The 72,089-nt window shown below is 31.7% G+C and overlaps 1 protein-coding gene across 1 annotated transcript; it reads left to right on the top strand.

The window, feature by feature from the left end:
* The first annotated feature begins 14,792 nt into the window (after nucleotides 1-14,792).
* LOC118201488 (sarcoplasmic calcium-binding proteins II, V, VI, and VII-like) lies at nucleotides 14,793-47,175 on the top strand. Its single transcript, XM_035373606.2, has 7 exons — nucleotides 14,793-15,114; nucleotides 28,006-28,115; nucleotides 31,183-31,235; nucleotides 33,614-33,751; nucleotides 36,678-36,786; nucleotides 42,825-42,922; nucleotides 46,856-47,175. Exons 2-7 carry the CDS (start codon nucleotides 28,022-28,024, stop codon nucleotides 46,967-46,969), a joined length of 606 nt encoding a protein of 201 aa, XP_035229497.1. The 5' UTR covers nucleotides 14,793-15,114; nucleotides 28,006-28,021; the 3' UTR covers nucleotides 46,970-47,175.
* Nucleotides 47,176-72,089: the final 24,914 nt, after the last annotated feature.

Here is a 72,089-nt window from a genome sequence, read left to right as displayed (position 1 = left end):
GGAATACGCGCCCAGAGTGCAGACCACTACACTACGAAGTGGTCTGCACTCTGGGCGTGCTAAGAAGGTGGACAAATACCTTACAACCCATTGCCACGAATTTGGTTTAATATATACGAAAATCTAACTGAAATAATCTGCCAGTGGCAAAATTAAGTGACTGAAAAGGAAAACTTCGAATATTCTTCTTGAAAAAAGACCAGAGCTAAAGAAAAAAGGAAGTCAAAGCATGACGAAACGTCGCTAGATACCAAATCTTAGATTTAGCATAATCAACTGAAGTAGTGTATGTTGTCAAATATAAAAAGTTAAAGGAGCTGAATAAATTCTTTCCTCAGCGCCTTCTTCAGTATTTGTCTTCGTTCTTAAGTACTGCAGTTTTCTTTTAAGTTTCATTAAGGAGTGAAAAAGATTGCTTTTAAATTGGCGGAAGAACTATATCAAGAGAAAGAACTAACATAATAAATGGACCGAATAATTTGATCACAGTTCATTCACTTTAAAAATAGTGATTTTTAATTAGAATAAGATGAAGAGAAGGAACGCTTTAATTATATGATAGATTTGGTCGGTTTGTTATCGTAAAGAAAGTGCTAAGATTTTAATTAAAGTTTCATTAATTAAAAGAAACTGAATTAGTTTTTGATAAAGATTAATAAGAAGACATTTTTTATATTTAAATACAATTATTATGTTATTTATATTTAAATACAATGGAGGCTGCCCCATTGATTATTTTCTGTATATAAGCGTATAAGCTCAAAACACTAAAGCAGAAGTTTCATTTACAGTGGAAAGGTGCTTTTCCTTTTTATAAAATTGATTAATTTTTCACACACAAAAGCAATATTTCATAGCAAGCATTGAAAAATGTCAAGTATATATCTGAAAAAAAAAGACCAATTTGACCAGAAGAAAAGTTTTCAAAAATATGTTGCAGCATATTGCAAATGGTTTAACTTCTTAAGTTTAATAACAGTAAAAAATATAGATTTTTCTTAGGTGGTCCTTAAGAACTTTCTTTTATTTTTCTTGTCCTAAGCTATTTACCACAAAATCGCTCCATCAAATTGATGGATGGTATTAAGTACTGTAAAAATAACCCATTAAGTGATTTTTCATTAAAATTAATATTTTTCAAGTTTCAATCACGAAGTTCTTAGAAAATATATTATTTCTAAAACAGTTCTTTTTATTAATTTACTCTGATCCAATTTTCGCTGCAGGATTTTCCCTCCTCCCTTCAACTTTTTTCTAATTCGTTTTCAAGTATCAGAGGAGATTAATTTTTTTGGACGAAACATGACAAAGATCAAAGTACTCTTGAAAAGTAAGCAAAAAAGCTGAAAATTTTAAACGAATCATGTTTTTTTATTAATGTTAGCCAATTTTTAAATTTACCATATTATTAATGAAAGCTTTATAAATTTTATAATGGCGAACCTAAATAATTCATTTATGCACTTTATGAAAAATCCACTCAAGTTTCCCATTTAATACTACCTAGGTATATATCCAGCTTCTCATAATAACTATACACACATTTAATTTATTTTGAAAACTTTTTTAACACATTTTCTTTAAAAGAATTACGTTGATGGAGGATAAATATTAGTTTTGATAAAAATTAAAATTGCGTTTAGAGCGAAATTTGCTCATTTTTTTGTAGTTTTTAAATCAAGATGCTTTACAATCTTAAAGTTTACTTCAAGACTTTATGAAATCTAAACATTTGCCGTTAAATCGTAATTTCTTAAGAAATGTACGTGTGTTAGGAACTTAAAATTTTAAACAATTTCACAATTTGCAACTTTTAGCTCTTAACTTTGAAGACAATATTAAATTTTAAACATGCTACTTCATTCGCTCGTGAAAATGATTGCACAGAATGTTTCTGTTAAAAGAGATGCAATGCCACATAGCATAATAAGCATCTCACACTGTTCGCGTTAAAAAAGGGCTGAAAAATTACTCGCGTGAAAAAAAGAGCCGTTCCGCTTAAAGGGCACTTGTATAGTAATCACGAAAAGTGTCTGCTTGAAGGACTTGGTCTCGCATTACGAATCGCTTGCGAAATTCTTCACAGGATAAAATAGAGCTGTAATTGATTGAAAACGAAACGACACAAAAGAGATTAGTATGGCCTGTAACCAAGGATGATTAATCACAGAGGTAAATTCAGTTTACTTTCTATTTTAGCAATGAGTAAATACATAAACTGCGTCTGTGCATAAATGCAAGCATTAAAGAAGTGGGCAAGTAAACATATTTCTTAACTACATTATGAATTAAGAAGTACACATCCTCCGTGAGCTTGCAAAAAATTAATTAATTAATTAATTAAAAAAATCTGAAAAGTTTCAGATTTTAAATTACGTCCAAAGGGGTGCTTTTTTAACGTTTTGTGTGTTACCTTTATTTATTAAATATCATGTTCTACGTACTCAAACTATAAATTTAGTTCAACAGCAATATCGCAAATTAATTTTAAAATGAGCACATCGTTATAATTTCCGATAGAGAGTCTCGCGCGCTGGAGATAAAAATGTGTTTTTTTTTTCGTACAGTGTTGCCATTACTCGCTTCGAAATCGTTTAGTTTTTTAATCAAAAATTCGTTGAAGTGTTACAAAATCTGAAATCGATAATAAAACAGATTTCAAATTCAAATTAGGGCTTCCACATGCTCATATTCTATGGAAGATTTCGTATTCAAATTTTGAGGGTTCTATGTACCGTTGTTTTATCACAATGCGAGAAACATACATACATTTTCATACATAATACATACATTTCTTCATTATTTATTTTCTTTAACTATAAGACAGGGCGATAATATATGGTGGCAACATTTGAAAAACGATACAGCCTTTTAAAATTTTTGACGCAAAATGCCAAAACGAAATTAATAGTCCTTCAGGCAAATTGCCCCTTTGGACTAAAAATAACCCAGAGGTCTTCTTTATGTTCTGGTGAGAAGGTTAGATTAACTTAACTTCAATATGGCAAAACAGATATGGGCTGTCTGCCTGGCTGTTCAGTAGTAAGCCTCAAGTACAGCTGTGTGCTGTCCGCTTCGCAAGAATGGGCTATCTGCTTAAGAGTAGCAATATCTTTTTTAAGACTGTTTAATAGAAAGTGAGACGATTTTATGTTACAGTTGTGAAGAAAATATACGAAGCCAGCATTCAACCAGCACGTTCTCTTGAGTTTTAACTTGGGTCCAACTACCAGTATTCAGTGGTCTTATGAAAAGAAGAAATCAATCTAGATGACAGCCAAACAGTGGCATCTCAATCAAATTTGTATCGTAAAAGTAATTGTCCTCTCCTGTGAGAATGCCATGAATTACTTAAGCACCATCCTAGAGATAAAGGAAAAACCAACCGCTTGAGGCAATTTCCTAAAATCTGAACCTTAAAAAAAAAAAAAAAATTATAGACATGCAAAAAAAGTGAAAGACAGCTGAATTTTTCTGCCTCCAGTGGAAGACTATGAAAATAGACTAAATTGGGCCGGCTGTAAATTTCTAGCATTTCCAAAGTTGATGGCAATAGGTGAAATTGAAAAATTATTTACTGACCTAGGAATAAATGGGCTTGATTGAGCTGAAGGGGTGCTTTACATTTGATTAATTGTAAATGCCTAGTTTGCATTCAATATTTCAATATGCAAAGCGCTGACATTTTTGTTGTTTTTGACATAATTTACACTTTTGAGTACTCGTACATGATTTTACCTGTTGGTTAGGAGATAAACAATTAAAACCAATGTTACTTCGCTTTACAAAATTGATCCTTTTTTGCACCGTCATATTGATAAATTTAGAGCATTTAATGAAGGTATGATCCATGGTTTAACACAATGAGCATTGATGATTTGTCTCTGTCAGTAATAAAAACCTTTTAGGTTCTTTAAATTAAAAAAATTTCAAAAATTATATTATTCTTTAAATTTAAATGGCTTTTAGATTTTTAAAATTTAAATTTTTGCAAAATATGCGCTTGAGTTTGTAAGAATGATAAAAATTGGTTTAAAGTGTCTAGCTAATCATTCAGTTTTCTTTCCCACCAGTTTCTAGTAGATCTGGCTAATTTTTCAACAAGAATGTACGCAAAAATGGCTTCACTCAGACCTTCAAATTTATAATCTAACTTTGCTAAAGGTGACTCATATTCATTTGTTACCTTGAGTAAATTTAAAGATCTCTTCGGAGATTCATCTATATTTGGCTGTTTTAATATTTTCTAATTAGTGCACTCACTAATTCTACTTTTCTGGGATATCTGTCTTCAAGTATCTGCCAAGCAACTTTAAAATTTGCATCAGACATAGCTATTGAATGTATAATTTTCAACGCATCAGTTTTGCAACTAGCCTTTAAATTCTAACTGCATAGCATTAAAAATAGTTTACTTTACAGTTTAAGTTTACTTTACAGCACTCTAGAAGTAAGTAAATCTTTAAATGTTAATTCTTCAATATGTGAGCAAGTTGGTACAGAAAGCACAGGTAATCTTATCACGGATGTATTAAAATTTAATTGTTCACGGTTTTTCGTTAATTTGGAGAACGACCAATTTAATTTTAACAAATTTCTGCAATAGTATCTTGTATAATTTCACTCTCAGCGACAAATTCAATTAATTCATCTTCATTCTTTTCTGAAAAGAAAACTGCTTAAAATGCTTCATATAGTTCTTTATTTTTAAAAATTTCTAGCTCTTCTAATACGATACTTTTTATTCATTACTTTCTCTTTGCGCCCTGTAAAGGCTCCTTTATGCACGCTTTATATGTACACCCAATTTCTACGTAACAAAGAAAAGTAAATAAACGGGGCGGACTTCACCAACTGGAAACTTCGTACTCGAGGTACCTGCGCCGAAATTTCACTTGCACATTACGTAGAGCACATAACATCCAAGAGCAAACAATTATTCATCTTTCTAACACCATTGGTCGGCTCTTCCGGACCATAATATTATGTATGTGTCACATCATACAAGGTATCCATAGGTCGACGGATATTTAATATTCTAATTTAAATGTTGTTTCACTAATGTAAGGCCATTCATTTTCTTTACAGTAATTTAAAGCTACTGACTTCTCAGTAAGAAACGATGGACTCACGAAAAAAATTGAACTGAATTTTACGAATTTAGATTTACTTTTACAAATTGCGAACTAATGCACTTGTAGTCTCAAGGTCACTTTTAATTCGTACTGCATAAAAGGTGGAGAGAAATTTCTAATAGTTTTATTTCTTTCAAGTTAATTAATATGTTAAGACACTACTATTGTAATTGAAAGATAAATTAAAGAACCTTACGCCACATTAACTAACGATACTGTGAGAACTTGTTTTTTGACAACCTTCATGGTTTTTGAATGAAGGAACTTTAACTTTTAAAATGCTATAAAAATTCATTACTATATACTGGAAGGCCAACATTTTCAATACTGCATGAATCATAGATATGCTTTTAGCATATAGCAAAGTAATAGCCCAAAATATTGGAAAGATCTGCTACATTCTTATGTTAGTTACCTAATTAAATATAAAATGAGTAGAAAGAAATTTCTGTAGCCGAAGCCTGTAGCATTCAGAATTAATAGCATTTTCATGTCTAAAAAAATTGAAATTATGATGCCAGAAGTACTTCTGAATTCTAATCGTTCCATTCTAATATTAAATTAATAACAACCGTGTTTCTCTCTCTCTCAAGCCAAATGTTCTTATAAACGCAAACCAGTTATTATGAAATACTAGTATTCCCAGTGGTTTTAATCCAGCTTAGTAAAGATAAGTTTTAACATCTTCTCCTTTGAAGATTCTTTCTTTATACTCGTATGGTTTTCGTTATATTATTCACGCTTTGATAAAACTTGAAACCAAATAAGACTACCAAGGAAAGAAATACATTTATTATTTATTACAGAAAATATTATAGAATTCTTATTCTTGCGAAACCCTAGGTTTTTTTTTATTTAAAAGATTTCTTTTCCATCTTATCTACATATAGAAAACTTTTGTTGCAATAGTCAGCTTTATTATTCGCTTTTGTTTAAAAAAACTGCCTATTGTTGTTTTAAACAATAACTACTGAAGATTTAGTTTCAAGGAATTACTCAAGAAGAGACTAAAAATTTTGTCGATCCTTTGTTGAAAAATTTTATCAAATATTGTTTGGTTCATTTCATTATAAGGATTATTAAATTCTACGAGCTGTTTAATAATAGTAGACTGGCAATGAATTTTGTGATAAGCATGAGAGCGAATATTTCGAAACTCCTTGGAGATGTTATAAGTATGGTACAGGCTTGTAGTTCTAGATTTAACTCTTCACTCAGGCTTTACATAGAATGCATAACATTTCATAATCGATGAAATCAAACATAAATTTTTACCTGTATTCGAGGAGAGGGTATCTTTCTGAGTCACATCATTTCTACAAGCTAAAGCTGTGCTAAAGAGTTTTCATTATAACACATAAATAGCTACCAAACTCATTTTCGGACAGGTTAAGAAGAATTTTAGTAAACAATGCGTTTATTTTACTTACCAATGTATTTATCTGCATTTTATGGAAAAAAAAACATTAATTTTTGTTAGATTACCTACAAAGCCAATTCATGATAGTTCTGTTTCAAGTTCCACGTCGAATTTTCCTGATTAAGTGTTTCAAGGCTTGATGTTACTACATTCATTGAGTACATGGAACAGAAATTTTTGACAACATATCTGAAAAATCCAATTATCTAGATCACTTGTTCTTTCTTGGCGAAATAAAATTAAATTCATTACTAATATATTGTTAAGAATTTGGTATTTAAAAAGCTAATGTTAGTTCAATTATAAATTAAATGAAAGAAATTTATTTTATTTCTCGCGCAGTGCAGCGCGTGACGAATATTAAAAGAAAGCTAAACCGGAAAATTGAAAATGCAAGAGCGCTTGTATTAAACAAATAAATATCTCTTTTTGATTTCGAGAAAGTACTAGAAAATTCTAGCGCGTGATTTTAAAATCTTATAAAAGGAGGAAAACATCTCAGTTCGTAGTAGTTGCTTAGTTTGTTGTTGTTTAGAAAACTGCTCTTGTTGATTGTGGCGAATTCGCGGCTTAGCTTTCTTTAGCTGTTTTGAATTACGTTCTATTGGACATTTGAATAGTTAAAAGATAACTACTGTGATATATTGTGATACTGCACGATTATTTGAGGACATTTAATCATATTTGTTGTTATAATAATAAATTTTTGGTTATTTTTCATCGGACTTGTGCATTCATTTCGTAACGAACCCGTACGCACGCAACAATATTTACATCTTTACAGTGTTTTCGTTGTTTAAAAATGCATATACATATACAAAAATAATGTCTTTAATGCGAAGTTTTTATTTTAAATTAATAAAAAATAACATCGCGATTTAAATTTAGTAGCCTTGACAAAAGTTATGCATTCTCTTATACGCAGAAAACTGATTTCTAAAATTGCTCATAACTCTAATCGATTAGACATTATTAAAGCATTATAAGTTCATGTCTAGGTCATAAAAACGGCTATAAGGGCATACGCATCCATTACGTTTATAACAAATGGCATAGTTTTAAGGCAGCACCTTATTGTCTGTCATACGCAGGAAAATGAAACTCCCTTCCCATCGGGAGGGGGCTTATATGCTTTGCTTTAAGTAAATAAACCTAAAATCCGCTGTTTAATTTAGTTGAATTAAAAATACGTTTTGAAAAAGAATCTGATGTGGACACCGCATGGCTTCCTTGTGCAGCCTATTAAATTACTCACAATTTTTGCTCAATATCATTTAAATTTATTTCCTCTAATTAATCAAACTTAATTAACATATCCCTGAAAGCAATTTGAAAGCGATATCAAAAACCAAACATTTTGAAATTAAATATCTCCGTAATTTTTTTTCAAATGGGAGTCAAACTTCTTATATTTTTATATTTTCATAACTAGTGTAAAACTTTCCCAAACATAAGTATAGAAACTGAGAGAACAAATTAAAAGTTATATTTCGTTATTTATCGAAAATTAATATTTTTAAGTTTGACATTGCCAAAAAATTAATATTTTCGTCAATTAAAACTCTTTTGTAGGTGGAAATATATGACTACGACCAACGATTGGGAAAATTATGGCGGAGTGAAGAATTGTAAGTCGGGTAAGGGGGTGCCCCCCATATATATATATATATATACATATGCCCATCCCTTACCCAGTTTAAAAGAGGTGGATATATATATATATATATATATATGCCGACCTCTTTTAATGTGTGTAGGCTTAAAATATATGTACTCTTGATACTGACTATTGCATATTGCAATATAAAAGGGAACCGCACAACTAAATAGTATTGCAGTAGCATATACAAAATTTCAGCTAATCGTTTTTGAGTTATGCGAGATACAGATGTCCCTTGAAAAAATCCCTTCTGAAATCCATTTTACAATTTGGTTTGGAAAAAAGAGTCCTTTATTCTGTGGATATGTACAGAGTTACACAAAAAAAAAATGGCAATCGTAAGGTAAACGAAAACATCAAATTCCTTTACCTGTGTTATTAAAAATAAGTATTTGGTCAACAGCAAAAAAAAGGGGGGGGGGAAAGGCCAGCCCATTTATTTGGAGGGCTCATATCTCAGTTACTGCGGATGTTTAAAGTTCGTTGAACTTAAAGCTGATATCTGATTTGGCTTAAAATCAGTAAATAAAGAACAATTTCGTTACTCATTGTGAACAATTTGCGACGGCGTTAGACGCATCCTGAAACCCTCTTAAGTTTGATCACTGAAACTAATTTCAAATTAAGCTAAAACTTTGATAGATGTTAACTCATATACTAGTCTTGATTTTTGTTTCATCTAAGCTGTTTTGCTGTTTATTTGAGCAGCAAAATGATCACTTTTTATGATTTCAGCTTTTAATCATTAGCAGCACCTTCTTGAGCAGTATGGCGTTTGCAAAGATGTTTGCTACATCGTTGTACTCGAGTTCGAATACTGAAGATAATATAGATATCTTAATCTACATAGTGTCTTCGTGTAAAAGAACACTTAAAAATTACCTTGGTATGAAGATTCATTAAACAGTTGGTGATAATGAAAGAAGAGTACGACAGTTTTAGTTTCTACAGTTTCTTTCAGTGGCTTTTGACAAAGTTTTTCTTTCACCACAGGTGTCCAAGACCTTCGACAGGCACGGTCAAGTTCTGTCCTCATTTGTAATAACAGATCTAATTCTTTCCCGGCGCTATCTTTCAAGATATGCAGTGGGCACAAAGAAATAACATTTGATTAAAAACCTATGCACACTGCGCAAAAAACGAAATTGGACACTTCTATATCTCCCGTTCTACTGAGCGGATTGACGAAATTCAACTTGCGATTTTCCTGTCTGGAAAGCGCGACTTAGGATATGTACTAGAGTTATATATAGCATCATTCTAACATAGGTATTTTGACACAAAATCGGACTTTTGCTGAAATGGCATGCCGTTTTTTTTTTTTTTTTTTTTTCATATTTCGATTTTATGACTCAAATTATGCCAGACTACCAAGTTTTGTAAAAATCGCACGAGTAGTTTTTAAACAATTAGCTCTCAAAATTTTAGCTCCTTAATGTTAATTGAATTTGATATATGTTTATTAATATCTCTTTTTTACTTCCTTGTACGAAGTAAAAAGGAAGTATTGTAATCGCTAAAAGCTTCAGGCAGCATATTTCAACGAAAATATCCACTTTGACCGATTTCCAATGCAATTTAACGATGTTTTTGCGTAATATCTATACGTAAGGACAGAATAAAAGACACTTTTCCTCCAAAAAAACTAAAAAACTGCTTTAAAATGAATTCTGAAGAGAATTTTTCGTGGCGTCTGTACGAACGTATGTACATACGTGCGTGCGTATGTACGTATCTCGCATAACTCAAAAACGAGTAGCCTCAGAACGTTGAAATTTTGTATATAAGACTACTATAACATGTAGATGTGCACCTCGTATTTTGGTTTCAATCCGCCGCGCCAAACGTATATAAATATATTTATAAATATATCCACTCTGTTACCCGGCTCAGTGATCTCAGTTTCTTTACTCTTATATGTTTGTAAATTGTACATTTTTTGCTTTAGAGACACTAAGATTCGCAACACAAAAATAACGCTTTCATTTATTATTGCGAATTAAATCATGCTTAATCCTTTCTGGAATTTTTTCGAGGAAATAACTATTTAAGATTTACTTTGCAATTTTTAATACAGATATTTTCAGTTTTTATGTATTTTTGCCTTGTCGCGAAGTGAAAACTGAATTAATTGAATGAGAAATACTCAATCGTCTGTGAAAAACTATTTCGTTTTTGTTTTGTTTGCTTAATTTCTTTTATACATCGTTCTAGCTTTATAATAGTATTTGAATAGAACATGTGGCAACGATTAGATAATTCTTTAAATGATATACATTTGTGCATTCTGAGTTATAATATGAACGAAATATAATATTGTTAAGTGAACCTAGCGTCAGAGTGTCGCTATGGTAAACAAAGTGAATTTTACAGAATGCATTTATTCTATTGTGGTTTATGCGCTGTCGGCGAAGTAGGTTTAATTCAATCTAATAAGTTCAATGAAATGCAAGAAAAACGCGTATAATTTAATATTCCGTACAAGGAAGTCATGTGGTGTACACATCAGATTTTTTTTATTAAACTTACTTGATTCCTTCTTACAGAATTTAAAATTTAGGTTCATTTCAAATGAAATTCGCCCATTTTTTATGATTTATTTTTAAAATTTATATTTTTAAATAATTTTTATAAATTTTGCGAAAAACATTTTGAAATAAAACCTATGAAATTTTTATCATCACCTTAAAGTAGATGTATTTCTAAGTAAACCTTCAAAAAGATTTTTTTATTCAAAATTCCCTAGGATATAGGTGAATTTACATATCGGCGCGTTTTGAAATTTGACGTATTTGTTATAAGCGGAAAGTAACGCGAAATATGGTTTATGCAATTTGTTAAAATTATTTGAAATAATGAACGAGGGCTTTTTTCAGCTCATCTACAATGAAAAAAGGAAAGGAAAATAGGTTGCTATAAATTAAGAAGTTCCCCAAGTAAATTATTCTTGGCGCAAACTGAAAAACAATGTGCCAAGATAAATTTTTAAATTTCTCAATAAATTTCGCACCAAATTTAATATTTAGTTATAATTTGAGTCGTAGAATCGAAATAGGGAAAAAGAATCGGCATGTCATTTCAGAAAAATCTAATTTTTTGTCAAAATTCCTATATTAGAGCAGTGCTATATATAAATTTAATATATATCCTAAGTCGGGCTTTCGAGACATGATAAACGCAATTTGAATTTCGTCAGTACTCGTACGGGAGATATGGAACTGTCCCATTTCTTTTCTTTTCTTTTTTTTTTTTTTTTTTCAGTGCACATATAATAGGTTTCCTTAATTCACAGATATCGTAATGATATATTTTTTTTAATTTAAAATGGGCCGAAACATGTAGAGATGCGACAGAGAGAAGAAAAAAAAATGAAGTGAAAAATTGGATGAAAGTAGCAGTAGTAAAAGAATGAAAATGAATCTTTTGATATCAAGGACTTTATATGTTCCGGTTTTAGCAGTCATTACTAAATGTTAACGAAGGCTCTTATTACCCGCGCAGTATGGTGCAACTTGCCCCCCCCCCCGTTGCAGGAAGTATTGAGTACAGGCAACTACTTCATATGGAAATCGGTAGCAGAAAGAAAGCGAAAAGGAATTAGCGTAATATCTTCAAGAAAATATTAATTAAACAAAAACAAAACAAGGATGCTGAAGTTATTAGAATTTTGAAAACGCTTATGAGTATATAATTGAAATCAATGTCGTTATACAGGATAAAATAATATTTTGTGGCTGTGAAAGTTTTCCAGGACCGACTGAAGAAGCTTTGTGAAGAAGTATAATTTTCGCAGAATCAAAGCGGTTAAGTGCCAAACTACGATTAGTTTCGAAAACTTGTTATTCGAATTATAGCCCTCTTTCTCCCGATAAGCAGACATCTATAAACCTTAACCTGAAATTATCTTTTCAAGTTAATGTGTTGACAATACAAAGTAAAGCAAATAAATCCCTTATTAGCTTTATACGAAAAAAATATATTACAAAAATATTTTTATAAAATAAACTTTAAACTTAAAACTCATAAAATAATGAATTAGAAAAGGAAATTAATTTGTTACAGATTATTATGGGATTACAGATTATTGTCGGATTTATTACAATTATTAGGGGATTAACAGATTAAATAATTGCCTTTAAAAAGTACATATGAAAATTTATATCATGAATAATAAAAGCATGGGGGCACCCTTAATAAATTTAAAAAGGTTATGGTTGATACTTTTGGCAATGAAATTCGGTTATTAGATTTTGTTATTTAGATTTTGTTACTTTTGCTATTTATTATTGTTTGTTATTAGATTTTGTTATTACTCTTTTATTATTCCACTCTTTTATTTAAAAATCAGAAATTTCCTTTAAAAAATTCTTTTACCTCTGTTGCGAGGACGCAAACATAATAAGTACGAATTTTTTTTTTTCAACGTTAAATGTTAAAACTTCTAAATCCAATTTTGAGAAACTCGCTTAACGATATTGTATTGTTATCCACAAACACGTGCGTGCAAAATGTTAAGCTCTATAGCTTATCAGATAATAATACAGGAACTTAAGACAAATTTTTTATCTTAGAGACAAACGCCATAAGTAAACTAAATAAAAGCTTACAAAATTTTGCTTTAAGCCAGAGTGCCATATTATACGTTGCGCGAAGTGTTATAATTCGATTTTTTACCACTTAAACCCACGTATAATGCTGTCTAAATATGACTAAATACATTTGTAATCAATAAATAGTGCTCTGATTGGAGTTTTAATCATTTATTGTATAATGTTTAAACGGTTATTTTTATAGCATTGTTGTAAGCGCTGGTACGGGCAAAAGGTGTGCGAGTGATGAAGGTAACAGGCAGACACAGAAAAATTTTGTCTTGCAACTTACGCAAACACATCGTAATTCTTCGGACTTGGTCCTATCAGTAGATTTCATATATCAGTAGATTTCATTCATAAGGGGCCCACCAGCGGCCGAGCGGTAAAGTCGCTGAACACTGGTAGTTCGGTCCGAGGTTCGAATCCCGCGAACGGGCTGGCTGCATGGGCGTTTTCTTGTTTTTCCCCATGTGTAACGTGTATACGAGCCAGTTTCCCTTAGAAAGTCCTCCACGAAAGGCATCCCTCCCCTAAGGCAGATAGCCCTCGTGTGCTTTGCCATAATTAAATACACCAACACCAACACCATTCATAAGATCTAATCTTCTGGGTTAACATACACTGCTACTAGACCTACGTGAAAGTCTGTTTAGCGACTTCTCGCTAAGATTGGATGATGAATACAACAAGAGAAGGGTGTAAAAGGCCCTTTTATTGAACTCAATTATTTACAGAAGGCACTGTCTCACGTGCTTACAATTTCACCATCCACTTGTGTTGAGAAGCTGAAAGATAATGGTAACAAACTAAATTTAATGGTAAGCTAGTAGTTCTAGACTACACAAATTAATTTAACCTAACAGGTTGACTCACAAACCTACACCGGCATCATATTAAACGTCGGGGTCAAGAAGACGAAGCCAAGATTCATAATTCAAACAGCTGGCAGAAATAACAGCGTGTGCACTCAATAGCGAAAACACGCTCTGACTAACCTTTTCTTTATTTCAATTTAAATACACTCTCTTTAACCCTAACTCATTTACATACTGGCGAGGAAACGCAAGGGAGGCAAGGAGTGATAGAAAAGCTAACAAAATAAAATAATTGTTAGTAAAAATAATATAAACCTTATAACCCGAACTGAGACTGCATCAGCTCAATATGGTAAATCAAAAAAGTATTTTCAGCAAAACGTCGTTTCTGAAAAATAATTAACTTTTGCACATAAAGGCAAAAAAAATGAAAGAAAAGTATTGCTTACACACAAATACACTTCGTTGAATAAGATTACCAAATTTTATTCTTATGCATTAGGTAGATAATTAAACAAATGTATTTTTTCCTACGCAATACGAACGCGAAAGAAAATTGCAACACGCTATTTATACTAAATTACATCTTTTTGTAATTATCGACTACGAATTTCTAACTTAAATCATTTTTATAATGTACTTTTTTTTATGCAAGAAAGCGAATAAAACTGAGCAAAATTCTAAAAAAAGGGCATTTTTTTTTTTTTTTTTTTTTTTTTTTTGGTAAAATAAACAATTTTAATGGAAGAAAACCAAAAAAAAAATGTTTCAATAATATAACTTAGGGAATTTTTTTTTTTTTTTTTGTTCGAAATTATGTGCCGCCGTGGACTGTTTTTAAAAATAATTATTCATTTAAAATACGTTTTTGGGAAGGGAATGCTTATTGGCAGTAGTGGCTCTATACCCCTAATTAAAACTGAAATATCGTTGTTGATAACTTTGTTTGCGTTATTAAAGCATATGCAAAACAAATTATTTATTTCTTGAATATAAAAACAGAGCGATCAAACCTAGCAATTATATTGCTGAACAGCTGGAATTACTGCGGAAACAAATTGAATCATCTGGTATTCGAAAACAAACCAATACACCTGCATCTTTCTCACACGACGTCAGAAACAACCACGTATACGTATATTTTTTATTCTATTTTTTTTTTCCACGTATATTTTTTTTCTGCCTTAATGGCAATGTCGCGGCACCGCTGCTCAGTATCAAGTGTCAAAGAAATCGCGAGTTTAAAGTGATTGCTCATATATTAGCCAGTTATTTATAGGGCATTTGGGGATTTTATGTTTTTTTAATGTCCTCGCAGACGAAGCATTGTTTCCGAAAGATGGCTTGTAGCGGAAAAGCCAATCTTTTGTGTAAAGTTTCCTTTTTCCGGACAGTTGCTTGATGAAGAAGTGATCCTAGAATTGCGTTTGCTGAAAGGGTTGATTTTTGATTTCTGGACATGAAATGATGCCTGCATAGACTCATTTTTCAGGTAAAGAGTTTTGATTAGTTGATGAAAGAAAATGATGAAATGTTAATCAAAAAATTATATATTGCTATTATAAAAATTTCATTCATTATTACGCAAAATCATTTACATCATTATATATGCTTATTTTTAGGACAGTTGGAATTATTTGAATTAAAATAGTTTACTTAATCATAAGTCATAAAATCTTAACAGCAAATCAAAATTTAAAAATAAATCAATAAAAAGCAATAAAAGAGAATACAGGCACCTTTTTTTTTCAGTTTCTTCAGGAAATAAATTTCAATTTAGGTTTTCAGCAAAGAAAAATAAGCGTTGCAAAAATTTAAACAAACGCAATTCAATTCGCACATCATTTACAGAGAGTTTGCAATTTATTTTTATTTTGAATGATGTAATGGATATACATATTCCCCTACGTTTGTAAAGAATATATGTTACAGGTATTACCGATATTGTAATAAGATGTCAGTAATTGTGGTGTTTAAAAGCAGAATTTTTATAACGTTTTCTTATTAAGGACTCGGATTTAACTAACGGATTAGTTATATCCTACTCTTAATATCATCCGCTACATTACATTTGCCTGTCACCTAACTTGCATTTTCTGACTAACCTTTTCTGAATTATATTTATAGTGAGTTACTACTTATAATTATTTATAATAAACATTCTTTTTAACACGCATTTGAAAACCACTTTTAACTACTTTGTGTATTAGATAAAGAAAAAATTTCAATAAATTAATTTGAGATTTATTTTTTTTATTTTAGTCGAATCTAGTGCATGTAATTAGTTTCACTGAATGAGAAAGCCACGATGGCTATCTGTCTAAGAAAACGGATGCCTTCGTGGAGTATTTTCTTAAGAAATTGGCTTCTATTCATGTTACACATTGAGAAAACACGAAAACCAAAAATGCGGGTAACCTCTTTTCATGGAATCCTAATCAAACCAGTTCAAACTACCTGTATCCTTCAGTCTTAACTTTCATGGTTTTCCCCATGTGTAACGTGTATACGAGCCAGTTTCCCTTAGAAAGTCCTCCACGAAGGTATCCCTCCTCTTAGGCAGATAGCCCTCGAGGCTTTGCTGTAACTAAATAACCTAATCTAACCTAATCTTCAGTCTTAACTACTCTTAGCCACTAGTGGGGCTAGAATTCTTTTGACTTCCCCGAATAAAATTATGAAAAATAATAATCGAGTAATCCGGCAAGTGAAACATTTTATCTTTTTTTTTAATTCCCTTAAATGTTAAAAATAACATTTAATTTAATCTCACATAATTTAAAAAAACCTAAAGTGACTAAAAAATTTGAATTTTTTGAAGGAGTTTCGATGTTTCTGACCACTATTATTTCTCAAAATATTAATTTTAATACACGTAGCTTGTATTATTACAAAATGTTAGCTTGCATGATTTCACAAATTTTTAATTATTCTAAAATACTGCTTTGCCATAATTAAATATACCAACATGCCATAGAGATTATAATTTTTGACATACTTGTAATAAAATAATGCATGTGAAACCGCCCTCATGAAAATTAGACAAGTTAATATGACAAATAAAACTAACAAAACTAATCATTCTGATTGATCAATTATCTATAAATAATTAATAATCTTAGCCCAAATTAATGCACAGTATAAGGCGGCCAGAAAGTCTGTATCTTACACTATTAATTTTAAATTAATGGAAATATGTTTCATTGAGACAAAGCTTCATTTGGTTAAAAACTGCAAGACATTTTTCAAAGCATGTTACATATTCTTAACAAATCACGTTTTACAGTAAAATATTCTGTCATTATTATTTTATGTTAGCAAATCCCGCAATTACTGCTCTACGTTTTTCCAAAACGTAGAGCAGTAATTGCGGGATTTTGTTAGTTTGCGGGATTTTGTTAGTTGCGGGATTTTGTTAGAATGATTAGTTTTGTTATCTACGTCTTTCCAAAACGTAGATAACAAAACTAATCATTCTTATTGATCAATTATCTATAAATAATTAATAAAGATATCTATTAATGATGAATAAGAAATTTTAATTTTAATTTAGAATGCTAATGCTTTATAGTTTCTAAAACACAGTTATTCATTTATAAAAATACAATAATCTAGTTTTAAAGCGCAGTTTTTAAAGACGCTTAACTTACAATTATTCCTACTTTCATTTCATATTCTTCTCTCCGGGATAAAATGTAGTTAGCTATATCTACGGAATATATTTATGCAGATATCTAAATGGAAAAACTGATTTCTCATTGGCTTGATCGCTTGGTGCTTAACTTTAAAATCCAACTGCATTTAGATAGGTGTTTCTCTTTTTTTCCCAGCAAGTCAGATCTGTGATGGTGTGTGCAATAAGTACCTGAAATTTCCCCTAAATACTAACAGCAGAATGGTAGATTATTTACTTGGCATTATTCTGAATCGTTTCGAAACGAAGATAAACGCTTTGTTGTAGTGCTGTTATAACTTATCTCTTGTTTAACAGTAACATCAGAAAAAGGCCCATGAAATTCATCGTGGCTAGGAGTGCAAAATTGCACCTGTCGTTGGCAATAGCCTCGAGTACTATGAAGGTGACAGTGCGACTCTCCGCCCACAATTTTGATGGAGAACCTTCCCGGGGAGGGAACATGTCCGAGGGTCTTCTACCATCAGCCTCTCGAGAGGACATTCGGCTCCCCGCGTATTTAAAATGAACTCATGCCGCACAGACACTATACATTTACAAACATTCATGCCATCTCCCGGATTCCCTACCCTTCGGTACTGCAGTCAGAGTCCTAACCACTATTCTGGTTGGGGGGGATACGCACTTCTAAAGCTTTAAGAACAGATAATTGTATGTATTGAAGGGTCATTAGGATTTTTGAAGTAAGAAACACGAAAAATGAGCAATGCTCTCGCCAGCAGTTCTAAAATTAATCTTGCTGAAACGTTTAGAACTTTTATGAAATGTACTCGAATTCCAAATATCAGAACTAACTGCTATCACAATCCTATCATACACACACATATATATATATATATACATAATATCCAGATATTTTATTTTGCTAAAAGACAAATCTTTACATAAAATGAATGCTAGATTTAATTTTTCTTTATCTAAAAAAAAAATTAAACAAACAGAAAAATTTTTTCATATCCCTAAAACAGAACGCAAAACTTTAAATTTAGTCAAAACTTTAAAAATGTTACTATTTTCAAACATCACTTTGTTTATTATTAAAAACTGCAATGCTTCTAATTAGTAGTTTATTAACAAGTAAAGAGAAATAAGCTTTTTGTTCAAGGAAAACATAAAAGAAATATACAGTGTTAATATAAAGTAGGGGATAGCAATTAGATTTATTATTATAAAACTAAAATTAATTTTTTATTATCAGAAAAATAATATTAAATTCCAACATACTACGCAGTTGCCATTTTATAAATGCATTTTTATAGCCTAAATAATTGGCGATTATTAGAGGCAATATATTTGTACGTATTAACAAAAGTATAATGTGATGGCTTATTAAAAGAATGTGTTGTTTTAAATTTTAAAGTTATTTGGATAAAAAAATAATAAAAACGCAAGTATAAAGTAACGAAGAGCTTAATCTGACCTTTGTTAAAATGAAGAGCAAGTTATCAGGATAACTGAAGTGCTGAATAACTGAAATATCCGGAATAATTGGAATTCTGGTGTATGTTAAAATATATTTATTTGCCTAATTTGATTCGTCTTGAATCTTCACATGACTCATAATTAGATATAAGCTTTTTGGATTTTCCATTAGTTTTGGATTTTTTTTTTTACTTTACTCCTTTCATTTGAATATTTAGCGTCTAAACCAGATTGACATTTCTTACTCAAAGACTAAGCAGATTTTATTTTGAATTAAAATTTTATTTGCTCGTCACTCAGCATATTTTTGTGCACAAATTTCTAACATGAGCTTTTGAAATGGAAGAATAAAATAATGATTACTGGTATATAAAATTTAAACGAGTTAAGAAAAAAATAAAAACAAGCATTGGGAACGACTTTATAAATAAGTGATGTTGAAACGAAAAATAATGACAGGTAAGTAAGGAAAAATAGTGAGCTGAAAGAAATATAAAATAAAACTACTCTTTGTGCTCGAGGATCCTCAAAATAATTCTAAAACGTAACAAATAAAATCTTAAGAATAGCTTTTGAAGTTTATAAAAGCGCATTTCAAAGCAGTAAAAGGAAATTGCTCCTCTAAAAGGAAGGTAAGCGTTATTTTAAAAAAGTTCTTTCTGAAGGAAAAACAATAAAAAGAATAACTATCGGCAGGCTGAAAAACAAAAATTTCAATGCGAATAATTTAAACTTAAAATACTGAAAAAAAAGTATAGTTTTCTGCAGAAAACCATCCAAATCAGGAAACACAAATCATGAAAAAATGAAAAACTCCGAAAATAATGAGAAACATAGGAAAACTACAGAAATTTGAAGAAATAATAAAATGTGATATAAAGCTAATCTGTGGACAGGTGTAAAAGAAGGATCTGAAGATTTGAGAAGCTGAAGTATAATTACGGGCAGGATGTACCTTTTAAATAACTTACCTAACATGAATACAAAAAGAAAAAAATGCATCTAAATGTTAAATGCTCGAATGTTTGTTTCAGTATTTCACTTTTGTGTGTTAAAGTATATAAATATATATTAAAGGTATCAAAGAATTATAAAATTTGAAAAGAAACGTACAGCTATTAATATGTTAAAAAATCAAATATTAAAAAAGAGAGGATATTATTATCATCAATACATTTTAATTTTCCTGACATAGGCAGTAAAGTTAGAATTTTGTAACCGATTAAGTATTTAAGAAAGAAACGCTTTTTTGCAAAATAAATACACTTAATAACATAAACATCAAAACAATTTTTTCAATATGTTTACAGAAGAGTAGAGATGACGTTTAAATAATTCACATAAGCTATGAAGTCCGGCTGCAATGCAGATCGCTGCAAAAGCCATTGGTGGAAGTTCAAGTGCAGAGGAAAATCTCACGGATTCAAAGTTTGCACTCGCTGAAAATGAAAAAGCTCTAAGAGATTTTCTTTTAGAACCTACTCATTAATTTAAAATAGTGTTTTAGGACCTACTCAGGTCTGATTTTAGCGTTTGCACAGAAACTTCATCCGTACTTTTTGTAGACCTATAAGGTGTTTTTTCTCTCCTTTCCGCATGTATAACTGTAAAACGATCAACGTGTATTCAGGATGGTCAGAGTTCAAATCCCGGCAAGGGAACTCGGATTTCTTCAGTTTCCTGATATCAGAAAATTCTAAGAAAAGGACTCTGGCTCCCAAACTGAAAAAGGTGGTGTACCACCAGGTGTTCATCACCACCAGGATTTGGCAAGTGGATCTCCTGATACCCAGTCGTCCGTTAAAGAAGGCTGAGTGTAAGGTATTTTCCCCCTCCTTTTCGCATGCCTTCGTGGTATAGTTGGAAGCACGATCGATACATATTCTTCGGAAGTTCCAGAGTTAGAATTCCGGCGAAAGCATTACACGTTTTTCACGTTCCTGCACTGATATAACCTAATGACTCCATAGAAGTAAACTGGGAATTAACCATGAATCCTCTGTAAACTAACACGAATACATTAGGGAAACTGAGATAAAATACTTATTGCAATTTGAAAAAAATAAAACAAAATAAAATAACATTTATAAATAACGCTTATTATGGAAAATCAGAGTTGAGGTTTATATGCAAAATATTGCTGCATTACTGTGAGTAGTCAGCCAAAAAGAAGATAATGTAAATAAGGCTTAGTTTCTAGCTATAGAATGCTATAAATGTGCTGCATTTCGTTTATAATTACGGCATGACTAATCCAAGTCCAACGTATAAAGTGAAGTCTTATAATCTTATGTATTTATTTATTTAACATTTTTTTTACAAGCTAAATAATGAAGTTCGAAATATTCTCTCAAAGATACAAAACATTGGTTAATTAAATATGGCTTCATTCAGTTGAACTAACTCACTTAATAGGAGCGGCTCTTCTGTTTGAGTAGTAGTTGTTTCAACTCCAAAATATCTCTAATCCCACGGATAGGTAGAATCAGACTGCTCATTAAATATGCAGTTCACACTCCAGCGCAACGGTGGGAATAGCTGGCTGAGACAGATCAATATGTTAAGAATAGCTCGGCTGACACTAAGAATAAATAGATAAGAAATTTCCTAAACTGCATTTAACGAGCGAATGATGTCATATACATAACATATAAATGTGATATGTCCTGGTCAGTGTTCTATTATGAATGTTTTACAGGTTTAAAAAATTCAATATTGAAGTTACAATCATAAAATTAATTGATTTCCATATTTTACATTACTTAAATTATTGGGTCTATTGTTTATTTATGCACATCTTTTAATTTGATAATAGTAATAATAAAATTAATACGTATACGAGTCAGTCATTAATAACCTAAAAATTCTGAAAGCTCTAAGAAATGATAAAGAAAGTTTGGATAAAGGTGTGATTAATTAAGAAATAAATTTTGGCTGAATTAAAGAAATCAAGTGAAATTTGCTATCCTTTGACAAAGAGGATACTCTTACAATCTGCAAGGTTCCATGGAAAGAAATAAAAGATAGAGAAAGCAAGAGGAAACTAAAGGGTGCAATTATTTAAAAAAAAAAAAAAAAATGTAAAGAATTCTTCAGAATTCTAATCTAAAAGCTTTACTGCCCAAAGGCATCCGAGCGTGCCATCACTGAGCTATCAATATTTAAAAATTTTTTCACTCTTTAGTTGCTTATTAATAACGCATTCTTTCTATAAATTAAAAAGAACCGCTTTTCTACCTTTTATCAGTGGCAGTTTTTACTTTTATTCTTGAGATTAACTTTCTTTCAGAGCTCCTGCAAATATTTCTAAACTAATAATTAATGTCAAGAGTTATGGAAACAGAAAGTGTAACAAATGTTTTACTAGTTCAGGGTGTTAAATTTTTATCTTCCGCTTCTTGATCTTTTCCCATCGAGAGCTAGGCGAGTGCTTTAAGTAAGCATATTATTATTTGTTTTGTTACTATTGTCCATCTTCTTGATCTGAATTAAAACATGTTCATGAATTCATCAAAATCAAATTTCAAAATAAAAAATTTTAAAAATTTAAATTATTATTTTTTTCTAATGCAAGTCAACTTCCAATACATTGTTTTCATTTTTATGTTATGAACTTGAACAGTAATGAAGATCTCTGCGAAGCCTTCGCATTATGTTTCAGTAGCTGAATTTCAAAAAGCCATATTCTCTTGCATTCTTTCGAGTTTATAAAAGTTTGTTTATCAGCTTCGCTTGATGTTGATGATTACCTGTCAATATTTATTTTGAAAGCAGAAATCGTGTTCAAAATTAAGAGAATTTGAAAATTATATCCATTTTCTCGAAAAGCATTAAACAAAAAGTTCGAATTGTGGCGCCGAAGAGTTATGCAAATAACCGGAGTTCAGTGCGTTAAACGTACACATGCGTGGCTGCGGAGGTGTGCTTGCGGAGAGAATATAAGAGCACTAGCGGTTTTCAACGATTTGTGCCCTCGTACTCCTTGGCTACATTCACCGTGTTTGTTGGCAGAGTTGGGAAAAATTTATAAATGAGTAACCATGAACTTATAGATGATGGAATGAGAGACAAAAATGCCGGTAGATTGGAGGCAGGCCAATTACAAATGCAGGTGGCTACAGAGCTCAATGCAACGCCATTGTCATCTACAATTTATGGATGCTGTTTCAAAACACTGAAACCATATCCAAAAGACCTGGACAAGTTCGACCAAGATCCACAACGACGAATGAGAACCGTTATATGTCCCTTTCAGCGCGGTGATACAGGACTGCTACAGCTTCACATATATCATATACTGCCTCTGGAATCCGAGTTTCATGGCGCACAGTTAGCCAAAAATTTCATGGGATATAGCTATATACCAGATATAGCTATAAACCCCCTGCCTACTGCGGAACACAAGACAGCGCGTTTAATGTGGTGCAGATGACATACACCTTGGACCAGAGTTCAACGAAGCACAGTGCTTTTTATGCATGAGTCGAGATTCAGCCTAGACACTGATTCTTGGGATATCTTTAGGTAAAGAAAGTCTGGAATACGATACCATTCCTTCCTCATCAAGAAAAAGATGATTGCGGTGATAGAGGTGTAGGTATAGAATATTAAATCCATATGTTCCAATTTTCAGAAGCACAATTAGTCCTGGTTTCCTGTTAATGGACAACAGCGTCCATCCGCATAGGTCTCAGGAAGCATCCTTATAGAACATGCCTGGGACGCTCTTGGGAAGGTAACTTCATCTCGTCACCCTTTTTAGAGAACCAGTTCGGAAATGAAAACTGTTTTGCTACAGGAGTGGGATCGACTGCCTCAGGGATTTCTCAACTGCCTTTTGTCCATTATGCCGTCATACTGGGAGACCATTCGATATCACAACGTGTATTTTGGACATCCCTGAACTATGAGCTTTACTGACAATCATGCGTCGGTAAAATGGCTTTTGAATCTTATATAACTTTCTCTATTATAAATTTTATTAAAATCTGTCCATTAGTTTTTTTTCAGAAATTCAACATACTATGCAAATTCTCTTAATTTTGCCCACGAGTGTACTTTTAGTATATTTATAATTGTTCTAATATCAGTTAAAAAATTTTTTTCTTGCTTTTGTTTCGTTATTTCTTATGAAAATATTATTTTTCTGCCAGTGGTAGTATTCAGTCGAATCGCGATTGTTCGGAAGAATCGCTTAATAAAATATTTTAGTTCGATGAAACTGTTGTCAAAATTAATTATAATGCAGTCTTTCCGCATTTTATAACCCCCGTTTTAATGACGTTAACCGATATAAAGATTTGTATGGAAGCAAGTTTTATATCTGCCCACACACACAGTCTATGATCGTAAGTAACCCTAAAGAAAAATTATGTTACAACGAGTGGATACTATTTTTCTTTCTTTTTTTTCCCAATCGGCGGGCACTTACCCGACCTTGGCTTGGTCACTACTAAGGGCGGAATAGACACTTTATTGTGGACATTTTATCGTGGAAGCACCTAACAGGTGGGCCACTGGTTAACTTCTATGAAGGGATGGATAATTACAACTATGCCTCCTCTGGGATTGGAGCCCGAGTCCGAGTCCTTTACTATAACAGTACTCTTTTCTAGAATGGTCGCTACAATAGGTGATTTTAACAGAGTCTTATCAGTTGGAAACGTTTCGCACCGAATATAGTGTAATTATGCCCAGTTTTTCTTCAACAGATCTGATCTCATCTTAGATTATTTGTTTTATTTGGTAAAGAGAAAGTTATAAAATATTGTATGTCATTCTGTTGCATTTTTGACATACAAATGATTTATCTTCATATTGGATCGAAATAATTTTTGCATCATACTAAAATTCAGTATTTTCAAAGTTAAATGACCATAATGTTTCGTCTTTTGTCCTCTTCTCAACTGAATACCAGACAATTATTCCAAGCCTGGATAATATATTTTATCACATGCAGATTTAATACTTTAACAATAAAAATTTAAATCGCTTGCATCAGTAGCGCTCCTGACCGGCATTCAAGAAGCCGATGTGTGCTGGCTGAAAGCAGTTGCAAAACGGCCACAGCTGCAACTCGTATATTTTATGGTTTAGTTTACTTTTATTGCTGCTAATATCAGGTGCTGGAGCCATATGGAAGGTCGTCAAGTATAATGGGGAAAGTAAATAAACAAAATAACTAATAAAATAATCGAATGACTAGTAATTAAAATAATTAAACTATTAAATTAAATTTCAGTAAAATATAAAGATATAAATAAAAATGTAATAAATTATTAAATTATGATAAATAGTTAAACAAAAGGAGTAAAATATTTGCCTTACCTTATTTGGAGCTCCGATTGGACTTAGGTAGTATCATTCAGAATAGCTTAGCCGGTCTCCGGCTGAGTTCGAGCCCTGAAGAATATGCGGTATAATATACTATTTCAAGGGATGAGAGAAACAAAAATCATTCTTTTTTCAGCGCACAGATGGAGAAAGGTAAAACAATTAAAGCCACACTAATGAGAATACAGTAGGAAAAGAAATTTAATGAAGGAATATAACATCGAAAATAGAGAACAGTCCTACGCTCTCTGAGGACTATGCCGAGGTGATATAATTCTAGTTGTCAAGAAGAATGCGAATGGGCAAAAAGAGTTCCCCCAAATTTTCGATGCGATATCAATATGAGAACAAACGTAAGGTCTGCGCGTGTGACAATTTTTTTATCCCGTATTTGGTGACATGTTTACTTCTGCAAAGCTCGTCAATGAGAAGCGCGCTGGACATGCACGATCAAAGTATTCTCTTTTAGTAATTTGGGAACAAAGCCTTTGATATGTGGAGAGGGGAAATTTCTTTCCTTAAAAGTATTAACATCTCCGTCCATTTTTCCCCAGAGAAAACAGGCATGTATTCGGAAGTTCTAATCGATTTTTAACGCATATTAATTTTTAAAATAAAATTTTCCCCCTGAAACTGTGTTCCATTTATATAAAAAATGTACCGGAGCTCTTTTATATAGAGCTCTGGTGCGATCCGGCTAGAATCGTCATTTACCACAGAAACCGAGATCTACCGGTGCCGGGCTTCTTTGGACTCCGGCGCAATTTAAGCTCTGGCTAATATTATATCATACATTTTTTAATGTGCAGATACATATGTATCAAAAATTGTTGCAAGATTCAGCTCGTAAATTTATGACACATTTAACGTTTAAAATTTCTGTAGCTTAGTCCTGCGCGGACTAGTAAGAATTGAGGTTATTACGCGTTGTATAAAAATCCTTAATGCCTCAAGCTTGAAGAAAATTATCAGTTCTTTCTTCTTATTGCTACTTGAACTTTCGTGATGTCTTATAACTGTATGTTAAGCGCAGAAAGCAGATTCTTCGCTTACCCTTGGATAATACATATACTTTGGTCTGAAATCCCAAATATTCAGGTTAGAAATAAAACTTGGCTCAACTCGAACAGATAAATTTTCCTTTCCGATAAGTGGACGATATTTTACTCGAGAGATGGCACCACTAACAAAAACCTTAAACGGTTGCTATCGGAGTAATGCGTTCCTTAATGAGCCTACGGAATTAATTACGAAGTTCCTTCATATCCTTAATGTAGGAATTTAATGAAAAACGGCGTATTTATTAAGCATTTAAATTAAATATATATTTTTTTACTAATAATACCTACAGCTGAACCAATTTATAATACTTCGAGTCAACATCATTTAGAATATAACTAATTCAAAGCCACCTACAAGCACGGGCTATGCTGGTAGCCGCCGAATGGCTGATTTTGGGTTGTTTTGACAGGAAAGATATCGCTTGTATTAACTTACTAACGTCACTTATTTATACGACTTTATTATTAACATATGACCGAGAGCTGCCGTCTCAAACTGCAGCAGCCATGGGGCACAACAGTCTCCGACACAATTTTACGCGGCCCGCGAATACATTTCACCTAAATATTAGCATTATGATTTATTATGGCAAAATCTTTAAGAAAAATTTAAGATTTTAATGTTTTTGAGTTTAGTTTTACCTTAATTTCATTACAATTTAAAACGGACGTGAGTAACTTTCGAGAAAATCTACAAGTGGTGTGAATTAATTTACACTGTGATATAAATATTATTGAGATATCTGAAGATGCTGATTTGATTAATGTTTTTCTTATTTTTCAAAAGATAAATATCCTTACTTACGAATTTTTGCAATAAGAATAATTGCTTTCTTTGAGAAAACTTATTAGCAAATAATTTGTTCCCCCCGTTGAGTTAATAAATCTAGACAAAACACATCTATCAGCTTCCTATCTGCTATAGATCGTGATACAGATAGTTTACAGTATTTTTCTGCAAGGCTGCAAATTTTATCGAACTTGAAAGCCATGAGAGGTTGTATATGAAATCTGTAGTAAGAAGTAAGGCCTTGAAATATATGTTCTTTTTTCCCTCTATGAGTCAAAGAATAATTTAATTAAATAATAGAAAGGTTACAGGTTGTTCTCAAGGTTTGGCCCACTTTGAAAGTTTTCGTAATTTGTTTATATTTAAATAATTTAAAAGAAAGTTATTTTATGGTTAATTCAACGCATTATAAATATTTCAAATAAATGTATGTCTGAAAATTTAATATCTAGCAATCAAGACGTTTGAATTAAGAAGTTTAACCAACAAAGATTTCTTGCGGATTTCCTACCTTTAGATTTTTAACAGTAAATAAGTATAAATTGGAATTTTTTTTTTTTTTTTTTTTGCTTTGATTCATTGGTATTATTACCATTTATGCTAAATTTTGTTAAATATTTAATTTAATATAAAATTTTAAATTTAGTTAAAAAAATTCTGTTTCATTAATTTATTTTTCCCCTCATTTTGGTATTTAAAAAAAATCGTTCCGTCAACTACTTTCATATCGTGCATTTGGTCTGCATGCAATTTCAGTTTCAGACTAGCGCATAGAAACTTAAATAATATTTTGGAGCTCGGTCTGTTCTATTAAGTTCCTTAATTCAGAATAATAAATTGCAGCATAACCATAAGTTAGGGTAATTATTATTTTTATTATTGCTCTTACTTTATTTTATTTTCGAATCTTTAAAGCAATCAGCAGCTACTAAAAAATTATACGAATGTCATTGCAGTTTTCATCTTAGCCTTCTCACGATCTAAATTTTTGTTAGTGCTGCCATCTACTGAACACAGTTTTTATCTTTACTATGCATTCTTAAATTTTTAAATATGTGTTTATTTTGTTTCATATTTTAACAGATGCAAATAATCCAAAATGGGTCAGGACATTAGCAAGATAAAAAAGAATAATGCTCCTTTATCCGAATTCCGGAAGAATAAATTGCTGTATGAATTTAACACATTTTATGGCAAGTAACTTTGAATTCGATGTTCATAGATTTTTTGTTTAAACAGGCATTAATATAACTATTCTCTAAATTAAGTGTTTTTAATTAGAAGTATTATGATTCGACGAACTTTTAACACTATTAAGCAACAAGATTATGATCTATTTGATTAAAATTTACATATTATTTGCTGTAATAACTGAAAGTTAAAATTTTTAGCATATTTCAATATTACAAAATTTTTTAAAAACCATTACCATGTCAAATAATAGTGGTATTACAAAGTTTAAATTTTCTTTATTTTGTGAAAGCAATATTTGCATTTTAAGCAGCATTCAATTCTTCTCTTTTTTTGTGATTTTTCTTGGGGAATTTATTACCTTGTTAATGAATGTTAACATTTTAATTAATAATTACAGTCTAATAAACCCAGTTTATAACGGATTGCTAGACCTTTCGGTCCCCTCCGCTCATATACGCTTCATGATGTTGCAGCGAAACTCCAAAAGTATAAAAATCGGATATAACGAATTGTACGAATACCTTCGATAGAACCGTTTAAATTTTTTTTCTTCATTTTTTACGCTTTTTTTAGAAAGTTTAAACAAAAAAAAGTGCTAACCGCTTCCAAAGTCTACATATCTTAGGAGAAACGAATGTAATCTGCTTGAACACTGAAAACATACGTAGCTGACATAATTATTAGCCCAAAGGGCGTTAGCCCAGAAGGGCTATTAATATCGTTTTGGCATTTTGCGTTGAAAACTTTAAATGTCCGTTTCACTTTCCAGATTGTTGCCACTGAATATTATTGCTAAAAGTATCTCAATGTACTCACACCCCTTTGTTAATTCAGTCTAGAATGTGATACATTACCACAAGTCACAAATATCAAACTTTTTTCGGTAAATAATAAACTGTTTTTGTAACATTTTGGTGTTTTGCTATTAATAAACATGTTTCAAAAATACGTTTAAGCCAAGTTTCTGTTTCTGATATGTTAAAATATCATTTTAGTCCCCATAAATATTAAATATGCATAGACACTTCTTGATAGTAGTATGCAAATCAGTACTGCCATATTTTATGAGTTTTCCACGGATTTCCACGGCATGCCACCAGACTTTGCATGTAAAATAGATGAAAACTTCTAATGCTCGATTGAAAATCTTATGTATGAATACATTCACTATCCAGGTAGTCTCAGTGTGTCCTTTATGAGTAGTATTAGAAATTGGTCTGCTGCTGTGACACATATCACATCGGAATCTAATGACCGCTCGTCTAACAGTACAAGTACAAAGAATGTTTGCTGCACATCCGAGTTTTATATTTCGCTATCATGCTGACTGGAAGAGAAGGAAGAAAAATGAATAAATTTGGAAAAGGTCTATCGTTAACAGGCAAAACTAGAATCGTATAACTTTAAAATCGCAGATTTCACTCTCTTACCGTATTCAAAAAACTTCTTTGCAATACAGGTAACCTGAAGCTATGGATGATTCTTATCAAATTGAAAAAATATAAATATATGAAGCAAACTTTCCTGTTTGGCCAGCATTCATTTGAAATTCTTTGGAAATCTCGTATTAATTGAAATTCTGATATACTGGCTCAAGTTATCTAATCTTCAAGACAATCTACACTTGTGCATGCCTTTTGTAGCTGCCTTTAATAAACTTAAACTAAGATTGTGTGTTCATTATGGTTATGTTCCTTGTCCTTTTGCTTAGTCAACAGACTTGAGGCATTAAACTAAACTTACAGAAATTCAATAAAACTAAGAGAATTTGTTGGATTCACTGAAGAGATGCTTCAGGCTTGCTGGATCTCTATCAATAGCAGTAGATGTTGCAGGTTAGATTGTTTTTAAACGTTAAACTACTCCTCGTTTCGTGCCAGACCTGGTTAACATAGTTGAATATAACTTTTTGATATGTTAATAGTTTGATGCACTTTCGGTTAGAAGGAACAGCCGTAATGTCACAATCTCTAGTGAAGGCTTCTAACTTTGCTTTTTGTTAAACAGTATTACGAACAGTTTGTGGGATAATTCCATATTCTTTGGCGAATTTTATTGTCCATTTGCCATGTTCAAATCTTTCCATTAATGTAAAATTTTGTTTTCATTTTAAAACAACTTTCTTGAGCTTAGTACTTGAAGCATTTTAGTTATTGACATTTTTATTTTTAAATTTTAAATTAATTTTTAAAAGAACAAGAAGAAAATACTTACGAAACAGAAAGGTCCCAGTGATCAACCAAAACTATTTCTTCGACTAAGCACATACAGAACGAACTGTTAAGAGGCATTCATTGAAACTAATATAAAGACTCACTTCAACAGTGTTTATAGCATACTTGCGCGTGTTTGTTTTTTGCACACTCTTGTACATCTGTAGACTGGATAATCGCGAGTACATTATTCTTATGATTTAAGATAACGTTTACTATAAATTCTGTTGGTAACTCATAAAAGGCAAAGAACTCTGAATACAGAAAGCTTCTGATCAACTTCAATCTTCTGATGTTCTTATACCTAGTTACAAAAGCTTGATTTATTAATGTTGACAGAACTATTTCTGCGAAATCAAATACTGATATAAGTTCTAACAGGCTTTCACTGTATTTGCAGTGCCTTGCAATTGATGCTATTAGTATTAAAAACCACTTTTTATCTTACTCTTTATTTATTATTAAAGCTATTTTTTGTATTTCATGTATAGTTCATTGGCTTTATAAATTTGCGGGGCATCTGTGAAAAATCTTTATGAACGAAAGAAAACTAAAAAAAAAAAAAAACATTCATAAAACTTAGAAACAGTGAGACAGCAATTTATTAAACAGCGAGATATTATTCTATTTGGGTCTTATTTCATTAAAAAGAAGCTAAAGCTGTTTTTCAATGAGACTTTTCCAAAAGTTTTAAATTAGTCTATATTTCTTTAAAACCTTAACTATGTCGACTTATATATTGAAATAGAAGTTGAATTTTTCATAAAAAAGGTATTATATTTATTACTGATGTAAACTGATATTAAATCATAAATCATGTTTCTAGTTAATCAGATTTTTATTTTCTTTTTAGATTTAAACAAAGACGGAGTTATAACGGAATCTGATTTTTTTATGGTTCAAGAGGTATGGAAATATGTTAGTAACCTATTTCAGACTTTAGGAGAAGTGTAAAATAATTTGCTTGGGTTGTTAACTGAAAAATAATCAGTTCATGAATATGTTATCAATTGTACAAATTTAGCACCTTAAAACGTATAATTCCAAAACTGAATTAAACAATAAGTATATCTTTTGTATAACCACCTCACGTTTCGGGGAATCTAAGAACCTAATCATGATAGCATATCGAATTTCATAAAGAGATCACTGTACTCTTTAAACTGTTATTTTTTAACTTATATAAAAGACTAATTATTTTTGAGTTCCATTGTTTAGAAATCGTTCAATAAAAGCCTTCCCACTGGTTCTCGACGTCACAATTTGGAGAAAAACAGCTAGTTCTGGTCATGTTTTTCGTGCAGTTAAAGATTTGATGGAATTACTGCTGTCCCAATATGTTTTTGGCACAGCATTAAATACATAAAATTACAAATTTTATTTATATATTTTACCTTCTAATCCATCCCCAGAGCTCCAAAGATCCAGTAGTTAGACTACATTAAAAGCAATTACAACTTACGTAAATAAATACACTTTGTCATTCTGAAATGGAACCAGCTGAATGAAGTTCTACAGATATTTCTCTCATTTTATGCATGCGCTAGAGCACGCACAAGCAATAGACGTAAATTATTTAATTGTTATTGAAAAATAAATTTTGTGTCACTTTCAAGGAAGCGAGAAAAAATTAAAGACGGAACTCTAAAAACTCATGTAATTTGAATAATTTTGTAACTAAGAGCAGAAAACTTCTACAAGAAGTTGTCTGACAATTCTTCAAAACGCAGAATTGTCTGTTTCTGCAAAAAAATTAAATTTAAATACGAACATAGGAAATGTGATATAAATGGGTGAAGCGAAAAGTTAGTGTTACAACATTTTAGAGATGTATAAAAAATTATTAAAGCATGCGGTCGTCCTGAACAAACTGCAAGCATTTCGACGCTTTTCTTTTGCGTCCAGCACATATGCTGTCTATCGGGTTCAAGAATATTATAGGCTCCTCCATACGCAGGATTTCTTAGCCCTCATGATAATCTGTTGTTAGTATAGCGCGATTATGACAAGCATTGGCTTCCATTAGGAGAAAGTTATACCCGTTGCACCACTACACAGTTTTTCATAAGGCTGAAGAACCTCATCTCTGTATAGTTCAGCATCCATACTTGCATTGTTAAAAATATCTATATTAATACAGCCATTCAAAATGTTGTCTATCCATATCAATATTTCACCACCACGTAATAACGCCTCTGACCAGTGATTCTAGGCTTATTGCGTGCGTTCGAAACAAGTCTAGGATCACTTTCCAAATGAGACCTTTCAATAAAGAGAACTCGGCTGCAGTTGGTGGTACTCTAATCAAGATCATTTCAGCACATCTGTAACCGAGCTCATTTCACAGCCTGAGTTACAGTAGAAGTTATGGGTTCCCGCTTTTATGCCGTTTAATATTTATGGTATTCCTAGACTGTATAATTTCAGTAACTGTAGAGAACTCCCTTGCAATCTGGGCTGATGTAAAATAGCTATTCATTTTAGTAATTCTTTCCTGTCCTGACAGTCTGTTGTGGCAAAGTTTCGAATTAGATCTAACTTTCTTCATACGTCACCAGTGTCTTTAAACAGCGACATGATGATCTGGCTACTTTTAAGTCTTTTCAAACCTAAAAGTGAGAGAATAAAAGCAAGACGCACTCTGTGTCAGTGTCTGTCCTGTTTTCATCTCTCATCTGCAGTCTAATTCTCACAATCTGTTAAATGCCTTCACAAGGAAATGTTCCACTTTCCACATTTGAAAATTTTAACAAAATACTCGTACTTTACATTATAACCTGAAACACTTTCTTGCACTTTTTCCAAACTTATGGAAAGAATAGGCACAAAAAACATGCATATATTTGTAGAGCGAATGTGAATCCCATTGGACTACGTGATAACATTAAATTTAGACTTATATTTCATTGCACTGAACAGAAGATATAAAGAAACCTTTTATAGCTGTTCCTCCGTTTTTTTCTGCTACTGTGTTAATGTCAATGTCTGATTTCGCTAAGCATGCGTAAACATGCTTAGCGAAATCAGACATTGATATTTAAAGCGCTAAGCACGTGTAAATACATGCTGATTGCGCTACACATGTTTAGCGCAATCAGACAACAACAAGTAATGTTCACTTACTTTAGAAAAGCATAAGTAATAAACATAACTTTAGTGCAAAATTGCATTTTTTGCATTATTTTATATTTATTGAAATAACGAGTATATAAACTTGAGATTTCTACTTCATGCTTAAAAATCTTTATTTTTAACAAAGTCTATATCACTATTTTTGACTACAGTACGTGTGCAAACTCAATGGATGGGCTCCAGACTCGGAGAAATATGAAATGACAGAAGACTTGTTTAGATCAATCTGGAAATCCCTAAAATCTGAAGCTGATGCAGATGAAGATGATGCTGTCACAGCTGAGGAATGGGTAAAAATATGTTCGCTAAGTTCTTCAGATCAAAAATTTAAAATGCTTTTTAACGTATTCACCTTTGAAAATTTCTGCATGAAGATGACAAAGCTTACTATTTCTCTTTCTGTATTTGATCTTGCAGGTAATATAAAAGGAAATATTGTCAGAAAATATTTGTACTCCGTTTTATTTTTAACGATTATATAAACGCGAGTGGGAAAAAAGAATAAAATTACCGAAAACAATTTACTGAATATTGCACAGATGGTAGCCCTAAAAGAATAGAATCATAGCTTACTCCGCAGCTAAGAATACCAGGGTATATAAAATAGCTGAATTAATTTCAAAGGCTTTACGGATTTGCAGAAAATAACGTGGAATATTATGGAAAGATTAAGGTTCTAATCAAGATTTGCTGAAAAGTGCTTTATGTGATTTCCTTAAGTTACACAAAGAGTGTAAATATGACAATCAAATTCTGGTTATACATTTTCCAATATATCCTTCATTATTCTCTTATAGTAATAAAAATACGATTTTTGAGATACGATTGTTTCTTGGGAAAGATAACACCTATACATTATCTTTATCGCTTGAAAGTAAAAATTATTGAATGGGTTAAAGTTAAAAGATCTAGAAGGCGAGCTATGGAATACTAAGTCATCGCATTCATTTTGAATATTGCTGAGTTGTAAACTCTTGCTGAAATATTACTTCAAGATTGTTTCATATATATTAAATTTTACCCTTATCAATTTTAAGCGTAAGAAACTATAATCTTTTTCATAGTCACCAAACATAATGCTGTAATGCTGTGGTCTTACGTCTGGGTATGTCTGCAAATCCACGTTTCAAAAAGCCATTTCGTATAAAAAAGAAATCAACGGAAGCTAAATCATCTTTTTTTTCTAAAAGTTCAATTTTTACTACGTGACTGAAAGAAAGTGTATAGTAAAAGTTGGCTGCTATTGAAAGTAGAAACACAAAGACCATTAAAAAGTAAAGCATCAGTAACACGTCACTGTCCCAACTCGTCTGAAAATCAAAAGATTTCAATGTTATAATATCCTGACCTGCAACATATGCATCCAGAGATTTTACATCCCGAAATGTTAAAGGCCCAACACGCAGAACATATTCTAAAATATCTTCCTTGCGAGTGAAAGTCAGATGGAAAAATTGAATTTCCGTATTTTATTAGATGAATAATTATTCTGATATTATAAATGTGGCTGAATATCTATATTCAAAATTCTTCGTATTACTTTATTCCAAATAGTTCCATTACAAGTTTAAAGGAATCTACACTTATGTAAGATTTTCATCATATTACGTTATTCCAAGCAGCCGTACCGCTGCTTACAAACTCTACGTACATATTTTGACATATATGCTCCATTATAATTTATTCTATCATATATTTAAATCACATATCAGGCAGATTTACAAGTAGTTGCGAAACACTTTAAAGATACATATGCACCCTATCATAAATTAAACACATTTTCAGAATTTAGCATTACGCTAATACTAAAATGCTTCAGAAACATTTAACTTTTTTGAAAGATTCAGTCTTCAGGTAATTTGGTAATAAACACACGTTTACAAACTTTCATCGGCCACGTTAACCATTTCCATGTGTATTTGTATAAGTAACGAGTACCGTTACTCTGTGAGTCTATAGTATACGGTTTTGGCGGAGCGATAATCCAAAGCCATTGAATATGAGATCCCTCATCGATACGATTTTGGATAACCCCACTCTCTCTCTCTTCTAGCACACCGTATTAAAGATTCAGAGGTTCGTGAACAGTTTATATAGAAAAGATTAAATTTTGCCAGTTTAGGCTTTTCTAAATATTATCCACATCGTTATTTCAGACATAAACCTAACTACATTGAGTGAAAGTCGAAAGAAAAGTAAAAAGGCTAAAACATAATTAATATAAAAATATTTTTTTATTAACTAAGCCCTACAATTTAAATTTTTGAATTAGATTTCTTTATTATTTTAATTCATTAATTAAAGTATATATTTGCCTGATTAAGAACATTCTTTTGTCAGGATATTCCTTGAAATCCCTAAAAATATGCTTAAGGTTATCATACACTTGCTGAAAGAATTTGAATTTAAATTATGAACTTATCCGTACTTTAAATATTAACGTAGAAATCAGGTTATCAGATTTATAGCAAAATTTAACACAAATTGCTCAACTAAAATAATATATAGATTCGAAAATGATATTTGATACGAATTAATAACCGGAAACTAAAAATAAATGTTATTTTTCAAAGCAATTAAAATGAATCTGAAGCTTAAAATAAAATATTCTAGTGTAAGGAAACACAATAGTAGATTCGTGTTACTGAACATATGAGATAAAATTAAATATAACCAAAATGTTAAATTTTTAAACTCGCATTTCCATAATTTACATTAATTAATGTATAATTCACAATTGCGTCCATTCGCAGTAAATTACAAGAATGGAAGTACGCACGCAGCAAACACCCCAAAATAATAATTAATAATAATATCTTAATTAATTTAAAGGAGGTAGAAGCCTTATTAGCTTAAGTGGAATGAAGGGTCTGTGTAAAATTTTGATTAAATTTTTAAGTAAAAAGAGCTACATAAAAGCTTAAAATAGATTTAAAATCTAGAAGACGTAATTAGCGTCCAACTTAAATTGTGTGACCAAATTAGGCAAACTGTATTAGAATTTTGTATTTGAAATCAAAAAGTATTGTACAGCATACATGTTTCGAGATTGTTGATGACATTTTTAATGCGAAAGCACTTTTCCCGTTAAATATTTATGAGAAAGTTCTTTTCGATTAAAAAATATAGCGAACAAAATGTAACAAAATTTCAGCAGAAAATATTATTATTTAACTTAATCTTTCATAGTCTCTGTTTTTCTCTGTTTTTAAACAGGTGAAAATGTGGGAAATCTTAGATGAAACTTTAAGAGGAGGCAGCAGTGCTTTACCAGAATGGCTAACTACCTACTTGTGGTGTAGATTTAATATTTACGACAGAACAGGTAAAGCTTCATAAAAATTGATCCTATTTTAGTCTACATGTATTGATTTATATCCCTATAGATATACGTACATCAAAATCATGATGTCAGGATAGGCACTACTTATCCGAAATATGAAAGAAAAGTTTATTGTTTTCTTAAGGATATTGAATAATTTGTGATAACTCTTTTACTACTGTCAAAGACAGTGTATATTAGTTTACTTTTTGTTTCAAAAGTATCATTTCATTGGAATTTAAGTGGAAGTCATAAAGATGAAAAAGAGAAACCGAATCCTTAAAATTACATTGCTGGCCATTAAAATTGCAGCACCAAGAAGGAGTGATCTGACGAACGTCAAAATCATATGAAAGGAAGAAATGGTTGGAATATGCAAATGATTAGTATTTCAGCGCATTTAGACGACGCAGAAGAGAGAAACGACATCTGAAGCACCGTATAAAAGAAAAGTTGCTTAGTGAATTTCTCATTCGGAAAGCGCTTTGTAATGTCGGGATTTGCTCAGAATATCGTATTAAGCCTTGAATAATAAGAAGAAATGCTTACCACTAAGTATCGGAATTCGACAGAGACAGGATCGTTGCCTATCGAGAATGCAGATTATCATTCCGTGATATCGCTCGTCAACCACTGTCTTGCGAAAATGGAATCAATGGCTTTCTGAGGGTCATACTGAACAACATGCAGGCCACCCATGACTAAGGCCCGAGAGGACAGACATATTGTGAAATGAGCCCTGCAAATCCGTACGACCACATCGCGGACCATTAGTCAGGAAATGGGCATATTTGCAACAAGCGCAGTATCCCCTAGTAGGGTTATTCGACGTTTGCAGCAGCGTGAGCTATCAACACTGCGCTCATTACTTCGGGTTCTCTTGACAGTGCAGTATAGAGGAAGATAGCGATTCTGGTGCGCCGAACGACAGAGCTGGATACAAGAGGGTCAAACAGTCGTCTTTTCAGATGCGTCCCTGTTGTCTCTGTTCTGCGTGCAGTATTCTGGTGGTCATATACGTGTCTGGAGCCTCCGAGGAGACCGCCCGTCACCGTCTTGCATTCGATATCGGCATAGGGGCCCTGAACAAAGAATCTTTAGAGATTCCTTGCCCTTAGATATTCTTTGCCCTGAACCTGGTGTGACGGTTTGGCCATCCATTGTGTACACGACACCCACATCTCTAGTTCGGATCGACGCTAATTTGAACGTAGATCAGTACATCTCTGACATCTTACGTCCACTGGTTGTGCCATATCATCGAGGCTTTCCAAACGCCATCTTCCAACTAGATAATGCAAGGAAAAGAAATTTAGTTAAAGCTATGAATTTTTAGAAAAATATTTAGTAAGTATTTTTACGTAGCTTTCCAAGTCGGTATCCAAAGTTATCTATATTTATATTGTAGTAAAAAATATTTTTAATTTGTGAAGAAAATTCGGTAAAAGTTTACAATTGGGTGCCCCTTGTTTTTTGGCGATTCTTTTTTGACGCCAAAATCGGCGCCAGGAAGGCTCAATTTCAAGATGGCCGCTACTCAAAACCAAAATAAAAAGTCAAAGAATTGCACAAACTCTGTGTCCATGTACACATCGATCTGTTTTCACTTAAAAATAAAATCTCAGATTTGCACAATCTAGGCATTGCGCACTGTCTTAAATTTGTCCATGTACACATCAATCTATTTTCATTAAAAAAAAAAATCAGGAAGCTAAAGCAAAGTTAAAACTAGCATGGTAACCAGAAATGAGGTTTCATCGCCAAAGTTAAAAAAAAAAAAATTATCTCTAATCAAAGGGGCACACAATTTTACACTAGAGCCAAAAATCCTTTGACAGTAAAAATTCCAAATATTAAATTCAAAGTACTGGAAAGGTAGCTATTGTCACTGATAGCAGATTAATTGACTTGTCAAGGGGAAAAAACCAATCCTCTATCAGTTAGCAATAACCAGATTAAGTGAGAGTTTTCCGTTATTTTTCAAATAAGGATCAAATTAGTTATTTTGCAAGAGTTAGATCATAAGTTAAGAACAATACTCAATTATTAGAGCGCTATTGGTCTACTTAAGTTAAAATATTTTTATCATAAACGAAATCTAAAATAAAAATGAGTAAGAAATTCTCCTTAATTTAAGGAAAACATTAAGAACTGAATTAGACGAGATCCGTACTTTAGAAAAAAATATTTCCTGACACTCTCATAATATTGTAAAGACAATAAAAAACTATCGATATCTGTACAAATTAATATACATAAAGGAAGACATTAATAGAAAAATGGATTAATGAATATATTATTTTCGATTAAAACTTCCTTTTATAATAAAACTCAAAAGCAAAAGAAAAATAAAATTTATATATTCTTTAGTACTGAAACGTTAATTTTAAAATCAGAAGTAAAATGAGTATATTATTTTAGATTAAAACATTCTTTTATAATCAAACTCAAAATCGAAAGTAAAAATAAAACTTATACTTTCTGATATATTAAAATGTTAATTTTAAAATCAAAAATAAAATCAAAATTTATATATTCTTTTATATTAATACGTAAAATTAAAGTAGCTATTAAGATACAAATTTAAAAACAATGCCAGAAGGAAATTGAAATTAACTTACTTGTCTGAAAAATTTGAAACAAAATCTTTTTAAACTGAAAGATAGTTTTAATGATTTTACATTGTAGTTTTACCATTTTCCTTCGCTTCTTCGTATTTCATAAGAGGTTCTAAATTTCTTTCTTTATATATTTACTGACCAGTTTTCGGTGGCATGGTGCGTGAAAATTCTTAGAAGGATTTTAAATTTTCCTTTTAAAAGTTATTTGTATTTCCAGATATATATATATATACACGTTTGGTATTACCTATTGCAATAAAAGGGGAGATGCACAACTAGATGTTATAGCTGTCTCATATACAAAAATTTCAATGTTCCGTGGCCAATCGTTTTTGAATTCTGCAATATAAAGTACATATAGATATACACAGGCTGATACATAACGTATCTGCATATACAGACGTCATGAAAACTTCTATTTTGAATCTACTATAGTAAATCAATCGTTCAAATGAATTCCCGAAAAAAATCGTCCAAATGGATATCTCTGTTGAGATAAAATACCTGAAATTTTTCGCGATTACAGTGTTTCCTTTACTTCGCATAAAGAAGTACTTAAAATTATGAAATATTTCTACGAATAATTAAATATGTGTATCAAAATATTTGGAACAGATCATGAATATGGTTTTGTTTTGTACCTCCAGAGTTTCCGCAACGTTATAAGTTGAAGCGACTATTTCCACTATACCTTCTGAAGGAATTGTAATTCGAAAATTCGAAATTTAATGTGCTGCCATCTATAGAGCATAGACTCAGTTATTTTCTCAATTTGAAAAGAGTTATAATGCATTATAAAATCAATATACTTCAATTGCGTTTTCAATCTCCAGAGGATCTCCAATTATATCCTCGTATATAGTGAAATTATAGGTCGTGTTTTTAATCTCTTTTGAGATATATCATGGTATATCTGCCTGATAGCTGCATTATTTCTTTCACAGTTTATTGGAATTAATTGTCAGTGAAAGTTTTCTTTCTCAACAAACAGTAACTCAATAATGATACCAGCACTGAATAACCAACATCAGTATTGGCCATAACACTTAACTGAAACGTAGTCATTGACAACAAATTCAAATATAGCATTAAACACAGGATGAAGAGTGAATAAAACAAACAAAAATGGTTTAAAATTAATAACCTTTTTTTTTTTTATTTTTTTTTTTACTTTTCCCTTTTCTCTATTAGAAATCTGTTGTGGTACGTTAAATTATGCTAGTGTCTTCTCCTCTGTTTAAATATTGGAATTTCACTGGGTATACTAGACCTTCGTATTCATCAATGGCTTTATTTCGCGCACAAACTACGCTTCATATAAAAACATTATCAAGATTTGCTAAAATTAGCGTAATGACTACGGGTACATGTTTTAATGCCACTTTCGATAATTTTCTTCAATCTTTCAGTTCATCATGATACTGACCATTTCGAAACATCATGATACTGAAAGTTTTCTTTCAGTTCAGATTCAGAAACTAGAATTAAGTTCTGATATTAAAAAAATGAACCAATGTTTTTCAAAGAAAAGTTAAACTTTTTTTTTCCTCTGATTTGATCAATTATTTTGCTCATCACTCACAAATTTTCTCAAATACTGTATTAATCTACCAAAGAAAGTTGGAAAAATTAAATATAATAAATAATTTAAAATAAAAAAACTACAGCAATCGCGAATGTTTTGTCTTTATTAAAATATTAGAATAAATAGTATGTAGTGCGGGTGAGTATAATTAGATAAAAATGTAAGAATCAAAATTAAAAATTAACGATTTTTGATAACGTGGCAAAACTTACACAAAACTATGAACATCAAAAGCATTTCATCACTTTCCTTATATGTTAATGTTCAGTAGCATGAGGAGAACAAGCTCAATAGGCTTCCTCCTGGAAGAACACTCACCTAACGATTCAAAGAAGGAACCTCTTAATATTCATCCAATTTCCATTTCTACTTCAGATCTGGAGAGGATAAAATGTTTAAATTTGAGTCGCCTCTCTTGAAATTCTAGCCGGTATTCTACCGTTAGACCTGGTTATGTAGTCTTCACAGGAGCAATAAAACTGAAGCGAGTCATGAGTCCTTATGGCAAGACCTATATCTCACTAACTAGTTTACCATATCCCACTAACCAGCTAAATAGTTAAAGCTTACAGTTAGTAAGCGTAAACTAGTTAGCCCCCCGGCCAACCTGTCTACAAGCCTCTTTAAGAAACCGTGGTTAAGTCGCTATATCAATTACATAATTTATGTCTTCCAAAGAGGCACAGGGTCATTTATGCATGCTTCGAGATTCAAAAATAATTCATATTTAATACGCCGGTCTTCACAACAAAAGTTCAGTTTTTGAGGCCAAATTAGTGCCAAGAGGGCAATTATTAACTATGCAGACAGAAGTATGGACGCTGTAACAGTGAGCACTAACTCTGCTTTAGCCTGGAATATATAAAATGTATTCGTTTTCGTAGCACGCTTGCTCGAGAAATACAGAGGGTGTTTTTAAACTGCCCACTGAAAGTAACACCGATATATTTCGGGTTCTGATATCTGCAGGGAGTGGGAATAAAGAAAATGTGGACGATTTAGCAAAATTGTCTGCGTCTAATCCTTATAAGCAAAGAATTCAAATACATCTCCCAACCTCCGAATTGAAAGTAATTATTTCTGAATACTTACAACGAATAGGGCAAGAACGGTCGCAGGCAGAAGAATATATTTTTTCTCCTTCTTTCTCTAATTCTCACACTCATCAACGAACACGCGCTGTACAGAATATTTTACACAGCAAGGGATCTTAGCTACTTACGTGTTTTGTTTCGAATTGAGGAACAATAAGCTGTGTTTGTGAGCTGTTCCCGCAAATCTGCTACATTTTTGACAGCGAATTAAAATCCTGAGACAAAATAGTCTTAGAGTCCAGACTATCAATAACCGCCCCCTCCAAAAATGACTCAAGCTCAGGAAAAAACTCCGATTCTATTCGTCTTGCTTATCCCCGTTACTAAGGCACATGATTCTAATAATCTGATGGAATAAGATTATGTATATAATGTATTGTTACATAATGGTAAACACGTATACTTTTTCTTAAAAAGAAAACAACAACAAAAAATAATAACAATAAAAATATTGAAAGGTTTCAGATTTTAAATTAATCTTTGGACTAAAAATCCCATTCAGGCTTATTGTAAAAATTTATGAAAATTATGCATCCACAGTAAGATATGAGTTACAAAATGAGATGTCCATCCTATCCATTTCTGGCTTTATCCTTAACTATTATTTACACTTTTTATTTATTTATTTTATTATTATTATTATTATTATTGTTTTGTTATTGCTACGCTTCCAGAAATTACAGTAATTTTACAGGGATGTAGGTTATTTCAAAAATAAATTTACGTTTTTGTACTACTTAGGTGATGGGGCTATAGATGTGGAGGAATTTGCTTATATATTAGAAAACTTTGGAATACCAGAAAGGCAATCAAGGCAATGCTACGTCATGATGACTCTGGTAAACACAATTTTGTTTAATTTTCAGCCCCATATTTGTTATTTTTAATGAAGTTTTACATAAATAGACTTACTTTTGCATTGTCTCACTACTAGGAATAGATTTATAAATCTACTTTGAGTGTAAAAATTGGATTCATTTACTGAGCTTTTCAACTAAAATACAGGGTTATTCAAAAAGAAAGAGCAAATTTCAAACATTTATTTCTTCCAAACTACAAAAGATAGAAACATGATTCTAACGTTAATGGATAGAGAAACGTTTAGAATTATGTTATGCATTCTATGTAAGCATTCAATAACTGCAGTTTGTGTGGCTTCATGTGCAGACGATGTTTTAGAACTCGTTGATTGAGGAATTTTAAGTTCTTTGCTTGCTCGCGATGTGGATTTCTTTGAGCTCCTCTCTTAAAAAAGTGTACGACGAATACGCTCGACATTCTCGTTCGTTGTTCGATGTACGTGCTTTTCCCTTTGCAGATGCAACCATCTTCTACGAATTTTCGATGCCACTCGTAAATTTGCTTATGACGCGGTGGTTGTTTATTAAATTGACGGCGAAATGCTCGCTGAACTGCAACAATGGACTATAGTTTTGCCAATTGTAGGTAGGTAGGTTACGGAGGACTGGAACGCCTGGTGTCTAACAGAGGTAAACAGGCATGTGTTCCAAACCCTCCTCTAACTACGGCAAAAGCTTCCTGGAACCACACGAGGCTGCACCAGGAGATTATTGAGGTTGTCAAAGGGAAGTACATGGCCTTACAAAGGCATTAGTAGGATTGTATTACAGTTTGAAGAGGCAAGCTGTGGTGTTACAGATAGTAGGTAGTTAAACTAAAAATACTTGGATAATAAGACGTACGCATAAAAAAAACATAAAAATGCATAGGCAACAATACACAAAGCACAATGCGTAAAATGCATAAACAGAGAGCACAAAAAACAGGTACATACACATAGTCACTTAAGGCACAAAAAGATAAATGGAGTACATGAAGTCACATGAAAGCTGGAGCACAGTTAGTGTAAGGCAGTTCTGTTGGATATAAATACAGGTACATCTTGAATGATGAGTTCATGAATACTCATGTGTGCAGAAGAAGAGTGCGGTTAGATTGCTAAGGCGTTGATTATTGTAGCATCGCTAAGAACATAGATAAAAACACTGATAAAAGGCACGAGGATGTTGTAGCACTAATTATTGGGCAGTGCCCCAGCAATGTGTGCACCGTGAGGCACACAAGCGTTCACTAACACTGCGTAAGAAGATGTTGTTCACATGCTTTTGAAGGGATAACACACGTATCATTATGGAGGCATAACACATCTCTCTAAGGAGATGCCACATATTTGCGAATAGTTAGTATTGCCACTTTAGATTGTGGGCAGGGGAGCTTAAACACACAGTTGTGGTGAAGCCCAGATATTGTAAAATTCACTGGACTAGTCTTAGAGCTTATCGTCAGTACACCATAGCGTCATTTTAGCACGGTAGGCAAAGGTCTGTGCCCAATGCCGCGATGGTATTCATGATGCTGGAGATTGAATTAACCGCTCCTTTATGTGTTATAAGGAACCGGCGATAGGCGATCCTATTATTTGTAGGTACCGGAAGATGGTGTGCAGCCGTCAAAAGACATTCAAATACGTAATGGTCTGGTGACCCTTCTGATCCACAGACACAGATATCTGTATTTGAGATGCCGTGGCGATTGTAATAGCTGGGAAACGGGCCGTGACCCGTGATGAAGTAGGTGAGAGGTGCTACGGCAAAGAGTCGATTGGCGGAAACTTTCGGGAGGTAGGTGAAAGTCCGTCTGCCTGTCTCGCATTCGGTCCACTCACGTTGCCATTGGTGCATTCCTTGCTCTCGTAGGAGACCCTTTAGATAAGTGCAGGGCGCAGGTACGGTGATGGGTTGGGCTGTCGGGTTGGAAATTGCATCTTTGGCCAACGTGTCAGCAGCCTCGTTGCCCTCATTATTCGCATGGGCTTTAACCCAGACTAGATTGAGATGGTAATGAGGGTGTTGCATAAGGAGATGTTGGAGACTGAGTATGAGAGGTGAGACATGATGATGGTTCTCAAGTGCAAGTAAAGTTGAAAGGCTATCGGTATAGATATTTGCTCGTGGGATCTGGCAATCTATGAGATGTTGCACTGCTGCCGTAATTCCCAGTACTTCCGCCTGGAAGATGCTATTGTGAGTGCGAAGTTGTCCTTGCCAGTCGTGTACAGTTTTGCCATTCTCATAGTGCACAAAAGCACTGCCTACACCATTCTCCTGCTTTGAACCGTCTGTGTAGATCTGGTTCCCATTCCGTGGTGCGTGTGTCGAGGTGTGAGTCTGTTGCTTGTCAATTTTGATGTGGGTTCCACTTCCTCTGAGAGCTGGATGAGTATGGGTAGAAGTGGAGGGACGTTCGAACTGGACCGGACTGTAGCTGGTATTTGCGAAAGTTGCATCTTTGGTGGGTGGATCAATTTAGTAAAAGTTGCCTCCATCTCTGCTTTTATATGGAGTGGTAATATGCCGGCTAGAACTGTTGCTGCACTGGTGGTGGTTGTGCGGTAGGCTTTGCTTAATTGCAGGGCGAAGGGGCGTTGTAGCGTTGTAAGTTGCCTGATCTTGCGAGTACGCTTCCACTGGCTGCGCCCAGATCACTGCAGCGTATAAAGCTATTTTTTCTACAACTGTGAGGTATAGCACTTTTTGAATGTGGGGGTTTTGGCCCCAGTTGCGACCTTGAAATTGTCTTGCTATGCGGGCGATAATTGACGTCTTGTTTCTGGTTTCCATGATATGCGGAATCCAGGTGAGACCTTAGTCCCATACTACCCCTAAATACTTGAGATTCCGCACAATTTTGATGTTTCGGCCTAGGAGTTTTATGCATGGACTACGAGTTGGATTGGTACCTCGTGTGGGAATTATTATTGCTGACGAGTTTCCTATGGAGATCGTGAGCTTTAATTTGTTGCATGCGGTGGTAAATAAGGTGCAGGTCTCTGTGCTGTTGCGTTCCAGTTCTTTCCTGGTGCGTCCTCACAAAAAGACTTCTGCTGTGGTGTCGCTGCCATTTCACTACAGACTACCAACCGACAAATAATACCAAAACAAACAACAGCGCCAATGCAGCCATGATTGGAACTTTTACCCGTACTAAATTGTACACTTTTCTCTACCCATTAACGTTAGAATCATGTTTCTATTTTTTGTAGTTTGGAAGAAATACATGTTTGCAATCTGCTCTTTCTTTTCGAATAACTCTGTATATTTAAAAAAACCACAAAACCCATGACAAAAGCATTCGACACTATTTTTTTACCCCAATATTGTCGAATGCTTTGACCTAATAATCTGCTAATCTAATAAACTTTGATCTAATACATTTCTAATAACCTCCATAAATTTGTTATATTAAATACTCTAATAATTTGCTATATTAACTATCACTGCAAACAGCAACTGCCAGGATCATAAAATTCTGCTAAGTATACATTGACTTGGATCTCCAAGAATTAAAAAACTGAACTATTTCTCTTATTCAAATATAAACTGGTACTACATCTGACATCCATTTAAATCCAAAAAATTGAAATGTTACTTAATTCTACGGAAAAGTTATTAAAATATGCAAATTTATGCTAGATTATCTTCATTTTACTGGAAACAATTCAATTCGGATAAATATACCTCCCTATATGTTGCAACTGGATAACTGGATTTTATTGTAGCTATAATTAAGAGATTTCTTACTTTTATAAGTAAATTTATTATTGTTTACAATTTGCTGGCTTTTAGCCTGATTTAAAAGAAAAATAAATTATTGAATTATTTTTAGATAATTTATTAAAACATTAATTCATGTATATTTATTGAAATAATCAAAGCTTTTGTACTTAATTCAAAAAATTGCTATTCTTTCAGAACGACACAAAGCCATTGGATTTTGCTTATTTCTGTGAACTGGCTATTGAGTATTATACTTCGGATGATCCGAGTGCATTAGGAAATTTCATAACAGGAAGGTTGAATTTTTAGGAAATGACTCAGAAAAGTGTGAGGAATGTGAAGGCGAGTTATTTGAAAGTGGAAGAAATGTATGGCAAGCGCAATGAATTGCTACTAGGGAAAAGAATTTTCCTTACTTAAATATAATACTTTCGAATTTTTCTTTTGTAACAAGTTTTTTGAAATTTCTCTGACGTTAAACTTATTTAAAAATATATGTACTTTTTTTAATTTCATGCTTTGTTATTGCTTCATGCATATATACAAGTCTTCACTACTACATCTGTTGTTATATTATGCATTATGCTCAGCATTTCATACGTGACTTCTGTTTTCAGTGATAATTTATTAAGATACAAACATACTATTTATATCGCACGCTTTTTGATCAATATGAAACGAACTGCTGGTGCTTTCACTTGATATTTCACACTGAAGACTGAAAAGTCACGGTTTGGCAAAGCACAAAGTTGTTAAATATATATATGTTACCGTGAAAGACCGAAATTGGAGAATGTCGACATTCACCGGAGAATGTCAACATTCACCAAATACGTCGGTGAAAGATCGAATATTTCTTTACATTCTTGTACATTCGGACCCTCACCGGTGTATGTCGACAATCACAGATATGCTCTGGTGTAGGTCGAAAAGAGAGGAGTATATGTACACGCTGCCATTCCAAAAGGAAGTGTTCCACAAATAAATGCAGTTGTAAAAGCAAGGGCCTCTTGTGCAATTCAAACTGTCATAATAGTTTAAGTTGTTGCAATAAATAAGATTTGAATCACATAATTTGGTAAGTTTATAACTTCTATTATTTTCCTTTCTCATTTTGAATGTACTGTATGTTTTAAGTTCTTATGTTCTTAAGTTCTTATTCTGAGTCCCAAGTGCGTGTTTTCACGAATGAATTACGGAGAAGGAAATATAATATTCTTATATGTTTAACATTCACTATTAGTACATGGTGAATGTCGACATTTACCGGTGTAAGTCAGAAATAAGAGTATTTGGAAAATATTTCGGACATACACCAAGCGACTATATGAATGTTGACTCGGTGTTTCACCGTAACATATATAAACCTTTAAAATATTATTATTCTTTATTTCCACACTGTGAAATTGCTTTGTTCACTGGTGTAGCAAAATGAATCATTTAAAACTTCTGCATTTCTTCGTAGACATTTTGTAGCATGCGTTATTAGAATTTATGCTATTATTATGACTAAGAACATTTCTTTTAATGCCACGTGATATGTATTTCCATTGCCTAACAATACGTATTTCCTGTGTGCATTATGGTTTACATAAGAAATAAATTTTTGATAATGCTAAAACTCTAAAATAACACGCAGATTGTGGTCATATATAGACAGATAGATATATGAATGACTGCCATAATAAATTAAAATAAATATGTTTAAATCTATCAGATATATGAATGACTGCCATAATAAATTAAAATAAATATGTTTAAATCGATCAGATATATGAATGACTGTCATAATAAATTAAAATAAATATGTTTAAATCTATCTCATATTCAATTCGGAGCAAACCCTTGCTTGTTCGAATATGAGATTTTTAAACGTATTTATTTTAATTTATTTTTCATTATTACCATGACTTTGCTACTTTCAGTGCAAAATTAGATTAGTTTTCGAACTGCTTTTCCTTTGTATATATTTATATATTTCCATATTTCGATCTTACAACTCAAATTATGCCAAACTACCAAGTTTTGTAAAAATCGTAAGTGTAGTTTTTAAAAAATTAGCTTTTAAAATTTTACTTCCTCCGTGTTAATTGAATTTAATATATATTCTTATTATCTCTTTTTTTACTAAACTTATTTGATTCTTCCTTTCATATTTCGAAATTTAGGTTCATTACAAATACAATTCGCCTATTTTTTATGATTTACTTTTAAAATTTGTATTTTTAAATAATTTGTATAAATTTTTTGAAAGACTTTTAATTTATAACCTATAAAAGTTTTGCCATCATCTTAAAGTAGATGTTTTTCTAAGCATACCTGCAAGAAATTAGAGTTTTTAGACCAACATTTTCTGAGATGTACGTGAATTTTCATTTTGGCGCGTTTTGAAATTAGACGTATTTATTCTAAGCGATAATAACGAAAGTGTGTTTTACGCACTTTGTTAAAATTATTTGAAAGTACGAACGATGACTTTTTTTCCGCTCGTGGACAATGAAGGAAAAGGAAAGGAAAATAGGTCGCTATAAATTAGGAAGTTCGCCAAATGAATTATTCTTGACGCAAACTGAAAAAAATTCGCCAAGATAAATTTTTAAATTTTTCCTTAAATTTCTCACCAAAGATTACAAAATGTAATAGCTAGGCATAATTTGAGCCGTAGACTCGAAATATGAACAGCAACTTGGCAGACGAGGCAGATTAAATATTCAGTTTTAATTGAAATGACATTTGCAGACATAAATCAGTTGACATTTCTGATCGTGCTTATTTCCAGAATATTTCAGTTTTTGATACTACGGCGATTGAAGGAATAAAAAGAACGTAGGAAGAAAGCAGCGCAACAGCACCTTAGCGGAAAAGAAGAAAGTAGAAGAAAAGTGCGGAGTTTTTTAGTATGGACGCTTATAAAGAGAAAGTTTCAGTTCTCAAAATATTGAGCTCCAAATTAGCTATTTCATCATCGTTGTGTTAAAGTCATATGATGTGGATTAATCTAGAAATAATACAGTCCAGGAAAGGTTATTATTATTTTTAGAGAGAAATATATATATATATAATGGGAAAGCACAGTACGTATTAGCTTTTCAATTATATATATATATATAATTGAAAAGCTAATAATAATAATAATGATAATAATAATAATAATAATAATAATATATATATATATATATATATATATATATATATATATATATGTATATATATATATATATTGATAGTAAATCAATAAAAGTAAAAGTCGGAACGTAAATTAAATACAACTTTTGTTCCAAAAGTTATAAAAGTCTACCTATTGCTTTTTCCGGGAAAAGGTTGCAGAACCAAATAAAGGCTAATTTAAAAAACGGAATTGTTAAAAGAAAATTAAAAGTTAAAAATTCCGGGACATGAGACATAATTGTAATGTGATCGCTTTTCGTTTCTTTCGTATTTTTGAATAAAACTCTCCTGCCAAATGAGGAAAAATACAAAGTAATATAATATCTGAATTTAAATCTATGATTTCCAAAAATTTCCCGATGTGATGGAAACAAAAGAAATACACACACACATATATATAATATGTAGATATATTTATATATATATATCAAGCTATGCAAGATATATGTTTATATATACATATTATATATATATCAGTATCCATATCTTTCCGTATCTATATATAGCCTTTGCATGAATAAAAATATTCTTTCTGAACAGTATATTTGGTAGGTTTTTCTCTTTATTTTCCTTTATATGCATATTTTGTGTGACTTTTGGGAGAGTGAGTGGGTATCTCGTAGCTTAAAAGGTGACGTGATAGACAAACCTGAGGTTATTTTTGAATTCAGAGGCCAAAAATCAGTTAAAAGAAAGTGGCAGATTTAACTATTTTTTCCCTGTGTAATTTAATTGAGCTTTCATTTAAATATTACATAACAGATTTTTTTTCGGAAACTGTGCTAAAAGATTTTTAAAATACACATTCATTATAAAACTGTACAGAACATTATTTTAAGCTCTGTATTTCATTATGGATAATGTATTTAATCCAATAGTATTATTACAAGAAGTAGCTAACTGATATACAATGTTGTCCTGAATTATTATATATATATGTGTGTGTGTGTCATGAAGTAATCTTTTGATTTGATTTATTTTTCAAGGAAGAGGCAAATGAAACAAATCTAATTATCATTATCTAATTATTATCTAACAGGGTTTGACCAATCCGTTTGTGAAAGGTAAATAATGACATGAAGTCATCCAAAGATGAGGAAATAACCATGCACAAATACATACCCCAGCAAGTTTCTGCAATTACTAGTTTAATTTCAGTGTTTATCGTGTTACGGTGTTGAAATATCAGAAAAAGGTCTTTTAGTTGGATATGTGTCGGCAGTTTATGAGTAAGTCAGACACTTATTGAAGTGGCCTGATGGCTGAATACTTCAGGATGTAGTTTCTGTATTTTGGAAACAATTTTAGGTCGTTCAAATAGCTGCTAAGCTAGGTTAAGATCGTAAAAGAAAAGCGCTGCTTCTGAAGACTATTTTCTATTGCTATCACAGTTTCTATTCATAAATGCCATCGTCAAAGTAGCTTGACAGATATGTAAATGAATTTAGAACTTGCAGCTGTTATAGAAATTCTGTATCATATCAAAATACATACGAAGAAATTCCTTTACGATAGAAAAACCTCATGATTTGTGTTTCACTGTGAGCAGAAAAAGGGCTCGCCTATTTAGAAAATAAAAATCGAAGTTTGAGACGAAAATGAACTTACACTTAGCTGACGGGACAAATTAATATCTCATCCTTAAAACGTGCTTATGTCTTAAAACGTCTTATGGGATCCGGTTACATAAAATGCAATAAACGTACAATTTCAAGATGGAGGCTTCTGTAATGTTGAATTATCAAATATGGGTAATTACTGGATTTATTAAATTATGTGACAAAATAAATTTTCTAGACAAAATTTAACCTACTGGTAAGTCTAAAATTTTAAACAGAGTTCTGTATAGATTATATCTATTAATAACATAGATTAACTTTAAATACATTTAATGATAAAAATGTGCTAAAAGATGAATTTCACAATGTGAAAAGTTTAGCATTCTTAATCAATTTATATTTAAAAATCTATTATTTTGCTGTTGTAGAAAGAATTTTCAAAATTCGGATGTTAACTTCAGATCAAAACAATAGCGGAGAGAATATGATAATTTGTTACTGCTTCACTGTTTTTTAGTTATTACAATCTGTAAATTTCTTAAATTCATTTAATAGTTCATTAAATACCACCAAGTAATACTTGTTAAACATTATTATTTATGAACCAAGTCATACTATTTAACTAGACCAAGTAATATTATTTAAATCTTCTTTTTCGTATATCTCCACTTCTTTTTACACAAGCAAATATTCCACAGAATCTTTCATTGTTAGCTTCTTTAATTCGTTCAGCAAATTTCGTCTTCAGAAAGTAAGAGTAGAAAATTATGCTAAAGAATACTATAAATTTAATTCCGCAGTTAAGAAAGATTAATCTTAACAATAACAATATTTTCATTCTTCAACAGAATTTTGCTATGAAATTCAGCTGCGATGATTATGTGGGAAACTTCCATGAAATGAAAATACCGTAAACTTCCAGTTATTTCCGAATGACCTGCTCGTAACCTTCTCACTTAGCATTCCTATTGGATATACGTATCCCGGATTATCGGGTGAATCGAACCAGTACGTGCCGGATTATTGGACTTTTACTGTAATCTCAATAGAATTTGGAAGCTGACCATTATGGCGTTGCAGATGTAATTGTTCACGTTTATGACAGATGATTTTCTTAATGACAACAAGATAAAGTTCTGGAATCCTACATTTTTAGAAAAAAAAAATTAGAAATGTTCTTTTTAAAATAAATTAAAAATTTTTAAACAAATTTTTAGAAGTGCATGAGAAACAAGCCTGCTGATGAATGTTATGAAAAAGAAGGAAATAAAAGAAAGAAATCTGCCGACGAAATCGCCGAAATGGAATTAAATGTACAATATAATTACTCGATGGTTTTGAAAAAACCTACTCCATGTTGATGTTCTCCACTTATAGATCTAACTACTCTTATGGACATATTATTGGAGAAAAAGGTCTCTCTTCAGAGGATTCTTAAGTAATCACCTATGCGCTCTTTAACGTAGTTTAATGTCATATGGATTCATATTTGAATTTTTAGATTGCATATGTTAACATGTCATATATCATCCTACATAAATCCGCTTTGACTATTTTAGAAACAGTAGTTTAGGGCGTGTAAAGTTTCTGAAAAAAATCTTGGAATCCTGAAAGGAGTATAGTTTTATTAATTTTTGCTTAACGTCTTTCAGTGGTTACTACCTATGACCGATATCTGATAATTCGGCTTCTATGAAGAATTTACTTAAATGATTTACTTAAATGTTATACGGTTTTCAATAACGTCGTGCTATAAAATTCATGTTACATGTTTAAAGGAAATAGAGATGAAGGGTGAAATCCTCCTATTTTCGACCTTTGAATATAAAATGACTTGGCTTGAAAATAAATAAATTAAATCAAATTAAAATCAAGTCATCCATCAATAATTTTTGCATTATTTTTATTTGAATTAGTTTTAAATAAATCTTCAAACTTTCCACAATTGCGTGTTGAATTTTTAAGCAATTTTGTCAGAATTTTAACAATTGATTATATTGCAGTGCCCAAGTATGTTTTAAAGAAAGTTAGTAATACAGAATTTAATAAAAATTTCTCTCGAGGATGATACACGTTCATTGCTTTCCTAAAAACAAACTCGCAAATGGTTTTAATATTAGTTCTGAAGACCACATATAGATGGCAGCATCATTAAAAGTGCGCGATTTAAGGTCTTCAGCCATTGTTTGTGAAAAGGCAGCTAATACTTTCAAGTTTTAATTTCAATACACCTTAATATCAAGTATATTGAGCATAATCTGAAAACACAGAGGGGCTCAGTCTGGAAGAGTCTTGAGAAAATGCAGCTCACAAACACTGATGTTCTCGAAATTACATTTAGTAATTTTTCGTGAGAAGTTTTTGAAGTTTTAAGAAGTTATTTTTTACCAAACACAATTGTAACAATTTAAATCCCATTTAACGGTTTAAAACAATCTTGAGGAACAGTTTACTGGTACAGAATATGAATATTCAAAAATGAAAATAAAATTTTACTTCAGATGGACCAAACCGTCATATTCCGCTTAGGATAAAAATACGCTCACATATATATAAACATATTTATACAGATGAATATACCAAATGTTTCTATATAAATTCGATTGTATATTAGAATGTTAGTTTAATAAACCTTATGCATATAAATGTGCTATCAAACTATTTAGTAATCTCTGGAAAAGGAAACATTAAAAGAAAACTGCTTATTATTTTATTATTAAATTGATCAATAACAATGCATTTTTTAAATGCAACATATTTCCTTCATGATATGTTGTAACTCGATTACCACGTACACCGGTCTGGTTAGTTTCTTGAACATGGCCGTTTGTTTGGATTTTTCCCTCAAGAGGAGGGAAAAATTCGTGGAGGATTGTCTAAGGGAAATGGCTCATACTCACGTTATACTTGAAGAAAACAGACCACTCAACCAGCCCATTCACCTCTCTTGAACTCAAACCAGATCAAATTATCAGTATTCAGCAGTCTTAGCCACTCGGCTACTAATGGAGCCAAAAATAATTGGGCAGTGCTGTATCCTTTGTCTTAGTCGGCTGATCGACAAACTTCAACTTGTCTTTTTCTTTCCTCGAAAGCGCAACACTAAATTTATATGCATCGTCGTTTTAATATATGTATTTTGACCAAACATCGGAAATGACATGCCTATTTTTTGACATATTTCAGTTTGTAAAAATTGCTGCAGCAGCTTTATGTAAAATTAGAATTCAAAATTTTAGTTAACTGAATTTGTTATACATTAAAAAAATCTCATTTTCAATTACATTTATTTGATTTCTTCTTTCATAATCCAAAAATTAGATTTATTCCAAATAAAATTATCGCATTTATTTCTGATTTGTATACAAATGTACATTTAAAAATAATTTTACATACTTTTCAAAAACATTCTGAATTAGGTTATATAAAACTTTTAACATCCGTTTAAAGCAGATAAATTTCTAGGTATATCTGCAAAAAATTAGAGATTCTGATTTAGAAACTTCGATGGCATGCGCGAATTTACATATTGGCATCTTCTGAAATTTAGATAACGCCATTTATAATTTAGGGACTGTGACATTCTTCATTAAATTGGCACAGTCATTTTTAACATTATATTTTTAATAAATTTTAGTGACTTTATTTATTCATCCGGAATTTTTTTATATTTTTACTAGTAATGCATAATAAATATTTAATATTAATGTTTGGAAAATGATTTAGTAAATTCTAAAGAACATTGATCAAATTTTAATATATTTTTTCAATTTTACTTCCTTCTACGAAGTTAAGGAAGTATTGTAAACAAGAAAAATTCAGGGTATCATATTTCAAAGAAAATATCCATTTTCGACCGCTATCAAATGCAAGTTATCAATGTTTTTGCGCGATATCTGTACGTAAGGACAGAATAAAGGACTCTTTTTCCCCAAACGGATTATAAAATTGATTTAAAATAAATGGATTCAGAAGAAACTTTTTGGTGACGTCTGTACGTACGTGCGTATGTATTTATTTCGCATAAATCAAGAACGAGTAGACTCAGAAAGTTGAAATTTTGTATATAGGACTGCTCTAGAACGTATGGTTGTAATCGCCCTACTATTATCTAAATTATATATATATATACACCCACTCTGTCACACGGCTCGGTGAGCTCAGTTTTTTTTATTCTTATATGATGGTAAATTATGCATTTTTTACTTTTAAAATGATTGAATCACATTGTTCTTATCTTCCGGTTAATGATTTTATGCCTTTAGTTAATCTGCATGCAACAGTTGTAGAATTATCAACAATTTAAAAGTTGTTTAAGTGCGGGTAAACCTACTTTTTGTTTACCATAGCTGTCATATTTGTTTATATTTGAAAATATATTAAGTAAGTTCCTGCACCTTCAACGCTCTTTCGCGGAGTGGGACCAAAAGTAAACTTTCAGCTGTGTGCACGGAAAAATCTGCCTTTTTGCCTGTTGGCCGAATTGCTTTGTTTTTGCGAAGAAATTCTAATTTTAATTGTAAAATTTTTAAAATTGTTTTAACTGTATTTGGTGTTTTATTTTTTTACATTTCTCAATTTTTAATGAAGATATTTTGACGTTTTATGCAATTTTGCTTTACCGCGAAGTGATAATAAAATTAATTAAATGAAAAATCTATCTCTAATAAAATTCAAAGAAAGAACTTTAAAGGAAACGCAGCAAAAAATGCGTATAATTTAATATTCCGTACAAGGAAGTCACGCGGTGTCCACATCAAACTTTTACTTCCTTGTACGAAGTAATGTGTGTGTAATTATGGCAAAGCCTCGAGGGCTATCTGCCTAAGAGGAAGGATGCCTTCGTGGAGGACTTTCTAAGGGAACTGGCTCGTATACACGTTACACATGGGGAAAACCACGAAAACGCCCATGCAGCCAGCCCGTTCCTTTGTACGAAGTAAAAAGGAAGTATTGTAATCACGAAAAGTTTCAGGCAGCATATTTCAGCGAAAATATCCATTTTCACCGCTATCGAATACAATTTAACAATGTTTTTGCGTGACATCTGTAGGTAAGAACAGAATAAAGGACTCTTTCCCCCCCAAAAAAAATATACAACTGATTTAAAATGAATTATGAAGAGAACTTTTCGTAGCGTCTCTGCGTACGTACGTATCTCGCATAACTCAAAACCGAGTAGTCTGAGAACGTTAAAATTTTGGGTATAGGACTGCTATAACATATATATTTTCACCTCTTATATTGGTTGCGTTCGGCCGAACCAAAAGTATATATATACAGTGGTGGCTAAAATTGTGGACACTTTTGGAAATTTCTATATTTTTGAACATTGTATGCTTATAGAAAATGTTACGTTTCGCAAAATGCAAACTTGTATATATCATTTTAAAGAGAATTTATTACTGAATTCAATACAAAACACAAAATTCAATTATTTACAATACAAAAAAGTTATATGTACTTTAATATAAATAAAAAAAGAACGATTTTTAACGAACGATATATTTGATATTTGATATGAAGTGGTTTGTAATGTCTAGCTTTCCTGGCCGATCACTGTTCTTGTTCTAAGAACCAATCAAATGTTAGTAACTGCCAGTAGAAGCTGACATCATGTTTACACTTGAAACAATTCATTATTTTGCTTTGTTCTGTAGAAGGAGGACCTGTTTTTTATACACTGCAATTGCAAGTAGGAATTTTTGTAAAAAATTTTAATATTTAGTCAAGAAGAAATGACATCAAATAAAAGAGTAGATTGGACACCTAGAAAGAGATGCAATATTATTGTGTTACGAGAAAATGGTCTTTCCTATGCTGAAATTGCAAGACAGGTGGGTGGTTTAGTGACTACATCTGGAGTCCGAAAGTTTTGTCTACGATATCAGGAGACAAATTCAATAAAATACAAAGAAGGAAAAGGCCGAAAAAGGTGCACCACATCTATTGATGACAGAAGAATAAAAAGACAATGTCTCCAAGATAGAAAAATGTCATCAGCGGCCATCAGAAGTGATCTGAATGATGCTGGTGTTTCTGTCAGTTCAAGAACAATCAGGAGAAGATTAACAGATGTTGGACTGAGAGGTAGAATTCCACGAAAAAAGCCTTATCTTAATTTTCAGCAACGAAAACAAAGACTACAGTGGGCAAAGGAACTCATTAATTGGACAGATGATCAGTGGTCACAAGTTATATGGAGTGATGAAACTAAGATATCGTTATTCGGTAGTGATGGACGAAAATATGTAAGACGTAGAATAGGAGAAGAGCTACATCCTGACTGCATTCAAGCAACTGTGAAGAACCCAGTTAGTGTTATGATTTGGTCATGCATGTCAGCAGATGGTATTGGTCGCCTTCATGTCATCGATGGGACACTGAATGCCAGAAAATACATTGAAACTATTCTAGAACCAAAACTTCTACCTTCCATCAGAGATCTCTTTCCCAACAATGATTCGTTTATTTTTCAGCAGGATTCTGCTCCTTGCCACACTGCCAAAATATCGAAAGAGTGGTTTCGAACAAAGAGCATTAAATTGTTGTGATGGCCAGGAAACAGTCCTGACCTCAATCCTATCGAAAATTTGTGGCACCGTTTGAAAACTCTTGTCCGAATGAGGCGCCCATCAAATAAAAGGGAACTAATTGAGGCTATAATTGTTTCCTGGCATCATGTAATAACGAAAGAAGTGCTTAAAACTCTTGTCAGCTCAATGAAACGTCGATGTGAAGCTGTAATAAAAAATAGAGGGTACCCTACTAAGTACTGATAACTCACTGCAATCATCACTATCTAATGTATATCGATAACTATTATCTTTTAACTTTATTTGTATTGCAAATAATTGAATTTTGTGTTTTGTATTGAATTCAGTAATAAATTCTTTTTAAAATGATATATATATAAGTTTGCATTTTGTGAAACGTAACCTTTTCTATAAGCATACAAAGTTCAAAAACATAAAAATTTCCAAAAGTGTCCACAATTTTGGCCACCACTGTATATATATCCACTCTATTACTCTGCCCAGTGATCTCAGTTTCTTTATGCATATATATTCGTAAATTGTGCATTTTTTGCTTTAAAATGATTGAATTATGTTTTTCTTTATCTTCCGGTTAAGGATTTATGCTTTTGGTTTTTATGCAATATTTGTAGAATTAGCAACAATTTAAAAGTTGTTTGAGTGTGGCTAAGCCTAATTATTTTTGTCATGGCGGCCATGTTTGTTTACATTTGAAACTGGGCAGAATAGTGGATTTTTTGTCAATCTAGAGAAACTAAGCTTCGCAACAGCAAAGATAACGCCTTCTTTTATTATTGTGAATTAAATAATGTTTAATCCATTGTGGAGTTTATTCGGGGAATAAGTGTTTAAGGTTTACTTCGTAATTTTTAATATAGATATTCAGTTTTTATGTCTTTTAGCCTTGTAGCGAAGAGAGGACTGAATTAATTGAATGAGAAATACTGAATCGTCTGTGAAAAACTGTTTTTGTTTGTTTGTTTGTTTGTTTAATATCTTTTATACATCGTTTTAGATTTATTATAATATTTGAATGGAAAATGTGGCAACGATTAGGTAATTCTTCAGATGATATCAATTTTGTCCATTCTGAGTTTTAAAATGGTTTTGCTGGTACTCTTAAAGAAAAAATCATCATTACCTTTGATTCTGCTCTTAATCGTGATGGAGCTTTAAATGTATTTATGAAAAACGAAGTTCAATTTAGTACTTCTAGAATAAAAACCAATAATCCGATAAAAGTTGTGATCAGAGGATTTACCGAAGATTCCAGCATTGATGAAATCAAAACTGAACTTTGTGAAGCTGGCTGGCTATCCTGTTTTAAAGGTTATCCAATTCACTAAGAATTTCAACTTTTGGTTGCAATCTGCCGCACCAAACGTATATAAATATATTTATATATATATCCACTCTGTTACCCGGCTCAGTGATCTCAGTTTCTTTACTCGTATATGTTTGTAAATTGTACATTTTTTGCTTTAAAAATGATTGAATTATGTTGTTCTTATCTTCCGGTTAAGGTTTTTATGCCTTTAGTAAATCTGTATGCTATATTTTTAGAATTATCAACAATTTTAAAGTTGTTTAAGTGCCGCTAAGCCTTTTTTTTAACGGCGGCCATAGATTGTTTACATTTGAAACAGTAGACTAGTGGATTTGTTGCGAATGTAGAGAAACTTAGCTTCGCAACAACAAAGTTAAAGCCTTTATTTATTATTGCCAATTAAATCATGCTTAATCGTTTCTGGAGATTTTCCTAGGAAATAAGTGTTTAAGATTACTTCGTAATTTTTAATATAGATATTTCGAGTTTTTATGTATTTTTGCCTTCTCGCGAAGAGAGAACTGAATTAATTGAATGAGAAATACTCAGTAGTCTGTGAAAAACTGTTTCTTTTTTGTTTTGTTTTCTTAATTTCTTTTATACATCGTTCTAGCTTTATTATAGTATTTGAATAGAACATGTGGTAACGATTAGATAATACTATTCTTTAAAGGATATAAATTTTGTGCATTATGAGTTATAATATGAACGAAATATAATACTGTTAAGTGAATCTAGCGCCAGAGTGTCGCTTTGGTAAACAAATACTAGAGTGAATTTTAAAGAATGCATTTATTCTATGTGGTTTATGCGCTGTCGGCGAAGTAGATTTAATTCAATCCAATAAATTTAAATGAAATGCAAGAAAAAATGCGTATAATTTAATATTCCATACAAGGAAGTCATGTGGTGTGCACTTCAGATTTTTTTATTTTGTTGTTGTTCTTTGTTTAATTTCTTTTATGCATCGTTTTAGATTTATTATAGTATTTGAATAAAGCATGTGGCAATGATTAGATAATTTTTCAGATGGTATAAATTTTGTGCCTTATGAGTTATAAAATGACTCATGCAACTTAATTGTTTTCACGAATTCTAGACGGCGGGTCATTTTTTATGGCTAACTACGTGCGCAGGTATTTGTGACATGAAATACTCATTTCCATGAATTTTTGCTTTACAGACAATTTGAACTGAATTTCTGTCAATACCATCTCTAAATCCGAAGGGCATTAGACCATTGATTCAAAAAATATTTTTGTAAAAAGAATCTCAAGATTCCTTTGAAGCACATGAGTTTGTACATTTGTCTTGGCATGGTGTGGTACTCTAGTTTTTGCCAATATATCGGAATTGTATAATTTTTTGCTAATCTCTTGAAGTGAATCGAGGGCCATAGAAAAATCTATAAAAATGAGCCAAGCGCCACATGTAGCGTGTTTGACATGCCTGCTATATAGATCACCTTGTCTGTCATTCCCGAATATGTTTGTTTCAAACAAAAACTCAAATTAGTAATAAAACACTTAATTCGGTCAGTTTTCATTGAAAACAAAACTTCTGCTCACTGGTAAAGTATTTTTTAAATTCTCTAGCTAAAGAGAAAGTGAATTTCTTAGATATTCGCATGATATCGAAAAAAATAAAAACAAGACCAGACCAGAGGCTGTTTATATTATTAACTGGCTAACTCAATGATAGTGAAGAAATAATGCTTGAGTCAAAACAGAGATATTTTTTCAACAACGCTTTCTTATCTTTTTTCAGTACTGTAAATGTGTTGTACATATGTTATAATTAAGAAACAAAATCTTGTGAAAAACGGTAAATTAACATGAAGTGTTTCCTAAAATCTATGCGATGAGGAACAGTGATGGTCATCAATTTTAAACATGTATGAAAGGAATTATAATTTTGCTACTTATCTGCGAATTCGCAAAATGCAGCAAAAAATAATTTATCACATTCTTTTTGTAGCAACTAAGCAAAGGTATACTACATTGTCATTCAAAACTGTCTATAACGGAAAATAATAAATAATTAATTTTGTCGAGTTCATGAATGATCATTTCATATTCGCGAATTGGTTTTGATTTGACTGAAGTCATCAGATTTTACAATAAAGAAACCTGCGTAAATCTCTATTCAGTTTTGGAAAAAATTAATTAGAAATACAACACGAATGTATTTTTAAAAGTTAAATATAAGGAAAAGTTTGTAAACGGAGTGTAGAAAGCATAAAATTTACATTTTCATGGGCATAGTTTGGTGAAAACTTTTAATAAAAGTAAGATGTGTAAAAGAGAATTCATAATGTTTCAAAACATTAGTGCATTCCTTAATAAACCGGACAATACATCAGGAAAACTTAGACGAAACCGTTGCCTCTCGGAAAAATGAGTGAGAAAATTATCACTCTCAGAATTTTTAATTAATGTTTCAGCCGATTAAAGTCGTAAGAAGATGGGAATAGTCGAACTGGTTTACCACGATTTTTAGAATCAGGAATAATGCATTTAATGCTTGGCAATGTTATTTTTATTTCATCGTAAATCTTACAAATTTTCATTAACAAACTCTAGGATTTGAAAGCGAACAGCTGAAACAACTTTCGAAATAAAGCAGATTTTCATCTCCAGCTTGCGAGACTGTTGCCACTCGGAAAAATGAGGGAAGAAATGTATGTTATTAAAAGTTTGATGGCTGTAAGTACCGTTGTGTTATCACAATGCAAGAAACATACATACATTTATGCAGATTCTTTATTATATAATGTCTTTAAATATAATACAGAGCTCTAATATTTGGTGGCAACAATTTGAAAAGAGAACCGACATTTATAGTGAATCAATGCAAAATGCCAAAACGAAATTAATAATCCTTCTGGGCAAATTGCCCCTTTGGATTAATAATATCATGTTAAATAATAAAAATAATTACAGATTAAATCATTAAAACAAAGGCATATTAAATGATTACAAATAATAACAAAAATTAGTTACAATTGTTGTTATCCAAGTACGTGATTAAAGAAGTCGTTGCAACAAATATACTGGCGTTGCAGGAGAAAAATCTAAAAAAAAAAAAAAAAAAAAAAAAAAAAAAATCATTGCCAGGAAGTAAAATTTTCAAATATTATCGTTTCCACAAAAATGAAACTTTGAAAAAACATTCTCGTTACCACAAAAAGTAAGCCTAGCAAGCATGACGTCGTTGATACACATTTACGTCATTTCCGGTTGTCAAGTGATCCATGATGGCAACGGTCACGCTGGCGTAACTTCAACCTAACAGTTACTCCCGACAACTACTACATCATACGAGATAATTTTAAATTTATTCTATTTTAATTTTAATAAGCGAGTTTATACTGAGAAAGACATTTTTGCAAACTGTAATATAATTAATACAGTTATAAACATTTCTTACTCCTAAAGAAATAACGTATTAATATGCGAAGTGTGCAAATATTGTGAAAAGGAAATACAATTAAATAATGATGCTAAATGTCATAACGCAAATATTTTATTAAAATACTATATTTTCAAATAATAGTGCTTTGGTAGAGTAAAAGTTTCAAATTGTAAATAATTCTACATTAGATAATAAACGATATAAGCAACGATTTAAAGTAGCAAACACAAATTTTAATTAAATAGCATTACGTTTAAAATCATATATTTGAAGGGAATTTTATAAATTACTTTCTATCTATAAAAAAAGTAACTAGATTTTCACTCGAATAAAAGCTCAATTGCTTACATCTAAACAATTATATAACTATTTATAATTTTCAACTCAAATAAAACGATACTTTCAACGTTATGCGTAAAACATTGATTTCAGAAATTTTCGGAAAAGTTGGAAAATGATGATAAGTTGCTTTTGCAATCTTATTAACATATGATGACTCAAATTTTTTCCCACCTTGAATTTTTAATTTATTTGCGTAGATTTTACACTAAATATTGAAGCATAGCATAGAATCCATTGTTTCCCTAATATATTATTATTTCTCTATTTTATGTTTTGCTTATTATAAAATAAATATGATCAAATGTTCCTTGCAATAAAATAATTTGTTCAAAAAGTATTAATCAGTACCTCACGTAATAATTAGCACACAACCAGTTCTTGTTGAAATGTTTTGATAGACGATGGTTCTCGTTGGAATTTATTGTTTTAAACGAAACGACATCACAAGAACATTTGGAAATTATTACTTGTTTAACAAAATATTTTAACAGTTTCATATCTGGAGTGAACATGTTATAAATTGAAAAGAAATTCTATTAGAAACTTAATACTTCATCTTCTTTAAAAATGGCAAAAGTATTCGGAATATCCAAACACTCCCTGACGTAAAGCGTTTAACTATGCTTGATGTAATAAAACGATGGAACTTGCGCAGAACTGTTAAAAGGGCATTGCAGGCTAGACCACATTCCAAGCTAACACTATTGAATAGTATATTTATTCTGAGAGAAATAAATAAGATCCAGAAATAAGTCATGTAAAACGTTCCGCAGATTAAGAAAAATAGTTTACAATAAAAGTTAATCCTGAAGATTTTAGAAGCTTCATTTAAGTCACATGCATAATATAAGCGACCCGCAAGGAGGAAAGATTTTTCAATGGGAAAACAAGGAAAATACGTTCTGGTGTAATAAGTTCTGGTGTTCACAGAATCTATATTAAACAAAGTTTTGCCATACTGAAACAATGTTATATAAGAGGAAAGGAGTCAAACTAATATATTTGAGTCCGACAGAGAAATTAATATGAGGCAAGAAATAACCTAGTTATGAATTCGGAAAACCTATTTCCTACTATTATGCACAGAGGTAGAAATGTAATGATTTGGACATGTTTCTCTGCCTTTAGAATAAGAAATTTAGCGATTATCGAAAATAATATGGGTTCGTGAGAATACGTAAGTATTCTTAATGAAAGACCGAAAGCATCTGCAGCAAAACTTGGAATGCAATATAGTCTCAAGATCTATCAAAATTACAACCCTAAACATACAGCCTTAAATAATCGTTTGTGGTTATTATACAACTACTCTAAGTTATCAGAATTCTCTATATTTTTCGGATTTAAATCCTATATAAAGAACGAGTTAAAGAAAAGAATAAAGGAAAATGATATTTCGTGGAAAGCTCTACTAAAAGCAATTTTTACATAGGGATAGAATAAATAGAACATTCTAAAATGTACGAAAAGTGTAAATTTAACTACAACATATCGAAAAAAATATTGAATGTTCTGTTACATGCATTTTCTTGTTAGGCTATATTTACAAGGTGTTTTGGAATACCTATGTGAGTTCATTATGAGAATTTCTTGAATAAATTATTATTATTATTACGAGTATTTTGCTAAAAACGTTTTGAATTAACTCTATTCAAGAGCATGCTTTAAAGTTTTAAACATGCATGCTTTAAAGTTCCAAAACTTTAAAATATGCTTGTTTAAAGCATTTATGCTTTCTTAAATATTTAAAATACGTTTGCTTTGAATAAAGCATGTTTTAAAGTTTTAAAACTGAATTATAGATGATCAATGGTCTACGTGCAAGGTAATGAATTATAAATGATCAATAGTCTAAGTGCAAAGAAAAATAAAGTCATTTCGGAAATATTTAGCAAATGGTATTTGCAAATAAAACTGAAAAACATAAGTGTTCGAAAACAAATGACAATCTTTTTATGTCAGTTTAAACTAAAGAAATAATTTATTTCCACTCTTACACACGGATATATCATTTTATAAAAATAATCATTTTAGTATTATGGCAAAATTAGGGTACTGTTGTTATCGATGGACCGGCTCCTTCGTTGAAGCCACTTCCATTATTTTCTAATTACTGATAGCAGGCGCTTACCTGTTAATTGTTTAGTATACTACATGAAGCTTGAAAACCGCCATCTTGATTGGGAGTTCATGAATGCTCAAACAAAGTACTTACAAAAAGGTAAGATTTTTGTACTTTTCTTCTAATTTATCAACGTAAAGAAAATACGAGTATAGATATCAGTAAGATGTTAATAGTGTTTTTAGTTGTTACTGATAATATTTAAAACTGTGTTCAGTCAGCGTTATTTGGCTGTATTAACACTCGTTGTTTGCTTCGTTATAACCGAAATCACGGACGTATTACATACCGACTGCTCGTTGCCTTCAATGAGCCAGCCTGCGTTGCTATGAATGGGTTTGTGGGCCAACCATGGAAACTATATCGAGGGTAATATTTTGTAACTTTTTCAAGACGAAGAATAAAATGCCGCTATATCTGATTTAGTAAAATGCTATCAGGAGTAATTAAATCTATAATTAGATAATGATCTCATTTTCTTTGCAAAAAAAATAATTAAAAGCCATTAATAGTTAATCTAAACCGGAGTATCCCTAATTCGTGTGTAAAAATAAATATTTTATTGAAATGATCGTAAAGATTTTTCATTACTTCTTGCGTAAATTATGCCTATTTGTAGTTTTTAGATTGTATATGCATTATAAATAGAATAAGGAACATGCGCAATGCAGAAATTAAATCAGAAAATTAAACAAATTTAATGGTAGGGTAGCGTGATTCTTACTGTTTTTCTCAACAAGAACTTTCAACAATATCCCATTTGTTAGGGACTTTAAAACAATTTAGCTAACAGAAGCGATTACGGTAATGCCTAGAGTGTTATCTGTGAATAAGGGGAGGAATGTCTTTGTGGAGGACGTTTTAATAGTTAATCTAAACCGAAGTTTCCCTAATTCGTGTGTAAAAATAGATATTTTATTGAAATGATCGTAAAGATTTTTCATTACTTCTTGCGTAAATTATGCCTATTTGTAGTTTTTAGATTGTATATGCATTATAAATAGAATAAGGAACATGCGCAATGCAGAAATTAAATCAGAAAATTAAACAAATTTAATGGTAGGGCAGCGTGATTCTTACTGTTTTCCTCAGCAAGAACTTTCAACAATACCACACTTGTTAGGTACTTTTAACAAACAATTTAGCGAACAGAAGCGATTACGGCGATGCCTAGAGTGTTATCTGTGCCTAAGGGGAGGAATGTCTTTGTGGAGGACGTTTTAAGGGACACTGGCTCTTATACACGTTCCATACGGGGACAACAACGAAACGCCCATGCAACCTGCGTGTTTGCGGGATTTAAGCCTCGGACCGAACTACCAGTGTTCAGGGACTTTACTACTCGGCCGCTGGTAGGCCCAACAGAAGCCAGATATTAAGTTTATGATATACTCTACATATTTTTGAGATCGGATGTGCGCGTTTTTAAACTTTCACTGCTTTCAGGAGATAGGCCTATCAGTTCCAACGAGAATTCATGGTTCTTTGCTATCTGTTGTGATGTCTTCTAGGAAGACATGATTTAGTATCCAACTTGTAAAGTTAGAGTTCATGAGAAGTGTGCTGGTGTAGAATGGGGATCAAAATGTATTATTGTGAAAAATGCAACTGAACTCCTCAAGAACGAATAATTGAGGCAGAAATTTGTGTAAGATTTATATCCTACTGTTAATAGTCGGTTTAATACATATTTTATGCTATTTAAAAGTTTTCAAGTTACCGCTATTGTTTTTCTTATACTAGCCTATTGCAAATAACCCTCAAATTCTCATTTTCATCAAACTGTTTCTAATAAATGAAATTCAATGTTATTTCGTAGAGTCTCGCATTAGGGTTCAGCATTCAAAAACATTAAACTAAAATCCAACTCCTGATTCCTCGTTAGTAAAGCGAATCTATCAGTAGGTTTCAACGTATTTTCAGTGGCCTGTGTTAGTTTCTAACCAGCATTTTATATTTAGGAATCCTATTCAAAATAGTTTTAAGCATTTTATTCACTTATATTAAGATGATACTGTATTAAAAAGAAAATAGCTACTCTCCCATTCATAGAAACTCCCCGGCTCAATGAAAACGGCCGGTTTCCTTCATTTGGCTTTTGGCACCTAATTTTATTTTTCTAATGGGACCGTCTATTCCTAGATATATGTAGCATGGAAAGCAGTAGTTACGTTAACATGAACAAAGGTGTAAAATGGCTAAATTTGACGATTTTAAGAATCATTTTGTAAAAGTGGCCCATCGATAGTAACCTTTATCAGGTTCTGTGTTCCTCCTTACTTGCTTTGGAAACATTCACTGTCCTGACTCGGAACAGGGAGCTTACTAAAGCTATGTTCAATAAATGGTGAAGTAGACAATAAACACAGGAAGGGTATACGAAACCCTTTATTTTTCTCTCTTTACAATGATTTCCGGAACTTCGGGATACAGAGACCAACCACTTGTGGTCTGAACGTAAGAATATAAAAAATATTAACTAAAAATCTAACTAAACTAACTTTGGGATTAATAAACAAGTGCCTAACTCCAAGATTGGCCGTATATTAACAAAAAGCCGTATGTAGTACAGAGAACTGCTAACACTACGATACGTTTAAAGTTATCAAGAGGATCAAACCTCTGGCCTTGAAGGCAACCAGCAACCGAGTAAAACTACTATGACAAGCGGCCTGCTTCTAATAGCTCCTTCCTCTCTCTTGCTTGGCAAAAAGCCACAACTTAAGTACTTGGCGTTAGCAAGACACATTTGCATAAATAAGTTAAAGCTTTTAATTCTGGCCGGAATTAGAAAATAAGAAGTGATAGTAAAGATTTAAAATAAAATAAACGTTAGTAAAACTTAGGATCCTTACTCCCTCACCTATATAATCATATAAATTTCTTTTAAAATTATTGAGAAAACTGAAGAGCAGTTACGTTGATTAAAGAGAAAGGTGAGGAATAAACATTTGTAGCTCAACAGGCAAAGAACGTTTTTGACAAAAATTGACAGAACCGTGTTCCAGTCATTGGTGAAAGAAAGTATATAATACAGGTAGGAATAAAATGAATGTTGTGAAACATTTTCAAAATTGAATAAATAAATGAGTTCATTTGTCCTTATGATGTCGTCATTGAAATAAAAAAAATTCGTACCTTTTAATAGACATATTTATTAAGGGAAAAATGAGCAGTTTGTGACATTTAACGTGCTAATTCTATGGTAGATGGCTGAATTATATGTAAAATTCAACATTAATTAAATATGCTGCATATTAAGGGGTTTCTAAGTTTCGAACAAAACTTTGCGGTGTTTAAAATAATAAATGATACAGTGGGTTTAAAATTCTTGTGTTATAGAATGCTTGATACTTTAGATTTTCATAAAGTTGCTAACATATATAAAAGAGGAAATTGTGTTAATGATGGTGCTAATTCAAGATGACGTAAGTGATCGGAAATATTTTTATATACAAAAAAAAAAAAAAAAAAAAAGAAAGAAAGAAAGTTACAATTCAACAGCAGTCAGTTTCTGAACAAAAACAAAAATCACTTTACTTCGACGTGTGTCATGAATTCTGTAACTAAAATGTACTCTTCTTGGCCAGATTATTTATTTGATCGTAGCAAGTATTCCAAAATTACATTTGTTCATAAAATATACAGCTCTGTGGAAGAACTTCTGAGTTCATAAGCATTTTAACAAGCTATCTCTATCAAAGATATTAAGACAAATTATGAGAATAATCAAGATAGAAACGTTTAAACGGGCATAATGTAAAAAAAAAAACTGAATTATGATTAAAATTATATTCCAAATTTTCAATTTTCGTGTACTTACTCTCCTTCAGGAGTCAGATTGAAATATTTTTACTGGTAACAAGAAATGACTGGAATTTTGTTTGCTTTAAAGTTCACGATACAAGATTTTTCTTTATTTCCTATCGTGCCTTGCTTAAGGGGACTCATACACCTTAAACCCCTTGTGATCTTCGAATATGTGACTGTTGCAAGAATTGGAATATTTTATATATTTTTAAAGCAATTACTTCCAACTTTTTACAGCTGACTACATAATATAGCTGTTTTGGAAAATAGTAACCAGAAAGTTTGTGTTGCCACAAATATTTTTGTAATTTAATCCTCTTTGTGACAAAATATTTCGCCATGTTTCCACCTTGCGCGCACGATATTTTAAAAATGGCTAATGGTACATACTTGAAATTTGACGGAATTCTTTATATGGGCACTTCTTTCTAACTGAACCAACAATCTGATGAATATTTTAATATTGAAAAATTTTATGGACGAAAACATTAAAAATTTTGTTAATAAAATTCATTTTATAAACTTAACTCAAGATAAAATAAAAATTTAACATGAAATTTTTAGAATTTTAGGTTCACAGTAGTTTCCAAATGTTATAAAAGCTTTACATTAAATATGGAATTAAATTATGAAACAGAATGTTTTAAACTGTGCGCGCAAGTTGGAAACATGACGAAAAATGTTGTCACAAAGCGGATTCAATTATAAAAATATTTGTGACAACACAAACTTTCTGATTACTATTTCAGAAAGCAGCTATATCATGTAGTCAGCTGTAAAAAGTTCGTAGTAATTGCTTTTAAAATAAATAATTTATCCCAATTCTTGCAACAGTCACCTATTCGAACATCTTATGGGTTTTAAGGTGTATGAGTCCCCTTAATAATGCTATTTCATTTTACGAAATGCAGATCAAGTTAAATCTGTCATCGGACTCCGTGCTTAGCTTTTGATGAGGTTGAAATTTCCAGTTAATCTTATGAAAATATTTGCTTCAATATTATGAAGTCAATTTGTGTTCTTCTTAAAGTTTAATAAAAAAATACATCAGGTGAAGGTTGCTAGATGCTTGGGCCTTGGTTCGAGTCCTGAAGAAGGCATATATTTTTTTTGCAACTGCAATATGGCTTTGCGACATGCGTGCCCTTAAAATCTGTTGAATTGATTGTGCTGTCAGGAAATTGGTGGTAGAAATAAAGTAATAAGATAGCTTTATTCCTCTTGGGCTCAAACCTTTGCAGAGTTTTTCAGTTAAAAATGGCTTGAAATTACGTATAAAATCATTCTCTCTTATTAGTGATTCCAAACATTTAATGCTATGACAAAATATTCGGAGTTCTAGATAATAACTGTTATGATTGCCCCAGAGACTATGTAATTAACATGAGATTGAGCTATAACAGCAACAATATTATGTTAATTGTTATCTTATGTTCTAGTAAATTTTTGTATTTGTAAATCATAAATTTAAAATGTACTTTTTAAGAAATTATATGTATTATGATATACCAATCTTCAAGCTACAGCTATGTGTGAGGAATTTGACAACTGGTAAGCGAATAATTGCTTTAGCTCAGGAATCAGAAACGTAAACTCAGGAAGGGTTAATTACCCTTTATTGCTCAAAATAAAGGTTAAGAGATGGCCTTTTCTCAGAACGTACAGAAAAGCTTCCACTTGGGCTTGAACACAAGAGTACTAAGAAAAGCAAACTTAACTAATGCTTAGCTAAAAAGATATAGCCGAAGCTATCAAAATTCTACGGGAGTTGGCCTAAACTAAACGGCGAAGCTATCGAGGGCCTGAAATACGGCCGAGCGTAGTAATTAATAGCTTAGAGAGAGTGTAGCCAAAAGGCAAATGCGCGGTAGGGGTCAGAATCTCTCCCTCTCTAACGAAGTCAGTGGAAGTCAGTGGAACTACTCTTCCTTCATTTACATTTAGCCGCGATTCTAAAAGTACACTCTGGTAGGAAATTTGTAAGCTAGTTTCAATAAAGGGAGATTAATTTTTATATTTTTATTATCTTGTATATATTTTCCCTTTTTGCATTTTTAGTTTTCGAGTTTGTACTACTATGATCATTTTTATTTTGAAATGTTTTGATTTCGCGTTTAACCCCCTTTACAAGAATGCAATTATTAATATTGTTGGAGAATCGCCTTGCTTTGACTCCAATTTACTTTTAACTTTAGATGCTTTCAATTTATTTTACTTCATTCCTGCAGTTATAGCGCAGGACGGTTTTAAAAAATTTGCTTTTTATTTTTGCCTCTTATTAAGTTTCTTTATGTATTTATGTATATATATGTAACAAAAGTTTATATACAGTTATTATTTTTATTTACATATATATAATAAAAGCTTCTTAATATTCAAATATTCAAGCAGCCACTTTCGCAGATAGCAAAATGGAGAAAGTAAGATTTCTACGGTAGAGAATGCTGGATATATTTAGCATAATTATCCTCATTATTGATGGACGTATAGATAAATTTGGAGTTATTCATGATGAAATAAAAAATTAGACATATATTGACATTTTATATTAAAATGTAAAGAATATATGAATATTAGCACTAAATTGTTGCATGTATGATTTCCGTAACTAATGCTATATGCACAAGTCAGACGAGTAAGAAAAATTGCATAGGTAATGAAATGCAAAAGTAAAGGATGTAACAGACCTATTTAAGTGTAATTGAACTATTTTATTCACGCCATGAACTCATGAACTGTAACCGAACTATTTTATTTAAACGCCATCTCGTGGCGATATGAAAAAACGTCAGTCGACCTCCAGCCGCCATGATGATAGTTTACTATGTTATGTTATTCAAATGTTTGATGTTCCATTTGGTATATGTTTCATTTTTATGTATATTTCTTTTGTTTGTAACCGTTCCTGTGTCCGCGGGGGGAAAACATCTGCTGCTGTATGTCAGAAGCGAAACTAATAAATTCTAATGAACAACGTCCATGAATATATTCAAACTTTAACATCAAAACATGTATTCAGTGAAACAATATTATTCACAAATTAATTTACTATGCGAATTAATATTTTAAAATAACAAATTACAGTTCAAGAAATAACGTTTGGTTAACAGAAAGCCGTTTGCTTTCGTTTAATACTCTTATGTAGTATCAA

This window comes from Stegodyphus dumicola, chromosome 5, assembly GCF_044657685.1.
Source record: "Stegodyphus dumicola isolate Sdum_Otavi_A_Nest chromosome 5, ASM4465768v1".
Classification (NCBI taxonomy): Eukaryota; Metazoa; Arthropoda; class Arachnida; order Araneae; family Eresidae; genus Stegodyphus; species Stegodyphus dumicola.
This window is presented reverse-complemented; position numbering and strand designations above follow the sequence as displayed.

Coding starts and splice junctions, on each gene's coding strand:
- LOC118201488 (XM_035373606.2), top strand. CDS start 28,022: ATGGGTCAGGACATTAGCAAGATAAAAAAGAATAATGCTCCTTTATCC. Junction 33,752..36,677: donor CTGTCACAGCTGAGGAATGG/GTAAAAATATGT, acceptor GTTTTTAAACAG/GTGAAAATGTGGGAAATCTT. Junction 36,787..42,824: donor TAATATTTACGACAGAACAG/GTAAAGCTTCAT, acceptor TGTACTACTTAG/GTGATGGGGCTATAGATGTG.